This window comes from Salvelinus namaycush, chromosome 2 (genome assembly GCF_016432855.1).
Source record: "Salvelinus namaycush isolate Seneca chromosome 2, SaNama_1.0, whole genome shotgun sequence".
In the NCBI taxonomy this organism is placed as follows: domain Eukaryota; kingdom Metazoa; phylum Chordata; class Actinopteri; order Salmoniformes; family Salmonidae; genus Salvelinus; species Salvelinus namaycush.
Genome location: NC_052308.1, coordinates 43,192,527 through 43,254,178, shown reverse-complemented (window position 1 = coordinate 43,254,178; position 61,652 = coordinate 43,192,527). Strand labels below are relative to the sequence as shown.

At 39.4% G+C, this 61,652-nt stretch overlaps 4 long non-coding RNA genes across 4 annotated transcripts; all 4 read right to left on the bottom strand.

Moving 5' to 3' along the window:
* Positions 1-7,547: 7,547 nt before the first annotated feature.
* Positions 7,548-8,175, bottom strand: LOC120063564. The gene is made up of 3 exons (XR_005478525.1): positions 8,055-8,175; positions 7,723-7,751; positions 7,548-7,612 (listed from the first exon to the last, which is right to left on the bottom strand). It is a non-coding gene; the product is annotated as an uncharacterized LOC120063564 (long non-coding RNA).
* A 5,418-nt stretch (positions 8,176-13,593) lies between these two features.
* On the bottom strand, positions 13,594-14,935 carry LOC120063557. Its single transcript, XR_005478524.1, has 3 exons — positions 14,687-14,935; positions 13,880-13,933; positions 13,594-13,638 (listed from the first exon to the last, which is right to left on the bottom strand). It is a non-coding gene; the product is annotated as an uncharacterized LOC120063557 (long non-coding RNA).
* A 21,515-nt stretch (positions 14,936-36,450) lies between these two features.
* On the bottom strand, positions 36,451-36,879 carry LOC120063580. The gene is made up of 3 exons (XR_005478527.1): positions 36,796-36,879; positions 36,616-36,634; positions 36,451-36,506 (listed from the first exon to the last, which is right to left on the bottom strand). It is a non-coding gene; the product is annotated as an uncharacterized LOC120063580 (long non-coding RNA).
* A 1,042-nt stretch (positions 36,880-37,921) lies between these two features.
* On the bottom strand, positions 37,922-38,859 carry LOC120063534. Its single transcript, XR_005478521.1, has 3 exons — positions 38,768-38,859; positions 38,570-38,626; positions 37,922-38,059 (listed from the first exon to the last, which is right to left on the bottom strand). It is a non-coding gene; the product is annotated as an uncharacterized LOC120063534 (long non-coding RNA).
* Positions 38,860-61,652: the final 22,793 nt, after the last annotated feature.

Genomic DNA, 61,652 nt, shown 5'->3' with positions numbered 1-61,652 from the left:
GCTATTTGTGACCATGGCTGCGTTGTAAAACCCAGATTTGTAGCTATAAATATGCACATTTTCGAACAAAACATAAATGTATTGTATAACATGATGTCATAAGACTGTCATCTGATGAAGTTGTTCAAAGGTTAGTGATTAATTTTATCTCTATTTGTTGGTTTTGTGAAAGCTATCTTTACAGTGAAAAAATGGCATTGTGTGTTGCGCTATTGTGGTGAGCTAACATAAATATATGTTGTGTTTTCGCTGTAAAACATTTAAAAAATCGGACATGTTGGCTAGATTCACAAGATGTTTATCTTTCATTTGCTGTATTGGAATTGTGATTTCATGAAATTATATTATATGATATTCCCTGTGGCACTAGGCTAGGCTATGCTAGTCAGCGTTTCTGATGAGGAGGATCCCGGATCCGGGAGGGGGGGTCGGTAGAGGTATATTAATGGGGGGGACTATTTAATCAATTTTAGAGTAAGGCTTTAACGTAACAAAATGTGGAAAAAGTCAAGGTGTCTGAATACTTTCTGAATGCGCTGTATATGGACTGAAAGAAACATTTAAGGAAAATAGCACCTTGATCTTCACCAATGGCCAGAAAAAGGTGACATAGACAACAGTACATCGTTTTTGCATTATCTTGAATATTCAAGATCAAATCATGTAAAATACTAACAAAGATGAGGGAATGGTCGAAGTCAATTTATTCTGCTTACTTTTTTGTTTTACAGAAGAGAGCATTTCAAATGGAGAAAAAAAACATAGGATTTGTATTTGCTGTACCTTAAAGGTCTTATAGAAGAGGGATTTATTTTTTATTTTATTTTATTTCACATTTATTTAACCAGGTAGGCCAGTTGAGAACAAGTTCTCATTTACAACTGCAACCTGGCCAAGATAAAGCAAAGCAGTGTGACAGAAACAACAACACAGAGTTACACATAAACCAACGTACAGTCAATAACACAATAGAAAGATATATGTACAGTGTGTACAGTGTATATGGGAGGTGAGGGGAGAGCCACCCCTTTTCAACAAACAAAGCCATCCCCCATAGCATAATCGACCATCCTGACCGCTGGGCTCAAGTGTGCATCGAAACAGAATGTAAGCTCATATTATAACTGGACAAACATGTAATGAAGTTGTGTTCTCACACCATTTACATCTAAACCACTCCGCAGTCATTGGACTTCAAGGCTAGAATGTGTCTACAACACTGCCCATTGAAGGAGCGACTGAGGTACTGAGTAAGTTGAAATTCAACTGGGAACTTAGAAAATAACAAGTTAACAAGTAAACATGGAGAAATTGGGAGATTTGAATAGCATTTAGGAAATCTACATTTTTCAGTTTTGATTATCTGATGTTGCCAACCATGTCAAAAAATGTAAAACCGAAATGTTATATTTTGTAGCTTGTAACAAAGTATGTGGGCAATATCAAGATCAATACTTTTGCTGTAAGATCAGGCTTTTGGGGTTTGCTAACTTTTGCCGCAAAAATTGTTAAAATAAAATTATACTTTTCCCCCAGATTTTTTGGGTGCATCTGGATTATATTATAAGCATATTTCAACGCAAGATGAATTTCACCAAGAAAAATGTCTTTGCAATACCACTTTGGATCTTAATGACTTAATTTATCTTAATTTCCTAATTTACCTGTTTTTTGCATTATGTGTGAATATGTTACATATTTATTTATTTTAAATTGTCTGTATCTATCGATTTTGATCACAAATATATTTTATTTAGTAAACTGTATCAAACCGTTATGGAAGGAGACACCACACACATGACAGAATAGATATAAATACACTATATATTTACTTGGGAATTTACTTAAAAAATGTTTAAAGGGGAGTATGCCCCGGACCCCTCCAAAATCCCCAAATAAAAATACTAACACATTAACAGATATTATGGATAGGCATGTAACACAAGCCAGGTGTCTATTTTTTTTTATTTTTTTTTATTTTTTTTGTATTTTTTTTTTTTTTTTTTTTGGGGTGGATCAGCTTAAGATTGCGGAAAGAATGTTGCTTCCAATGTAATTGTCTGCATCATTTCCAATCCCCCATATTTTTTTGGGTAAATATATATATCCATACACGCATGCATACATATACACATATATACATACACATACCTATATAGACATACATACTTTTTTAAAGAATATACCTTTATTATTATTCCCCGCAACCCTACCACCGCTCCCCCAATTGGAGTAAACTAATAAACACTTCTGCTTTTACCTTCAATTTATACATCTTATACCTATTTTACAGACACAGTCTACTTTATAATAGTTCTCTCTTGTTTGTTCTTAGTCCTTCCTCTATTTCTGTTGTCCATCCAATTTTATTTCCACTTGTAACTGTGCTATTTCACAAAAGCTCCGCACCTATACACATTTCACAGATCCCGTATGCCCTACATTGTTTATCTTGTTATTAGTCCCACCCTTCAGTTCCACTCAACCCTTCCCATCTATCTTCCAACATCATCCATTTCGGATTTTTATTTGCCATATATTTTTCAACTGTGCTGTGATGCTTCACAAAAGATTTGAACCTTCCTATTCTCATAGCTTCTACAGATTGTAAATTAAAAATAAACATTTTTGCTAAAATAATTATTATATTATTGATTGATTGACTATGGCTTTTCAAATCCCCCAGTATTGCTATCTGTAGCGTTAGTTCTAGGCAAATGTTGCAATTCTTCAGCCATTCCTGGACCTGTGACCAAAAACGAGCTACATATGGACAATACCAAAATAAATGATCTAATGACTCTGCCTCCTCACAACAGAATCTGCAGAGCTGGGAAGATTGTATACCCCATATATATAACATTCTATTAGTTGCAAGAATTTTGTACAGTAATTTAAATTGAAAAATTCGAAGTTTTGAATCCGGCGTTGTTTTGCGTATCAATTCATAAACCATGTGCCATGGAATGGGTACATCGAAAATCTCTTCCCAACTATTTTGCAATTTATATGGCACAGCTGTCAGTTTTTTGGTCCTTAAATGAAATTGGTATATGTTTTTATTTATCACACTTTTCTTTAACCATTTATGTTCTTTAATACAGGGCCGACATACAAGTTCCTTACTTTTTTCCCCTTCTACTTGCCTCTTCCATTTTTGTGGTAATGCTGCAATTAATTGGTTGTAATTTTGGGTAGAGCAGACATTTCCATATGTCTGTGTTAGCTGCATGTGTGACATAACTCCACCAGTCCTATTTATGATATCATTCACAAAAATTATACCTTTTTTAAACATTTCTTCGATAAATACAGTTTTTTTATCAATTACTATATTTGAATTTAACCACAATATTTGTTGTACTATTTGTTCCGTCCTTTCAGGTGGATTAAACTGAAATTGCAACCAACTTTCTAAGGCTTGTTTAAAAAATAAGGATATTTTGGAGATTATTTCCTTTTCAAACAACCGAAAGTGAGCAGGTGTAATCTGAATAAAGGGAAAAAGGCCCTTCTTGAACATAGGATGAGACATTCGTACCAATTTACTAGAGAACCAGTTTGGATTTAAGTATAACTTTTGTATGACTGATGCCTTTAGTGAGAGGTCTAATGCTTTAATATTTAATAATTTCTGCCCTCCGAATTCATATTCGTTATATAAATAGGCCCTTTTAATTTTATCTGGCTTGCCGTTCCAAATAAAATGGAATATTTTTTGTTCATATAATTTAAAAAGCAGGTCACTAGGTGTAGGCAAAACCATAAGCAAATAGGTAAACTGTGATATGACTAAAGAGTTAATCAGGGTGATTTTTCCACAAATAGACAAGTATTTTCCTTTCCATGGTAGCAAGATCTTATCTATTTTTGCTAACTTTCTATAAAAATGTATTGGAGTGAGATCATTTCTTTCTTTTGGGATTTTTATACCGAGTATGTCCACATCTCCGTCAGACCATTTAATTGGTAAACTACATGGCAATATAAAATGTGTATTTTTTAGTGATCCAATACGTAATATGGTACATTTATCATAATTTGGTTTTAATCCAGAGAGGATAGCAAAGGTATCTAGATCCTCTATGAGGCCGTGGAGAGACTCTAGTTGTGGTTTTAAAAGAAAACATGAATCATCAGCGTACAATGACACCTTAGTTTTTAAGCCACGGATTTCTAATCCATTAATATTAATGTTTGATCTAATTTTAACAGCTAACATTTCGATGGCAATAATAAATAGATATGCCGATAGTGGACAACCTTGTTTTACTCCTCTAGATAGTTTAAAACTTTCTGAGATGTAGCCATTATTTACTATTTTACACCTAGGGTTACTATACATAATTTTAACCCATTTTATAAGAGATTCCCCAAAATTGAAATATTCTAGGCATTTATATATAAACTCCAGTCGTACTTTATCAAAAGCCTTTTCAAAATCAGCTATGAAAACCAGACCTGGTGTCCCCGATATTTCATAGTGTTCTATTGTTTCCAGTACTTGCCTTATATTATCTCCAATGTATCGTCCATGTAAAAAACCTGTCTGATTAGGATGAATAATATCTGACAAAACTTTTTTTATTCTATGCGCCAAGCATTTTGCTAGGATTTTTGCATCACAACACTGAAGTGTAAGAGGTCTCCAATTTTTTAATTGGACTGGATCTTTATATATACCACTTGGGTCCTGTTTCAGTAATAACGATATCAGACCTTCTTGTTGCGTGTCTGATAATCTACCATTTATATAGGAGTGGTTAAAACAAGCTAATAATGGTCCTTTGAGTATATCAAAAAAAGTTTTGTATACTTCCACTGGTATGCCATCCAGCCCTGGAGTTTTCCCATCCTTAAAGGCCCCAATTGCATCAAGCAGTTCCTCCTCTGTAATTTGGCCTTCACATGAGTCTTTCTGTACAGATGTTAATTTTACATTATTAATAGGAAAAAAATCCATACAATTAGTTTCAGTTAGTGGAGATGGAGGAGCCTGAAACGAAAACATATTCTTAAAGTACTTTACTTCCTCTTTCAAAATATCATTTGGTGAATCATGCGTGACTCCATCATTTGTAACAAGTTTTAATACTTTTTTTTTGGTAGCATTTCTATATTGAAGATTGAAAAAGAATTTGGTGCATTTTTCCCCATATTCCATCCAGTTCGCTTTATTTTTATAATATATTACACTGGATCTTTCTTGAATAAGTTCCTCCATTTCTTTTTGTTTTTCCTCTAACTTATTCTGTGCCTCTATGGTACCGTTTTTATTGCTATCTAACTGTACTGTTAGTCCTTCAATTTCCTTTGTTAATATGGACTCTTTTGATCTAAATTCCCTTTGTTTTATAGATGAGTACTGAATTGCATGGCCTCTAAAGGCACACTTAAAAGTGTCCCATACAATAAGGGGATCTGCTGTACCTATGTTATGTCTGAAAAAGTCAGTTATAAAATCTTCTGTCCTAGTTCTAAACAATTTATCATCTAGTAGACTTTGATTAAATTTCCAATATCCTCGCCCACGTGGAAATTCTGTAAGAGAAATATATATGCCAATTATGTGATGATCCGACCGCATTCTGTCCCCTATCAACACTTTTTTAACTTTTGGTGCCAGAGAGAATGGTATAAGAAAGTAGTCAAGACGACTAGCTTGATTCAGCCTCCGCCATGTATATCTCACTAAATCAGGGTATTTAAGTCTCCATATATCCACTAATTCCAATATATCCATGACATTCATGATTTCCTTAAGTGCCTGAGGGTGATAGTTTGTAGTGTGAATTCCTTTCCGGTCTATAGAGGTATTTAAGACCGTATTAAAATCTCCCACTATAATAATAGAGTCTAGTGTTGCTTGTAGAGTTGATAAATTCTTATATATATTTTCAAAGAAGCTTGGATCATCATTATTCGGACCGTATAGGTTAACAAGCCATATTTGTTTATTGTCCAATAACATATTTAAAATAATCCATCTACCTTGAGGATCTGTTTGGACAATTTGCACATTTGGATCAAAATTATTGTTAATTAAAACCATCACCCCTTTTGAATTTCTTTGCCCATGGGAGAAATATATTTTGCCCCCCCAGTTCTTTTTCCACAAAACTTCATCTAAGCCAGGTGTCTATTTGTGATACAGTGAATTACGGCAGTTCCAAGCATTTTGGGCGCCCTAAGCGAGATTTGCCCACCTCGCCGACAAAACATTTTAGTGGCCCCGCTCATGACGGCGGAGAGAAACATTTGGAGCTTTAAAGTTAATGTCCTGCAATTCTACTCATTTTGCCATGGGGCAGAGAGAACTTTGCAGTTATTAAGCAAATTTCCTGAAATTCAACACGTGGTGCCATTGTCGTTGAAATAATAAAAATTCCGTTTTAAAGCTAATTTACTGCAATTCTAAACATTTTGCCATGACTTATGCCATGTTCATTTGATATCTGAGTGAGAGTGACTAACAAAATCATTGGGGGCCCCCTGGAGGTCAGGGCCCCTGGGCAGTAATTTGGCCATTACTACAAGACTTAGATAGCTGGCGAGACTAACTGGGCCTAGCAATCTATAACATCTTAGCTGACATGGGATAATTGAGTGACTGTCAGTGACTGACATAACAAGAAAAAAAATGCTGATGCAGAACCACATTTCGAAACTGCACGTTGTGTATTCTACTATCCTACGTTTTCTTCTGGAGGGGCCTCTAGTGGCTGCTTACTGTATGTCGCTTATAAATAGAAACGGCACTGCAGTAGATGTATTAGATACTTATTTACAGTAGCATGATGTATGATAAATAAAGGACATCCTGAAAGAAAGAGTATTTCTGTGAGACATACAGAGAGCCAGTGGTGTAGTTTCAGTGTGTCTGCAGAAGACTGTACAACCCATCCGGCTGGGCTGAGGTTGCTGGTCTGTCGGGGATTGAGCTGTATACGTGGTACGTATCAGACTAGAGAAAAGAAACAGACAGTTTAAGGACAGACAGTCCTTTAATTCTACAGTAATGTAAATGTAATGTAACTTAAAAGGATGTAACATCAATCTGAAACTGAGAGCCGTTCACAATCATCAAACACAGTGGGTGATTCTGAACTTACATTGTTGTTTTCAGATGACTTTCCATTTTCTTCAACAGTGCCTGTACAACACAGAGGGAGCCTGAGTGTGTGTGTGTGTGTGTGTGTGTGTGTGTGTGTGTGTGTGTGTGTGTGTGTGTGTGTGTGTGTGTGTGTGTGTGTGTGTGTGTGTGTGTGTGTGTGTGTGTGTGTGTGTGTGTGTGTGTGTGTGTGTGGTTGCTTGTCAATTTGCTGTACTTAATGTCCCTTCACACTTCTCCTCCTGACTCAAACCATCCTGTAGAAGTACTATTCTCTATTCTCATGCTCTAACACATTATCTTATGTATAACTTATATACATACATGATTACTGATATGACTACATCAGACCAACATACACGCCTAAACAACTTTGAGTCCTATAAAATGCCCTACATGTTATGAATCATTGGGATTGAGTTAAATAGACAAACCTAATGGTATAGATGTGGATGGTACAGAAGTGATCAGGCTGTAGACCCCTGCATTCTCTGAATCAGCCTGGAGGAAAGAGAGAGAGAAAGATCCTTATTTTCCGTCAGACTGTCTGTCTGTCCGTCTGAAAACCAGTATGTATCTATATCCAAGTTAATTAATTTTCCTGTACTTACATCTTCATTTGCAGATTGCTTCACAGGACCTGCACCTCACAGAGAGACAAAGACACAAGTAAGGGGTTGTTTTTTTCTGGGGGGGGGGGGGGGGGGGGGGGGGTCAGAAGAAGTGTAAATAACAGGGTTTGATGTCACTTCACAATTCTCCTCCTGACTCAAACCACCCTGGAGACTTACAGCTCTGTTCTCACGCTTTCAAGATGCTCTGACTAAAAAATGTAAGTTAGTATGGTTGGCATTGAGTGATTAAGTGTTATTGTGCTGAGTGTCCCAAATTCACGTCCCAGGTCAGGAAGACAGGGACAGAAGACCTTCTGTTACAAACTCACCTGAGGGCAAAAATGTGGACGGTACAGAGGTGATGAGAGAATAGAACCCAGCATCCCTTGAATCCAACATGCCTGCACTGCTCATAGCTCCCATCACCAAATCATCTACAACAGAAACAAAATGAAAATGAAATTAGAATATGTGTTTGTACATGCATGTGTGTAGTTGTGTTAGTAGTGTGTACAGTGTTTGATATATTTTGTTTGGAACATACATTGGCTGTGATCATCCTGTCTGGCTGTAGGTCTGTACAACATAAAAGTATAAGAAGGTTGTGGTAAGAACATCTCATCATGGACAATACAGAACTAAAGGTTGATACAATCTGCATCATATTCACAAGGGAATTCTTACCTCTGAGAATTGGTTTTCTCTGAAAAACAAATTAGACTAAATGAATGATATTGAATATAGCCTACACTACACAATATCACCAAAAGGAGTTGAAAGATTAACCCATGTCAAAGGCACTTATATTAATATGAGAAAGGAAAATGTTTGCAAATTATTTGTTATGCAGAATCGGAAAGTACTCACTGGTCATCCTGCAGAGATAGACAGCTGTCAATCCCATCAGGAACACGCCCACTCCAGAAGACATACCCACTGCTGCCTGCCATAATTGCACCGCTGTTTGGTGACATGATGTCATCAGAAGAGGTCATTAGCTCTTAATCCAAATGTAAATACTTCAATGGTAGACAGGTGTTAGAATACCACTTTATTATTAGTCTTTGTAAATGTTTCCGTTTTCATATATGTGGAAAAGACAGCAAGTCAGCTAAGCGTTTTACATTTGAGTCTGTGAAGGAAAATGTAATGTTTGTGCTTTTCTAATAACCAATTGGACTGGGTTCATGCAAGTGACTGATTGATCATGACTGGGAGGAATCCTCACTATCAGCATAAGCAATTTGGCAGTGCGCCAAGAACATTGTTTTGAAAACCGAAAGGGGTGTCTCAGTTGGTCACATGCATGAACCAAACGTTAATGACGAATGAATTATGAATAATGAATAAGCTAAATCTTGCAAATATAACTTGTCTGTTTAAGCAGTATATAAGACAACTAATGGGACTTCCCCAGCGGAGCTCCCGACCAACGTGTACTATGGTACATTAAGTTTGTTGGAACCTCTCCAACTTGTTGATAATAAAGAATTATTCATTTAATATTGACTTCAGGTGTCCCTGATGGTAATTTCCGCGACAAGTAATTTAGCAGAGTCTCTTATCCAGAGTGACTTACATTAGTGCATTCATCTTAAGCTAGGTGAGGCAAGAACATATCACAATCACAACAAGTACATTTTCCATCAACAAAGTAGTTATCAGCAAAGTCAGTGCTAGCAAGCAAAGTCAGTGCTAGCAGGAAAAGACAAGTGCATTTTTGCTGTGGGACTCCTGAACTCCTTTTTTAATGTTTGAATTCACAACGCTGTCTGTGGAGCTTTGACTTCCTGTGCACATGCAAGATAGAGACGGTTTGTTAACAGTTAACACACATCACAACTTAGTAAACACCAATAAACCAAAACCGTGTGGCCATACTCACTTTCAGTTGGACTCTTTGGTGTGTCCGTTGTCAAAGTAGGACTAACAGTCAAATCTGGTGCAAAGCAAAGTCATTGGATCTGGTTATACAATAAGGTATCTTAATGGGATGATTTAATTAATCCAATATCAACCTCTTTTCTAGTAATTAGGCACATTTGTAATGAAAAAAGAATACAAAGACCTGATTTTGACAAAATATGTCATTATTTTTCCGTTTTACTAACTAAAGATGACCAACACACCTGATGTAGGATTCACTGCTGTGCTAGGGGCCAAATGAGAGGTCAAACCTGGTGAGAAGAGATGAGAAGAGAAATGTACATTTGTTTCATATCAAATAAAATAAAATGTTTTACAGGTGTTACAACAGGTGTTACAATACAGCCTTACCATGAAACACTTACTTTCAACAATGACATTTTGTTGGGAATTCAGGGAATTCAGGTAATATGTATATGTAGGAAGGTGTAAAGTGACTATGCATAGTAAATAAACAACGAGTAGCAGCAACGTAAAAAGTAGGTGAATGCAAATAGTCTGGTTAGACATTTGATGAACTCTTTAGCAGTCTTATGGCTTGGGGGTAGAAGCTGTTAAGGAGCCTTTTGGACCTAGAATTGGCGATCCGGTACCACTTGCCATGCGGTAGCATAGAGAAAAGTTTATGACTTGGGTGACTGGAGTCTTTGACAATTTTTAGGGCCTTCCTCTGACCCCGCCTGGTATAGATGTCCTGGATGGCAGGAAGCTTGTCCCCAGTGATGTACACTAACCTCTGCGGTCGGATGCCGAGCAGTTGCCATACCAAGCGGTGATGCAATCAGTCAGGATGCTCTCGATGGTGCAGCTGTATAACTTTTTGAGAATCCCATGACAAATATTTTCAGTCTCCTGAGAGGGGATAGGCATTGTCATGCCTTCTTCACGACTGCCTTGGTGTGTTTGGACAATGATAGTTTGTTAGTGATGTGGACACCAAGGAAGTTAAAGCTCTCGAACCCGCTCCACTACAGCCCCGTCAATGTGAATGGGGGCGTGCTTGTTGTCTTGGCATCACACTGACAGGTCTCTGACCTCCTCCCTATAGGCTGTCTCATCATTGTCGGTGATCAGGCCTACCACCATTGTGTCGTAGGCAAACTTAATGATGGTGTTGGAGACGTGCATGACCAAGCACCTGTGGATGAACAGGTAGTACACGAGGGGAGTCAACACACACCTTTGACAGGCCCCTGTGTTGAGGATCAATGAGGCAGATTTTGTTGTTGCCTACCGTTACAACCTGGGGGCGGCCCATCAGGAAGTCCAGGATCCAGTTGCAGAGGGAGGATTTAAGGCCCTGGGTACTTAGCTTAGTGATGAGCTTTAAGGGGAAATATAGTGTTGAACGCTGAGCTTTAGTCAGCAAACAGCATTCTCACGTAGGTGTTCCTTTTGTCCAGGTGGGAAAAGGCAATGTTGAGACCAATAGCGATTGCGTCATTTGTGGATCTGTTGGGGCGGTATGTGAATTGTAGTGGGTTTTGGTTAATACATCCCATGCCTCAATGCCATCGGATGAATCCCAAAACATATTCCAGTCTGTGCTAGAAAAACTGTCCTGTAGCTTAGCATGCGTGTCATCTGACCACTTCCGTTATGAGCAAATCAATGGTAAGTCCTGCTTGAGTCTTTGCTTGTTAGCAGGAATCAGGAGGATAGAATTATGGTCAGATTTGCCCAATGGAGGGTGAGGGAGAGATTTGTACGCATCTCTGTGTGTGGAGTAAAGGTGGTCTAGAGATTTTTTTTCCTCTGGTTGCACATTTGACATGCTGGTAGAAATTACGTAAAATGGATTTAGGTTTTCCTGCATTAAAGTCCCCAGCTACTAGGAGCGCCGCTTCTGGATGAGCATTCTCTTGTTTGCTTATGGCCTTATACAGCTCATTGAGTGCAGTCTTCGTGCCTGCATCGGTTTATGGTGGTAAATAGACAGCTACGAAAAATATAGATAAACTCTCTTGGTAAATAGTGTGGTCTACAGCTTATCATGAGATATTCTACCTCAGGCGAGCAAGACCTCTAGACTTCCAGTTGTTTTTGACAAATAGACACAGACCACCACCCCTCGTCTTACTGGAGGTTTATTGTTCTGTCTTGCCGATGCACGGAAAACCCAGCCAACTGTATATGATCCATGTTCTCGTTCAGTCATGACTTGGTGAAACGTAAGATACGGATGGTAAACCAGGATTATCCACTTGCAGACGAATTCTCACCAAACATCATGATCTGCGGCCCCTGTATCGGAATCTCCTCTTCATGCGAATGACGGGGCTTTGGGCCTGGTCTGTGAAGAGACGTAAATCTTTCTCCTTCAATTCATTAAGAAAAAATCTTCGCCCAGCGAGTAATCGCTGTTCTGATGTCCAGAAGCTCTTTTCGGTCATAAGAGACGGTGGCAGAAACATTATGCACAAAACAAGTCACAAACAACGCAAAAAAAACACCCAGAATGGCACAATTGGTTAGGAACCCGTAAAACGGCAGCCATCCCCTCCGGGGGCCATTCATATCTAAGAAAAGTACAACAAAGTACAGTGACCGTACAAGCAGCCATGAATAAGTCTATGAGTAAACCTGTTGGAGCTTTAGTGAATTAGAGTGAACTAAACATGTCATTGTAAAGTAAGGGATACTTACTAGTTGGTCTCACTGTGATGTCAGGGGTCAAAGTAGAAGTAACAGTCGAAACTGCTGGAAAGTAATACAAGTCAATTCTGTATCTGATTACACAAATAGAAAGGTGTTCATTATTTCTGTTAGAGAACAACACAACTCAGTCAGTAGAAAGATTAAATGCTCACAATTTCATAATTTGGCATATTACTGTTAAAACCCAGAACCTTAAAAGCTTATGGTGTACCATGGGATGCCCCGTTAACATCCCACATAATGCTTACATGGATATTCCCTTCATTAACTTCTAGAATGGTCTCTGCCACTTATGATTGCCTGCTGTCTGTTAAATGCTCTACATTGGGTGTCACTCTAGTATGGGACTGTGAAATGCAGGGATTGGGGCCTGACCTGAACTGGGATACCATTTGGGGAAATGTATTTGTTACCTCTAAAAACCCAGCACACCAGCTTATACATTATAAGCTTATACATAGAAGTTATGCAACACCATTAAATGTTTTAAGATGAAGCTGATTCCTACTCCAATATGTGAGAGATGCTGTATGAATACTGTTGTAACACTAATGTTTTGGGAATGTCCTGTGGTGTCCCAGTTCTGTTCACATGTTCCAAATGTCCTTACAAAAATGTGTTTCCCTGTGAATATCCACCTTCATTTTTGTTGAATGATAACTGGTTCAGAAAATAATCATTAATGCTGGGTTAACAACAGCAAAAAAGGTTATCCTTAGTGGATTACCCCTACAATCCTCTTGCCTCAAACATGGTTATCATATTTTCAAGATATTGTTCGTATAGAGCAATCAGTGGCCATGATAAACAAAGCTCGGGCAAATACAATTGAGGCATGGGATGTATTAACCAAAACTCTATCAGATATCAACACCTCTTGAACAAGCAATGGACCTACATGGTAAGGGAGTTGGAGATAGACATTTTATTTTCTGAGAATAATATAGAATATTTTTTTATTGTAAACTTCACTTCCTTCCTGTAAATGTCTAATTTGTCTGAGAAAAGACAGGTAGTCAGCTAGAGATGGATGCTAAACTAAAATCATGTGGACTCTTTGGGGTGTCAGTTGTCAAAGTAGAACTAGCGGTCGAACCTGGTGCAAAGCAAAGTCATTGGATCTGATTATACAAAAATTAAGGTATGAGTTGATTTAATTACTGAGATATAAACCTATTTTTTTTTAAATCAGGGGAAATTAGGAGTAAAAACCTGAGTAAAATAAATCTAGCCTATTTGTTTAGGTCCTTTCTGCTAACTAGAGAAAGATGACCAACACACCTGATGTAGGATTTACTGCAGTGCTGGGGGTCAAAGGAGAGGTCAAACCTAGTGAGAAGAGATTACACAAGAACACACGTAAATTAATTTAATATCTAAGGTCATTCAATAAGCATAAAGAGAGAAGTACACTACACATTACCTACAAATCAGATGGACTAAAAGTACACAAATCTAGACTGAAATTACAAGCATCTATGAGTGGGTCAATTCATAAATCGGATGGAGCTTTAGTGAATTAATGGTAACAAAAATATACATGTAAATTAAAATTAGTGGGCCTACTTACTGGTAGTTGATCTCACTGGGGTGTCTGGGGTCAAAGTAGAAGTAACAGTCGAAACTAGTGGGAAGCAATATAATTACACAAGAATAAGGTATTACATAATGTTGGTCTCTTAATTTTACAGGACCGTAATCTAAACTCTTGACTGTATAATTACTATTTGCAGAGATGGTCATTTAGAGGCCCAACACACCTTCTGTAGGACTCACTGTCGTGCTGGTAGGCAAAGTAGATCTAGGACCTAAAATTAGCATTTTATTAATGATCGTATTATTGATTATCATGGTGTTGTTGGCCTTTTGAAATACCTTCATGACTTATCTATTCAAAGTGGGCAAAGTAGGACTATCACATTTACTATGGACAGATTGCTTCTAGCCCTGGTAGATGATATTTCTCCTCATTATAGAGATGATAAGACCAATTCATAAGGTGATAAAGTCTTTCAGGACAGATACGGTGTTGATTGTTGTTATCAGCTTCCTAGAATAAGGTCACCATGTATCTAACAGCAGAAGCCTAACAGTGCATAGATACAATCTAAACACTGAACCAGGTCAACAAAGAATTTAAACTACACAACCTGGGACTCAACACCAGATCAGCCTGGGACCTGGCCCAGAATAAGACAGTGTGGAGATCCATATGTCAAGGTGCTGTGCTCCAAGGAGCGAGCGAAGATGAGTGAGTGATTGAGTTAGTGGGGGGGGGGGTCAGAATGAATATAGTCATATTAAACAAATCAATGTGTAGTCAGATCATGAAGACCTGCAGCACTGATAGATTCTTACTGTATAGATAATGACTCACCTGTAAAGCTGTACCCATCACTGCGTGGTGAGAGAGAGTTTGGTCCTGAGCTCACGCTGTAGTCACAGCTCACCTCCTTACTCCTCACTGACTGTAGACTTCTAATAAGATCATTCTCGTCCACAGAGAATTGACAGAACCAGCATTTGGAATCTGTGTGTTTCTTCTTCCAGACGTGTGCTCTAAAAAGACGCTTACTCTGCTCTCCAACATACAGGTTACAGGTGGTGTCATTACTGACAGAGCCAGGAATTAAACAGATGATGATGAGGTTCTCTTTCAGACTGACTGTAATATTTGGTTTCTGACCTGTTGGGAGAGGACAACGACTTAATGAAGTACAAGGAACACTATTCAGCACATAACAATATACTGTAGAGCCTGCAGTCTTTCACTATGCAAGTTCAAATCATGATGCTCATAAACATGACATGGACTTGTGATTTGTATAACTATTTTGAATTAACTTGGACTGTGATTTAAAAACGTTAATTAAAATTCATTAATTTGTTCAAAATAAGTTAGCAATAAATTAAGCATTTGCCCAATGGGCACTGACGTCAGTTCTACACCTCGTTTTGATTTACATTTGATTGAGTTGTCAACTAATGTGAATTCAAAGTGAAATCAACAACATTTCATCCATGTCATTGGATTTAGGTTCAATGTTGGGTGAAAAAAAGACCAACATTCACAAAATTATTTTGGCAAATCCAATACATTTTCCACGTTGATTTAATGCCATCAGAAGGAAACAAATATTTTTTTGTTAAAAAGAGGTATAAACAATGTTTATTCAACAAGTTTTTGCCCATACTAATAAACCTGCCCTTAAAAAATTTACATACAGTATATATGTATTTCATACATATTTCTGTATTTTTATGTAAGTATCTTACCTGTAATAATGTATTTATCACTGCGGGGAGACAGAGAGTGTGATCCTGTGTTCACTCTATAGTCACAGCTCACATCTCTCTCCAACTGCAGATGCCTGAACAGATCATTTTTAGTAACACTGAAGGTACAGAATAGTTTGGATAATGCTGCGTTAAATCTTCTGACCCAAGCCTCTTTGTAGGCCTGAGGCTGGTCTCCAGTGTACAGGTTACAGCTATGACCATCACTGACAGACTCAGGAAGTACACAAATAATGGTGATGTCATGAGAAGATTTGTCATTGACACTAATGTCTGGTTTCTGCAGTTTACCTGTGAGGAGAACACATCAATAACTGTCCATACTGTAGGTTAATGAGAATACACACCTCTTTCTGTACTAGATAACAAAAAGAGTAAGAACTAAATAGTCTGTATATGTTAGCATGACATTACATATTCCAATCTGATTACAGTGAGCCAATCAGATCAGTGTATTCATAATAATACTACTATTTTACCAAGAATAGTGATAGGCGCAGGATGACTGTGCGTTGATGGATAGTGAGTCTCTACTGTGTAAAAACATCTCAGTTTGACCTCAGCAGATAAACGTTCACCTGCCCACGAGAGCAGCTCAGCCCCTGTGAGTGACCTCGTACAGGGTGAGGGTTTAGGATCTCTCCCCTCTGTGTAGAAGTAACACTGAGACACAGAGACAGATGGAGGAGAGTCACAGCTCAGCTGAACTGAGTCTCTCTCTCTGATGACTGTAGAACTCACTGTCAGCCTGGGCTGAGGGAGGTCTGTAATGTCAGAATCAGGAAGTAAACCACTCAACAAGTTGCTAAAATACATCGCATGAAATTAACCATAAAATCTAAAAGTGCATAACTTCATCTCCTATTGCTTCAGTCAGTATTTAAAATGTATATTATATAAATAATATAAAATAATCTGGTGTGTTAATCTTGAACCAGAATAGAAAAACACTGGGGTATAATAATATATACCCCGCTTACCCAGGAGAGTGACTGAGACAGGGTCACTGTAAGGAGAGTAGATAGACATCTCTACAGCATAGTAGATACATCTCATGTTGACCTTGGTGGTTGGACCACGACCTGCCCATTCAAGCAGCTTTGTCCCTGTGAGTGAATGATGACAGGATGTAGTATGTTGGAAATGTTGTCTTTCCTCTATGTAGAAGTAACACTGAGACACAGAGGTAGATTGAGAAGTGTGACATCTCAGCTGAACTGTGTCTGTATCCCTGATGACTTCAGGACTCACTGTCAACCTGGGAAGAGGAGGGCCTGTAAGATCAGAAGAGAGGAGTATTTCAAATGTTTGACTTGTTTTGAGAAATTTACTGACAACCATTGAATTGGATTTAAATATGCATGTCTATTATAAAATCAAGTAAATCCATCAACATTTAATGTCTAAAAACATTTATCTTCATGTTTATTGAGACTAAAGGATTTTGATAATAAAGTCCATTCGTTCATATAATGATAGTATGTGAAATATATATTGTTTAAAGTAATGGCTTATTACAACATACATAAAAATATTCCAGACTGTGTTGAGGAAGATCTGAGAGGACAGAGGAACTGAGCATTTTGTTACTGGTTTGGGAAATGTACTGTCAGCCGTTAAACATAAAACAATCACACTTCGTTTTTTCAGACCCTAGATCTTTGAGAATAATTCCCAGCGATAGTATGGGAAATAATGGGAATATAATATATTGCTTCACGCAACGGCTCTTTACAAAAGACAATAATAACGTATTTCTAGAGGACCAATTGAGCAGTACAGTGTTTGCAGTGTTTACAGCTATAGACATTTGTTTTACCCTGAATTTGGACAGAAGTAGGTTCACTGTATACGGATTTAAACTGCCAACCTTCAGCACTGTATTGTATTAATCATTTATCAGTCATTCCTGTTGAATTCATAGTGTCATATGGATTCGCTATCAGCTAATGTTACGTTTGAATGATAAGAATAAATACCATGTGTCACGTTCGTTCTCCTCCTCGTCTGAGGAGGAGCATGGATCGGACCAAAACGCAGAGTGATATGAATACATCTTCTTTTATTGGAGATGAAGACAAAACGAACACTATACAAACTAATACAAAAAACCACGAACGTGACGCTACAAACGAAAGTGCACACACAGCTACTAACGTTAGACATAGACAATTACCCACAACCAGCTAAAGCCTATGGCTGCCTTAAATATGGCTCCCAATCAGAGACAACAATAACCAGCTGTCTCTAATTGAGAACCAATTCAGGCAACCATAGACTTTCCTAGACACCTACACTGAACACTAAACCATCTACTCTACTTAACCCCCTAAACCATACAACACCCTTGACAATACAAAAACACACAAAGACAACCCACCCCAACTCACGCCCTGACCAACTAAATAAATAAAAGAAAAAGGAACAATAGGTCAGGAACGTGACACCATGATTATTATTATATTTTTCCAGGGTAACTAAAAACTCATAATTATGATACTGACCTTGGGCTTTGATGGATTGGAAGGTATCTAGAAATTATAAAATATGTTATCGTCTGACATTCTAAAAAAACAAATTCTACATGAGATACCTGAACACTTCACACAAATTGGTAAAGTAGCATAATCTACTGTAATGCATTAATGGGGATCAAGCGATGGCCATTATTTTCTGAACAAAATGTAAAATAATGATAGAGAGAAATAAATAAGATGATTAACGGAATAAGATACAAGACACTCATCATAGTCAAGAGTTTCAGAAATATCGAGAGTTCCTAAAGTAAAAGACTAAAAGAGGGGAGAGAAGAAGAGGAATATCCTGTAGAACAAACAGATGATGAAACTGTAGAAATGTAGAAATAACTCACCAAATAGGAGGATGACCAAGAACAGATGACCAGCCATATCAGGGATGAACAATGCCATTTGTCAGACAGCTACATACTGTTAGTCTGACTTCACAGTAAGGTGTGTGACTGAGTCAGAGGATTGTTTGAATAGAGAAGTAGATGTGGAGCTTGTTCACTACAAAACCACAGAGAGCAGAAACCTAAACAACAGTCTCATACAGCAAGCGTGAGCTAATGTTGCAGAAGTAAGGGTATCTGAAAAATCGGAATAATTTAATCGGTCATAATCTCTCCTCCATATGCATTTGGACAGTGAAGCCCAAAAAATATATATGGCTCTATTCTCCAGTATTTTAGATTTAAGATAGAATGTTTATATAAGGCGACAGTACAGAATGTCCCCTTTATTTGAGGATATTTTCATAAAGTATTCACACCCCTTGACTTAATACACATTTTGTTGTGTTACAGCCTGAATTCAAAATGTATTAAAAAAGTATTAAATCTCACACATCTACACACAATACCCCATTATGACAAAGTGAAAACATGTTTTTTGTAATTTTTGCTACATTTTTGAAAATGAAATACAGAAGTATCTCATTTCGATAAGTATTTACACCACTGAGTCAATACTTTGTAGAAGCACCTTTGGCCGCGATTACAGCTGTGAGTCTTTCTGGGTCTCTAAGTCTCTAAGAGCTTTCCACACCTGGATTATGCAACATTTCCCCATTATTCTTTTCACATTTCTTCAAGCTCTGTCCAATTGGTTGTTGATCAGTGCTAGACAACCATTTTCAGGTCTTGCCATAGATTTTCAAGTAGATTCAAGTCAAAACTGTAACTCTGCCACTCAGGAACATTCACTGTCTTCTTGGTAAGCAACTCCAGTGTATATTTAGCCTTGTGTTTTAGGTTATTATCCTGCTGAAATGTGAATTCATCTCCCAGCGTCTGGTGGAAAGCAGACTCGACCAGGTTTTCCTCTAGGACTTTGCCTGTGTTTAGCTCCATTACATGTATTTTCTATCCTGAAAAACTCCCCAGTCCCTTAATGATTACAAGTATACCCATAACAAGATGCAGCCACCACTGTGCATGAAAATATGGAGAATGGTACTCAGTAATGTGTTGTATTCTATTTTCCCCAAACATAACATTTTGTATTCAGGACAAAAAGTGAATTGCTTTGGCACAATATTTGCAGTATTACTTTAGTGCCTTGTTGCAAACAGGTACAAGCTTCATTCTTTTCACTCCGTCATTTAGGTTAGTATGGTAGATTAACTACAATGTTGTTGATCCATCCTCAGTTTTCTCCTATCACAGCCATTAAACTCTGTAACTGTTTTAAAGTCACCATTGGCCTCATGGTGAAATCTATATGAGTGGGTTTTTTCCTCTCTGGCAACTAAGTTAGGAATGATGCCAGTATCTTTGTAGTGAGTGGGTATATTGATACACCATCCAATGTGTAAATAATAACTTCACCTTGCTCAAAGGGATATTCAATGTCTGCTTTTTTACCAATAAGTTTCCTTCTTTGTGAGGCATTAGACAACCTCCCTGTTTTTTTGGGTGAATCTGTGTTTGAAATTCACTACGCGACTGACCCGACTTTACAGATAATTGATGAGGTAGTCATTAAAAATCATGTTAAACACTATTATTGCACACAGAGTGAGTCCATGTAATGTATTATTCGACTTATTTTGGATTTACATAACAAAGGAATTGAATACTTATTGACACTTTTTTTTCATTTTTTTTTTTCAACATAATTCCACTTTGATATTATGCGGTATTGTGTGTAGGCCAGTAACAAAAAAATCTAAATTTCATACATTTTAAATTCAGGCTGTAACATAACAGAATTTGGAAAAAGTCAAGGGGTGTGAATACTTTCTGAAGGTATTGTATGTTTTACCATTTAGATATAAAAACACTTTATGTATATAGTCCCCCCAATTCAAGAAGTCATAAGTATTTGGACAAATTAATTTATAGTGTATTAAAGTAGTCAAACATTATGTATTTTGGTCCTTTAAACCCAATAAATGCATCAAGTTTGTGACTCAACAAACTTGAGTTTGTATGCATTTGCAGTTTGTTTTGGTTGTGTTTTGGATTATGTTTTGCCCAATAGGAAATTAATTGTATCCAACTGTTATGGAAGGAGGTATCAAACAGTCAACATAATATACATAAATACAGTAGATTTAGCATTTACTAGGGAGAAGAAATAAGAAAAATGCTCAAAGGGGAGTATGCCCCAGACCCCTCCAAAAAACCCAAAATAAAAATATTAATACAGTAACAGATTTTATGGATAGACATGTAACAGAAGTCAGTTGTCCATGTGTAATACAGTAGATATATTACCTGTTAGGCAACTTATTTACAGTAACTGGATGTGTGATAAACAAAGGATATCATATGAGAAAGAATGTATTTGTGTGAGATGTGTGAGACATAGCTACAGAGAGCCAGTGGTGTAGTTTCAGTGTGCCTGCAGACTGTACAACCCATCCGGCTGGGCTGAGGTTGCTGGTCTGTCGGGGATTGAGCTGTATACGTGGTACGTATCAGACTAGAGGAAAGAAACAGATTTACTTTAGGGCTTTGAATCTACAGTACAGTAAATGTAATTCATAAGGTTTGTTTATGAGGATGTAACACCAATCTTAAACTGAAAGTCATGAAACACAGTGAGAGAAAGAGAGATACTTTTATCCTCTAGTCAGTCTGTCTGTGAAAACAATGCTACATATAATGTTAATAATATAAAAATATAATATATTACAATGAATAGGACATTTGTGCTGTACTTACATGTTTATTTGCAAATGCCTGTGTATCCACATCAACGGGACCTGCACATCACAGAGAGAGACAATTCCATGAGTAAGAGGTTGTGTATGTATGTATGAGTGTGTGTTTGAGGGGGGTCATGTGTATATTACATGTCTACATTGCATGTGTGTTACTTAGTCGAGTTTGCCCTATTGCGTTAGTAACAGCCAAACAGAAGAAGTGCAAGTAACAGGGCTTGATGTCATTTCACACTTCTCCTCATGTCTCAAACCACCCTGCAGATCTACAGCTCTATTCTCACGCTCCACAGATGCGCCGACACATTCATTTCTGTTTTAAGTGTCATATATGCGTTTTGATATGGTTGATAAGGTTAGGCCCAACGTTTAAGCATGTACAGTAGCTGTGCACTTGCAGATGGTCCCGAGTTCTGAAGGACAAACCTGAGGGCATGAACGTGGACAGTACCGAATGGATCTGAGAATCGATTCCAGCACCTGAATCCACCTATAGTAGAGAGAAGAAGAGAGAGAAGAGAGACTTTTTATCCTATACTCTAAAAACTGTCTGTCTATTCAACTCTCTAACTCGTGACATGAACGGCACCCTCTGTATCACAGGAAGTGTTTGTCAGTTTTGTGTCATTCTGAGGTCTACACATGTCCAATGCAAGATGTAGGTTATTTGATAAAACATTGTTTATACGACTAAACTCTGTACCTACTTAGGAACACATTTACAAGGTTTAACATGAATTAATGTATTAAGAAATTATTTCTGGTAAAAAACATCTTATTTGGTAATAAATACAAATTACCATATACATCTGTAAATAAATACAGCTGTTGGCTTGATACTTTGAACATTCATATGTTGAAGCAATACTAATGTATTATTAAGGTATTGATCCTCAGATCAGACAGTCAGAGGGCAGAGGATGCTGGTGAGAGGAGTTATAGGAGGATGGTCTCATTGTAATCGTTGAAATGGAATGAATAGAATGGAGTCGAACACGTAGTTTTGATGTGTTTGATGTGTTTGACTCCGTCCTATTAAATCCATTACAATCATTACAATGAGCCTGTCCTCCTATAACTCATCCCACCAGCCTCCTCTGTCAGAGGGGTATATGTGTACAGATACCACTGTAATGTAGAATATTCACCATGACTCCGCTGCTCACCGCTCCCATAGACACCAAATCATCTACAACAGAAACACAATGAAAATGGAATTACAGTGTTTGTACATGCGTGTATATAGTTCTGTAAGTTGTATGTGTGTCTATGTTGATGTATTTTGTTTGGAACATACATTGGCTGTGAACATCCTGTCTGGCTGTAGGTCTATACAACATAAAGGTATAAGAAGGTTGTGGTAAGAACATCTCATCATGGACAATACAGAACTAAAGGTTGATACAATCTGCATCATATTCACAAGGGGAATTCTTACCTGTGAGAATAGTTTTTCTCTGAAAAACAAATGAGGCTAAATTAATTATATTGAATATAGTCTAACCTATACAATATGATCAAAATGAGATGATAAATTAACCCATGCCAAAGTCACTTACATTAATGTCAGCACGGTAAATTTGCAAATGATTTGTTATGCATAATCAAATGTACTCACTGATCCTCCTGCAGAGACAGACAGCTGTCAATCCTACCAGGAGCACGCCCACTCCAGAAGCCACTGCTGCCTGCCATAATCGCCCCACTATTTGGTGACATGATGACAACGGGAGAGGTCATTAGCTCTTGGACCACATTATTGTTCGTCTAAGAAAATGTGCACAGCTCTGTTTTCAAATGTGTGAGAAAAGACAGCGAGAAAGGGATACTTACCCAGAATGCTTTCTTGACTGTTTGATTCAACATCACTTTCTGTGGAGCTTTGACCTCCTGGGCACATGCAAGAGAGAAGGACAGTTTAATAACAGAGTTATGTAAATATTTCTAAGAAGAAACAAATTGTTTTTATTAATCCTAAACCTTTGACTGAATTTACATTTCGCTGCTACTCAGGCCCAGAAGATAGGATATGCATATAATTAGCAGATGTGGATAGAAAACACTCTAAAGGTTCCAAAACTGTTAAAGTAATGTCTGTGGGTATAACAGAACTGATATGGCAGGTGAAAACCTGAGGAAAATCCAACCAGGAAGTACCATTATTTTGAAAGGCTGTTTTTCCATTCAAAGCCTATCCACCATACAAATACTTAGGACCCAGTTCATGAGCTCCGTGGCTTCCTCTACATGTGGCCAGTCTTTAGGCATTGTTTCAGGCTTTTACTCTGGAAAATGGGGAGATACAGCACTTTCAATCAGTGGCCAGTTGAAATTTCCATTCATCAGCCATGCGCCTGATCGGGAACGCGCCTTTCTTGTTTCTCCTTTCCTATTGACGAAGCTTTTGTCCGGTTGAAATATTATTGATTATTTATGACAAAAACAACCGGAGGATTGTTTTTAAACATCGTTTTGCATGTTTCTACTAACTTTTATTGTACTTTTTAAAAACTTTTCGTCTGGAATTAGTGCACGCACCTTAAGCATTCGGATTATTGGACAAAACGTGTGAACAAAAAGGAGGTATTCGGTCATAAAGAGGGACATTATTGATCAAAACTAACATTTATTGTCTAACATGGAGACCTGGACGTGCCACCAGATGAAGATCATCAAAGGTAAGTGATTAATTTTAATGCTATTTCTGACTTTTCTGACACTCTCCATGGCTGGAAAATGGCTATATAGGTTTCTGTGGCTAGGTGCAGACCTAACATAATTGCAAAGGGTGCTTTCTCCGTAAAGCCTTTTTGAAATCTGACACAGCGGTTGCATTAAGGAGAAGTTTATCATTATTCGTATGTTTAAAACTTGTATCGTTTATCAATGTTTATGGTGAGTATTTCTGTAATTTGATGTGGCTCTCTGCACTTTCACCGGACATTTGTTTGAGACAATGCATTTCTGACCATAACGCGCCAATGTAAACTGAGATTTTTGGATAGAAATAAGAACTTTATTGAACAAAACATACATGTATTGTGTAACATGAAGTCCTATGAGTGCCATCTGATGAAGATCATCAAAGGTTAGCGATTAATTTTAGCTCTATTTCTGCTTTTTGTGACTCCTCTCTTTGGCTGGAAAAATGGCTGTATGGTTTTCTGTGACTAGGTGCTGACCTAACATAATCGCATGGTATGCTTTCGCAGTAAACGCCATTTTTAAATCGGACACTGTTTTCTGTCCCCTACGACTACAGACACGGGGGACACGCCTGGCGCAGCTGAGAGGCTACATCCAACTGTACCACGCAGCCAGGCCGGTGAGGAGCGAGGGACAGAAGGCGACCTGCCATTGAACACCAAACCAGCAATTGACTACCAGACCAGCCATCGACTAACGATCCCTGCTCGGGAGGAAGAGACGAACCCTGTTTGGGTAGAGCCAAACTAATCCTGCTCGGGTAGAACCGAACGAACAAACCCTGTTCGGAAGGACCTGAATGAACATTGGCCACCGATCAGGAATCAACTGCTGTGTTAGTTTGGCCCGTTGCTTCTAGTTAGCCTACAGCCCTAAATCCCAGCCTATTTATATATAGGGCCGTAGTGATACTGTGTATTACTGTGTCAAGCTGAGTTTATAAAGAACCTTTGATTGTACTTTGGCCTGTCTCTGTGGTTGTTTGCCGTGGGATCTTAGAACTCTACTTTTGACATGTACATTTCAAATATTTATTGTCTTCACAACAACTATTTTTAAAATGACATTGGATGAGATTGTGATTTAAACAGAATCATTCAAGACAATCTGAATATTAAATTTCTTTCCAAGAATAGTAAGAGAGACAGAACCACTTTGCATCGATGGATAGTAAGTTTCTACTGTGTAAAAACATCTCAGTTTGATCTCAATAGATGAACTTTGACCTGCCCACGAGAGCAGCTCAGTCCCCGTGAGTGACCGCATACAGGGTGAGTGTTTAGGATCTCTCTACTCTGTGTAAAAGTAACAGTGAGACACAGTGACAGATGGAGGAGTCTGACAGCTCAGCTGAACTGAGTCTCTCTCTGATGACTGTAGAGCTGACTGTCAGCCTGGGAGGAGGTGGGTCTCTTTGAACGTTGCATTTAAAAAACATTACAGGTAATCCATACATACTAACAGTATGGAAAATCCATTAATAAAATGTTAAACTATATCAGCATTTATGTTTGTACAAAGTACAGTAAATCCTGTCATTATGTGAAATGAAGATGTTTAAGAAATACGACAGAAGATCTAATTTTCAGAACGAGCATAATTAATACGGTATAACAGTGAAGTGTAGGATTGTTTGAACCACCTACTTACCCTGAACAGTGACTGAGACAGGGTCACTAAAAGGAGATGTGTGAGACTCCCATACAGTGTAGTAACATGTCACTTTGACCACAGCTGGAAATGTTGGACCAGACCTCTTCAGCAGCTCAGTTCCTGTCTGCGTACACGATGAGTCTGGAAGAATCTTCTCCCCCTCTATGTAGAAGTAACAGTGAGACACAGGGAGAGAGGGAGGAGTCTCACAACTCAGCTGAACTGATTCTGTCTCTCTGATGACTGTAGAACTCACTGTCAGCTGAGGAATGTCTGTGAGAATAGGTGAATTAAGCATTTAGCATTTTGTGGTTTTGAGAAATGTACTGATAGCCTAGTCCCTCCTTGTTACTTCAGACTTAAGGATCTTCAGTCAATTACTTTATGCGGCGACAGTATGGGAAATTAAGGAGATATAATATATTCCTTGATTGCTTCATGTAATAGCTTATGACAACACACAGTATGATAACATATCCCAAGAGGAACATGGTAATGATGGCACAACAGTACATTGTTTACAAACATTCAAACAATCTTCTTACCCTGAATTGTGACTGTTGAAGGCTCACTGTATATGGATCTAAACTGTGAACCTGTAGCACTGTACTGACATTGTATTTTGACCTCAGCTGGTGAACTCTGACCTGTCCACTTCACCAGTAGTGTTCCTGTGAGTGTCTGATGACAGGGTGATGGTAGGGTGAATTCTACTTGCCCAGACATTTTGAAGTAACACTCAGAGACAGATGGAGGAGTCTGGCAGTTCAGCTGAACAGAGTCTCTCTCTTTGATGACTGCAGGAATCACTGTTAGACTGGGCTGAGGAAGATCTGTGAGATCAGTGGGATGATGGAGTGTCTTTTTTAATTGAATTATAAATTAATTTTCAATGTTTAACTACTCATACAGATAACGTACCACTTAATATAATATGAGTTTGAAAGAGAAAAACAATTAAGACACTGTTGTCTATTTAAGCAATAAACAATGAGAACGTGCCAGGAACAGCCCTTTGGAGGGAGTTATCACACAATAATCCTCAGCTTAAACGGTTGCCAACATTTAAACAAAAGATGAAGGACATGTCTTTCATTAAAGACGTATTATTGTTCTGAGTAAATGTGTTTTATTTTCATCCTTCCACCTAGACATATGCTCATTTTGGAACGTTGCTATATGGGAACAGCCAAACAACGGAAATGATGGATTTTTTTCTGACCAGAACTGTCCCAGAGCTTGAGGAAGTGTGTCTGCACTTGTGCTGCAGCGGCAGGTGCACAAGACAAAACATTACCAGCATCATACATATCGGTGAATCGCTGTGACATATGAAATACATCTGATAGTGTAATCAATCTGTAAAAACTACGTAAAAAAAGTAACGAACGTGTTAAATGATTATGTGACGTACAGTCATATCCAGGTCCTGATTGGTCAATAAGCTGATTTTACGCTTCAAATAGTGTTATTTGACACATCAAACAGTGTTATTTCACGTGTATCTTGTTTGAAATGCAAAGGCCCAAATGGCGTTCCATACTTTCCAGTGAACGACACACTGACGTCACGTACAGATGCACGTGACTCTTGACTGCAGTAAGAAAGCCTAGATTTAGTTTTTTTTTAACTTCTAAACAAAATAACTTTTGGGGGGCTCTCCTACGCTGACAATGATGTGTTGATTCTTGCTTGAACAGTCACTAAGATTATATTTGGTTGTGATCTTTGTAAAATAACTATTTTGGATGCAGCAAGTTGTTAGCTAGAATGCTAACGCTCACTGACATGGCAATAGGCTGTAGCAAAAGATAGCCAAATTTTACTGGATGAAGTTGAAGTAATTTAAGTATAATGTAGTTGATTTGCAATGATGACACAAACATTATATTAAGCAGGACATTCATACGAGCCTTAAACTCCAATTATAATTCAAAAGTAGTGTGAAATTCACTCATAAGCAACATGTAAATAGAGGCTTTTTTTGTTGGCGTTCTGTTCTGTCACCATAGTGGATTGAGCAGTCAAATGGAATAGTGAATAGACAATTTTTTGTGTTTGTAAACGTTGCCGCACGAAGGCGATGCGAGCAACGTTTACAAACACAAAAAATAGTCTATGCACTATTCCATTTGACTGCTCAATCCACTATCTCATCAGCCCAGCCAGGCAATTTATAAACTTGATCTCCACTGTAAAAAGCATTTAGATATTATATTCCATTTATTTTAGACTAGCATTTGGTTTTCAACAGCAGAGATTTGTATTAATCTTGCTGTCTGTCTCATTCCACGGGGATGCTGACCCATGTTGACTCCAATCCTTTCCACAGTTGTGTCAAGTTGGCCTTAAGGTGGTGGACCATTCTTGATACACACAGGAAACTGTTGAGCGTGAAAAACCCAGCACTGTTACAGTTCTGGCACCTTCTACCATACCCCGTTCAAAGGCACTTAAATATGTTGTCTTGCCCTTTCCCCCTCTGAATGGCACACATACACAATCCATGTCTTCAACATGTCTCCTCGCCTTCATCTATTTACTGATTTAAGTGGCTTTAACAAGTGACATCAATAAGGGATCATAGCTTTCAACTGGATTTGCCTGGTCAGTCTATGTCATGTTAATGTTTTGTATACCCAGTGTATACAGCATCTCGTGGAAGGATGAAATCTTATGGATGAATTCATCGAAATAACGTTTTTATTGAAAATATGTCAATCATTATTTGAATATTTTGGTAACCCGTTGTTTTGTCTGGTAGCCCAAAAAGTTACATATTGCAGCTTTAAATTCATAATAATGATACTGACCTTTGGCTTTGATGTACTGGAAGGTATCTGGACATAACAAAATGGGTCATTATCATGCTCTTTTTGCCATTATGAAAAATAAGAAAACATGAGATGGGAACACTTTACACAAGTTGGCGAAGCAGAACAGTCTGTAATACATTCACAGCCATGTTATCAAGCAGTGGTCATTCTTACCTGAACAAAATGTAAAATAATGACAGAGAAATATAAATCAATAGGATGATCACTGGAATAAGACACACTTATTATAACCATAACATGTTGAAATATTAAGAGTTTCTAAAGTAAAAGACTAAAAGAGGGGAAAGAAGAATGGAATATCCTGTAGCACAAACAGATGGAGTGGAAAAATAACTCACCGAAAAGGAGGATGACCAAAAACAGATGACCAGCCATATCAGGGATGAACAATGTCATTTTTTAGAGAGCTACATACATAGTGTTAGTCTGACTTCACAGAAGATGGTGGCAGTGACTGGGACAAAGAATACATGTTTCAATAGAAAAGCAGATGCGGAGATTGTTCACAGGAAAACCACAGATGTCTCATATGACAACTGTGGGCTAATGTCATGTTGCAGAGGACAAGGAGGCTGAACATTCAGAATCATTTATCTGTAATTATTTTTAGGTTCTCAAGCTTTATTTTGTATCATTACTGCCGACAATTTGATTTTTATAACCAACAAACTAACTTGTCTGTCTGAGAAAAATATTTATCTTCGACTTCTGTTTTAAGTTTTTAACTGCTGCACAAAGTTTAACTACAAAAACCCTGCATTTGTGGTTGAGAGTTTGACGATCTCTAAAATGTAGAAGGGTTTTCATATTTCATTTATGTTTGGTGAGTCATGTTTAATAATATGCCAGAGCAGTGAAGGTAAACTGATAAGCTCAGTAAAGGAAAGGAAAGGATGGAAGGAACGGAGGAGAGAAGAAGAAGCGAGTTCACACTACTCGGACTGATCAGTTTACCTTGAATGCTCTAACTGGTACCTAAATGTCAGCGCCTGTTCAGGTAAACCGCGTCAGCCCCGGGAAGCCCCTTTGTTAATCAGGCCCTGGACGTACCCCAACAACAGAATGGTGAGGGCATATACCTGTATAAAAACATATTAAATCAAGTATACTGCTGATTGGCCAGCTCAGCCAGTGAGCCAACACGATATAATGTTTAATGAGGAAATGGCAAGCATTATCGAAACTGTATGTTTTGTGTAACAAGTCTAGGTGTTTGTTTTTTTTTATTTTTTATTATGCTTTGGCTACAAATAGGATTAGTGATGGGGAAACAAAGCTTCCTGGAGCATTGAGATTTTCCAGCTAATTGTCTAAAATAGGTTATATTCTCAAGGCTTTGATCAAGTGCACACTAGTGACACCTGCTGGTATAAAGAATTTAGAGCAGGCAAATTATTATAGATTATGTCCCACACCCCATAGAGTGTGTGCAGTGTAGCCTTTTTGTCTTCTACCAATCAGGTGGTTGTTCGACGAAATGAAGCTTTGGACGTCATTGATCACGTGCTTCTGATAAAGTGATACGGGCATCGGCACACTGTGATTTCAACGCATGCCTCTGAGCTCAGGCATCAAACGTAACATCACAAACGTAACATCACAGGATGAATATAAACTGAGATCTCCACTGGACAGTTACTTTAATAGGCTCCTTGTGGCAACTAGGCTTTGTTAACCCAAGTAATTATATCAAGAAAAATGTGATCCAAGTTGAATGGACTTTATTTTCTGAATGTGATAGTAGCTTACTTGCCAAATGAGTCAAACTTCATGGTACCAGTTTTGAATATAAAGTGGTGTTTATTAGATAAGTCAACATTATGACAAACATGTTGAACATGGGCTTGGTGTTTAATATAATGTAGCTCAACGTGTGATCACTTTCCCTTACCAGCTTGCAGTCAGGGGTAGGGTCAAGGAGCCCAAGCCAAAGGCCACAGAGAACACTGATCCCAATGTAGAGAAGGCTCCAAAGGCTGCCAAGGTTGAAGCCAAGAAGACTAAGGACAAGGAAGCCGGTAAACTGAATCCACTGAATTGATTGTGCTCATCACTCCTAGGATTTAGACATCACCCTATAATCTGCCCAATTGTATGGGATCATTGTTATTGAGCTACACCCATTGTAATGGAGGACATTTAACATTGCTCATTCAACGACTTGTATGGGTATCTCACTTCTCCTCATTGTGTCCATGATTGCATGCATACACACTAACTCTTGTCTCTAGAAGCTGAGAAGAAAAAGGCTACAGCCAAAAAGCAGAAGGAGAAACCTTCAGAGGCAAGTGTGGTCAGTTATGTTCTGACTATTGGCATTGTTCAAGTGGTTTTGGTGTATAGGGACTTTTTCTTACACTTTTGTCATGGGTACTGTTCCCTATTTGGGCTTTACCATGTTAAATTGAATCTCAAATTGTAAATGCTACCACAAACCAGCAGCATTGCAAACCTGTCATTTTCATCTTTCAGGATGCAAAACTCAGGAAGTCCGGAAAAGCATCTGCTTCCAAGGTGGCCCCTGCTAAGAAGCCCAAGTCGAATAGGACAATGGGGAAGAGGGGACAGCTGAGGATCAACACAAAGCACAGAAGTCTACCAAGGGTGAAGGGGCAGCCAAGAAGGGTGCAAAGGCCAAAGCTTTCCAGAAGCCTGCAGAGGGTGATGAAGGGGACACTGCTGCTCCTGAAGCTACAACCACAGGGAAACGAGGCAATGGGGGCAGCAGCAGAGTGACTGCACTCCTTTTATCCACTTTATATGTTTTTAAATAAAGCAGTGTTTTGTACTACTTGTTTGTGGCATTTAAGTGTAGACCTAGCTGCTGTAAAATGTAATCTCCACTTTTCCTGTAGATAAGTGTCGGTGGTAGCTAGGGGTTTGTAAAGATGTTTAATGATTCACTGATGCAAGTTTATATATATATAAATAAAAAGCTGTTAAGTTCTTGTTTCTTGCACCTGCTTAATCAGTACCCTCTTCTGCCAGATTAATTGCATCACTAGTACAGTGACTTCCCGGTTCCTGGAAAATATTGATGGTTAAGTTGTTTTCTACACAGTCAGGACTTTGTTGTTCATCCATCATAGGTTGATAACCATGGCACGATTCGTTGGGGAAATCTGGTACAGTGAGTGTGCAGATAGTTGAGATCCATCTGAGCCTGGAACACACTGGACATGACATCTCCTGAGGGACGGCCCTGATACTGGTCTTTCACTGTTCTCTCCACCATGGAATTTATGATGCTGCTGGTTTGTATTAGCAGTCTTTCTATACAGTTAGAACGAACCATCTCAAAACAAACATTTCCCATAACTATGAAGCTATGGGAAATTATTCAAAACTTTTCTGTTATGGGTCAGTGCCCACAATGGTGCAATGCAACATGTTGTACCATTTCAGTTTGTCCACAAGGGGGTGCAAGAACTAATTGGGTCTTCAGTTTGATATTCAAAGGTACCCAAACCAGAACATTGCTGTCCACTGGTGCTCCTGGTTCTTTATTCCCTGGAAGTTTAACCAGCTTTTACTCAACCACCCCTAAGGAGAAAAATAAATCATTAATGCTGTGGACCTCAAGGCCTGGATTTGAAAAAGGATACACGGGAAGAAGTGAAGCAAGTTTTTACTCTGCCCAGAATCTGTCCACGACGTGAGTAATTCGTATGGAGGTCAATGAGTTGAATTTGGTCAACAAATATTTGCCAATTTTCCACGTGGGGGTTATTTGATCGAATCCAAGTTTTGTAATTGTTAGGTTGTGGACGCATGTGGCATTTCTGCAACTGAAAAAACAATTTATATTGGAGTTGTGCCTGTTGGGATACTTATGGTTAACCCATTGTAGCATTGACATTGAAATGGAGGGCTTACATTATTTTAACATAGTCAACTGGGTGGGAATTCCTACGAGTCAGGAGAAATCTGCCATTGAAGGAAATGTAATACTTTAAAATGGAGAGCATAGACAACGCCATTGAAGCTGTCACAGATGCGACCTATCTATGACACGGTCACACTTATCTGCCCTCATTGGCTAGAAAGGTCTCGCCTGCCTTCCATCTTTGAGGACATTGTTAGAGCTCGACTAGCTTGTCAATATAGGCAATATTTTCTACACATCAAAAACATGAGGTTGAAATAGAAACTGGGTGTGTTGACTCAATCCTTCATCTTCAAAACTGCATGTTTATTTGTTTTAAAAAATAAAAAGTTGACATTTCATTTCACTAATAGAAACAGTACGGAAGCACTGAAAGTCTGAGCAGTTTCACAGCTCTTCAAGTATGTTCATTCAGTTTATAGATTAGTTTATAGTCTCAGCAGGGGCAGATCCAACAGGCCAGGCCAAGAGTGCGGGGCTTCAAGCTGAGCATATTCCGACTCAGTCCTGATCCAATCAGGCCCAACGTCGCGTTTAGCTCGTCCAATAGAAACAAGTCAAGAACCCATCACTTGCTTGATCCAGTGATAAATTTGATTTTGTCCACAGCAGTGCACTGTAGCTAGTCACATCACTCCTCCCAGAAAGAAGAGCGATTTGGTGAAATGGGCAAAGACTGGGGTGATTGAGAAGAGGGGCAGAGGAAGACAAACATGGAAGAGAACATATTGGGAGTAAGAAAAGGGAGAAAGGAGAGATTTTAGGGTTAAAGAGAGAAAAGGAAGAGAGATTTTGGGTGGAGAGAAAAGGAGAGCGAAAAAAGTCACTAGCCATGTGGATCCTCAACATGCCAGCTGTTTACCTTCCCAATTCTTCCACAAGAGAAAGCCTTTAAGCATCTGCATTAATGACTGCAAAAACAAGAAGAAATAAATTCAATACCACTTGAATCAATTCTAAAGCAAGAAAACGTTTCCACGTGTAAACAATTTCACTGCTTGGAGAGAGCGAGATAAACAAACATGCAGATCTCCTGGCTCCTCATCCTCCTCCTTTCCCGCTAAGCCCGCCCTTTGAGCTGGCCTGGCTCCACCACATGCATCAGAGGCAGTGTACAGGTTTGTTAGTTAGTCGCCTCCCCCCACACCAGGCCCCGCCTCCTCCAGAATGATGCCAGTATATATGTTGTGACTGGGTATATTGGTACACCATCCAAAGTGTAATTAATAACTTCATCTTGCTCAAAGGGATATTCAATGTCTACTTTTTTTAACAATAATGGTACTTTGTGAGGCATTAGACAACCTCCCTGTTTTTCATGGTTGAATCTGTGTTTGAAATTCACTACGTGACTGACCATCTTTACAGATAATTGTATGTTTTGGGTACAGAGATCAGGTAGTCATAAAAAAATCATAATAAACACTATTATAAACACGTATTATGCGACTTGTTAAGCAAAATTTTACTTCTGAACTTGTTTTGGATTTCCAAAACAAAGGTGTTGAATACTCATTCACACTTTTTTTTTAACGTAATTCCACTTTGACATTATTTATTTTTATTTTTACCTTTATTTAACTAGGCAAGTCAGTTAAGAACAAATTCTTATTTTCAATGACGGCCTAGGAACAGTGGGTTAACTGCCTTGTTCAGGTGCAGAACAACAGATTTTTACCTTGTCAGCACGGGAATTTGATCTTGCAACCTTTCGGTTACTAGTCCAATGCTCTAACCACTGGATTACCTTCTACCCCGATATGAGGTATTGTGTGTAGGCCAGTGATAAAAAAATCTCAATTTCATACATTTTAAATTTAGGCTGTAACACAACAAAATGTGGAAAACGTCAAGGGGTGTGAAGACTTTCTGAAGGCATTGTATGTTTTACCATTTAGATATAAAAGCACTTTATCTATATAGTCCCCACATTTGAGGAAGTCACAAGTATTTGGACAAATTCATTTATAGTGTATTAAAGTAGTCACACATTTTGTATTTTGGTCCTATATTCCTCGCACCCAATAAATACATCAAGCTTGTGACTCAACAAACCTATTGGATGCATTTGCAGTTTGTTTTGGTTGTGTTTTGGATTATGTTTTGCCCAATAGGAAATGAATTGTATCCAACAGTTATGGAAGGAGGTATCACACAGTCAATATAATATACATCATTACAGTAGATTTAGCATTTACTAGGGGGAAGAAATAAGAAAAATGCTCAAAGGGGAGTATGACCCAGACCCCTCCAAAAAAATATATATATATATATTAACACAGTAACAGATATTATGGATAGACATGTAACAGAAGTCAGTTGTCCATGTGTAATACAGTAGTAATATTACCTGTTAGGCAACTTATTTACAGTAACTGGATGTGTGATAAACAAAGGATGTCGTGTGAGAAAGAATGTATTTGTATGAGATGTGTGAGACATAGCTACAGAAAGCCAGAGGTGTAGTGTCAGTTTGTCTGCAGAAGACTGTACAACCCATCCGGCTGGGCTGAGGTTGCTGGTCTGTCGGGGATTGAGCTGTATACGTGGTACGTATCAGACTAGAGGAAAGAAACAGATTCACTTTAGGGCGTCAAATCTACAGTACAGTAAATGTAAGGTGTATTTTATGAGGATGTAACACCAATCTTAAACTGAAAGTCATAAAACACAGTGAGAGAAAGAGAGATACTTGTATCCTCTAGTCAGTCTGTCTGTGAAAACAATGCCATATATAGTAATATAACAATATAATATATTACAACGAATAGGACATTTGTGCTGTACTTACATGTTCATTTGCAAATGCCTGTGTATCCACATCAACGGGACCTGCACATCACAGAGAGAGAGAATTCCATGAGTAAGAAGTTGTGTATGTATGTATGAGTGTGTGTTTGAGGGGGGTCATGTGTATTTTACATGTCTACATTGCATGTGTGTTACTTAGTCGAGTTTGCCCTATTGCGTTAGTAACAGCCAAACAGAAGAAGTGCAAGTAACAGGGCTTGATGTCATTTCACACTTCTCCTCCTGACTCAAACCACCCTGCAGATCTACAGCTCTATTCTCACACTGCTGATGCTCTGACACATTCATTTCTGTTTTAAGTGTCATATATGCATTTTGATATGGTTGAAAAGGTTAGGCACAAAGTTCAAGCATGTACAGTAGCTGTGCACTTGCAGATGGTCCCGAGATCTGAGGGACAAACCTGAGGGCATGAACGTGGGCAGTACAGAAGGGATCTGAGAATCAATTCCAGCATCTCCTGAATCCACCTGTAGTAGAGAGAGAGGGAGAAGAAGAGAGAGAAGAGAGAGACTTTTAATCCTCCAGTCGTAACAAACTGACTGTCTATTCTACTTTCTAACTCGTGACATGAACTGCACCCTCCTTTGTATCACAGGAAGTGTTTGTGGGTTTTGTGTCATTCTGAGGTCTACACATGTCCAATGCAAGATGTAGGTTATTTGATTTTACATAAACTATGTACCTACTTATGAACACATTTACAAGGTTTAACATGATTTAATGTATTCAGAAACCGTTTTTGGTGAAAAACATCTTATTTGGTAATTTAAAAAAATGACCATATAAATCTGTAAATAAATATAGCTGTTGGTTTGATACTTTGAACATTCATATGTTGGAAGCACTACTAATGTAACATTAAGGTCTTGATCCTCAGATCAGACAGTCAGAGGGCAGAGGGCAGAGGATGCTGGTGAGAGGAGTTATAGGAGGACGGTCTCATTGTAATCGTTGAAATGGAATTAATGGAATGGAGTCAAACACATAGTTTTGATGTGTTTGATTTGTTTGACTCCGTCCTATTAAATCCATTACAATCATTACAATGAGCCTGTCCTCCTATAACTCATACCACCAGCCTCCTCTGTCAGAGGGGTATATGTGTACAGATACCACTGTAATTTAGAATATTCACCATGACTCCACTGCTCACCGCTCCCATAGACACCAAATCATCTACAACTGAAACACAATGAAAATGGAATTACAGTGTTTGTACATGCCTGTATATAGTTAGGTAAGTTGTATGTGTGTCTATGTTGATGTATTTTGTTTAGAACATACATTGGCTGTGATCATCCTGTCTGGCTGTAGGTCTGTACAACATAAAAGTATAAGAAGGTTGTGGTAAGAACATCTCATCATGGACAATACAGAACTAAAGGTTGATACAATCTACATCATATTCACAAGCGGAATTCTTACCTCTGAGAATAGTTTTTCTCTGAAAAACAAATGAGGATAAATTAATTATATTGAATATAGTCTAACCTATACAATATGATCAAAATGAGTTGATAAATTAACCCATGCCAAAGTCACTTACATTAATGTCAGCACGGTAAATTTGCAAATGATTTGTTATGCATAATCAAATGTACTCACTGGTCCTCCTGCAGAGACAGACAGCTGTCAATCCTACCAGGAGCACGCCCACTCCAGAAGCCACTGCTGCCTGCCATAATCGCCCCACTATTTGGTGACATGACGGCAACGGGAGAGGTCATTAGCTCTTGGACCACATTATTGTTCTTCTAAGATAATGTGCACAGCTCTGTTTTCATATGTGTGAGAAAAGACAGCTCGAAAAGGATACTTACCCAGAATGCTTTCTTGACTGTTTGATTCCACATCACTTTCTGTGGAGCTTTGACCTCCTGGGCACATGCAAGAGAGAAGGACAGTTTAATAACAGAGTTATGTAAATATTTCTAAGAATAAACAAATTGTTTGATTAATCCTAAACCTTTGACTGAATTTACATTTGGCTATATTTGCAAAACTGGTTTATGCTTTAATAGACAAAAATATTTAGCAAACTAAATGAAACCTATTGGCTATACTTACTTTCAGTTGGACTCGCTGGGGTGTCAGTGGTCAAAGTACAGCAAACAGTCGACCCTGATGCAAAGCAAATCATTGGATCTGATTATACAAAAATACATTTAAATGGGTTGATTTTAATCAATCAAATATCAACCTCTTTTTGTAATGAGGCAAATTTGTGATGGAAAAAAAAACATGGAGAAGATAAGCTACTCTATTTGTTTTACTTATATTTGCTAACTAGATAAAGATGACTAAGAGACCTGATGAAGGATTCACAGCCATGCTAGGGGTCAAAGGGGAGGTCAAACCTGGTGAGAAGAGATTTCTCATATTACACAAGAACAAATGTAAATTAATATAATATCTAAGGTATTTCAATAAGCAGAAAGAGAGAAGTACAATACACATTACCTACAAATCAGATGGACTAAAAATGGTTAAAAATCTGGACTGAAATTACAAGCAGCTATGAATCTATTAGTTAACCGGTCAGAGCTTTAGTGAATGAATGTGAACAAAGATATTGTACTTGCAAACTAAGTTTAAATTGGTGGATCTACGTACTGGTAGTTGGTGTCACTGTGGTGTCTGGGGTAAAGGTACAAGTAACAGTCGAAACAAATGGGAAGCAATATGACTACACAAGAATAAGGTTTTACATTCACATTTGGGTCACTTAATTTTACAGGCCCGTAATCTTAACGCTTGACTGTATAATTGGAACTTGCAGAGATGGTAATTTAGAGGCCCAACACACCTTCTGTAGGACTCACTGTCGTGCTGGGAGGCAAAGTAGATCTAGGACCTGGAGTCAAACCCACTGAGAAAACATATATTAATGAAATTAGCATTTTATTCATGATCGTATTAATGATCATCATGGTGTTGTTGGCCTTTTGAAATACCTTCATGATTTATCTATTCAAAATGGGCAAAGTAGGACTATAAAAATCACTACGGACAGATTGCTTCTAGCCCTGGTAGATTATATTTCTCCTCATTATAGAGATGATAAGACCAATTCATAAGGTAATCAAGTCTTTCAGGACAGATAAGGTGTTGATTGTTGTATGACAGCTTCCTAGAATAAGGTCACCATGTATCTAACAGCAGAAGCCAAAAAGCGCATAGATATGATCTAAACACTCGACTAGATGAACACAGACATTCTATTACTTGTGCTGATGATCCCAGACATTGGTGTTGAGGCTGGTGTCATATCTATAGAACAGCTTAATTTACACATTAAGACAATTATTCTTATTGCTGAAACTTTTGTTGCTTTAAAATAACAGCAGTGCCACTATAAAAGCACACATGTGTAGCCTACCTGCCATAGAAGGTGTCTGTATAGTTGTTGGATCACTGATGTGAACTCCCACCAGATCTAAAATCATTTGGGATTGAAATGTGGTATTTAGTTTGTTGGTCAGAATGAGTATAGTCATACTAAGAAGATGCTAAAATCAAAGTGAGTCAGATCATGAAGACCTGCAGCCCTGATAGATTTGTTTAGATAATGACTCACGTGCAAAGCTTTTCCCATCACTGCGTGGAGAAAGAGAGTTTGGTCCTGAGCTCACTCTGTAGTCACAGCTCACCTCCTTACGCCTCACTGACTGAAGAGTTCTGATAATATCCCTCTCAGTTACAGTGAATCTACAGAACCACTGTTTGGAACCTTTGCTTTTTTCTTTCCAGATCTTTGCTGTGAAGGATGGCTGACTCTGCTCTCCAACATACAGGTTACAGGTGGTGTCAGGACTGACGGATCCAGGAATCAAACAGATGATGGTGAAGTCCTCATCAAAATGGACTGTAATGTCTGGTTTTGGATCTGTTAGGAAAGGACAGAGACTCCTTTTTGCATCACTCTATTTGAATGTAAAGTATATGTCACAAGTGACACTGACTCTTACTAAACTAGAGCCTGCCATTCTCTTTATAGTACGTATCAGCATGTCTTATTTGATATCATGCATATTTATGATGTTTAATCATGTGTGCTGTGTGTTTACAGCGATTGCCTTTCACTTAATTCCTTACATTCTCACGTGTGAAATCAAATTGAATCACACGGACAATTTTGCTTGCTTGTATGGTGTGCAGTGATTCCACAGATCTCCCTCTCCCTGCTCTGGAGGAAGAGACAAACCCTGTTCGGGTAGAGCCAAACTAATCCTGCTCGGGTAGAACCGAATGAACAAACCCTGCTCGGGTAGAGCCAAACTAATCCTGCTCGGGTAGAACCGAACGAACAAACCCTGCTCGGGTAGAGCCAAACTAATCCTGCTCGGGTAGAAGCGAATGAACAAACCCTGCTCGGGTAGAGCCAAACTAATCCTGCTCGGGTAGAAACGAATGAACAAACCCTGCTCGGGTAGAGCCAAACTAATCCTGCTCGGGTAGAACCGAACGAACAAACCCTGCTCGGGTAGAACCGAACGAACAAACCCTGCTTGGGTAGAGCCAAACTAATCCTGCTCGGGTAGAACCGAATGAACAAACCCTGCTCGGGTAGAGCCAAACTAATCCTGCTCGGGTAGAAACGAATGAACAAACCCTGTTCGGAAGGACCTGAATGAACATTGGCCACCGATCGGGAATCAACTGCTGTGTTAGTTTGTCCCGTTGCTTCTAGTTAGCCTACAGCCCTAAATCCCAGCCTATTTATACGTTTCTAATAGGGCCGTAGTGATACTGTGTATTACTGTGTCAAGCTGAGTTTATAAAGAACCTTTGATTGTACTTTGGCCTGTCTCTGTGGTTGTTTTCCGTGGGATCTTAGAACTCTACTTTTGACATGTACATTTCAAATATGTATTGTCTTCACAACAAATATTTTTAAAATGACATTGGATGAGATTGTGATTTAAACAGAATCATTCAAGACAATCTGAATATAACATTTCTTACCAAGAATAGTAAGAGAGACAGAACCACTTTGCATCAACGGATAGTACGTTTCTACTGTGTAAAAACATCTCAGTTTGATCTCAGAAGATGAACTTTGACCTGCCCACGAGAGCAGCTCAGTCCCCGTGAGTGAACGTGTATAGGGTGAGTGTTTAGGATCTCTCCCCTATGTGTAGAAGTAATAGTGAGACACAGAGACAGATGGAGGAGTCTGACAGATGAGTCTCTCTCTCTGATGACTGAAGAACTCACTGTCAGCCTGGGAGGAGGTGGTTCTCTTTGAAAGTTGCATTTAAAAAACATTACAGGTAATCCATACATACTAACAGTATGGAAAATCCATTAATAAAATGTTAAACTATCAGCATTTATGTTTGTACAAAGTACAGTAAATCCTGTCATTATGTGAAATGAAGACGTTTAAGAAATACGACAGAAGATCTCAGGGCTTTCTCCTATAGATATCAATTTTTATGGAACGGTCTGCCTACCCATGTGAGAGACGCAGACTCGGTCTCAAGTCTTCAGTAAAGACTTAAAGGTTATCTCTTCAGTAGGTCATATGATTGAGTGTAGTCTGGCCCAGGAGTGTGAAGGTGAACGGAAAGGCTCTGGAGCAACGAACCGCCCTTGCTGTCTCTGCCTGGCCGGTTCCCCTCTCTCCACTGGGATTCTCTGCCTCTAACCCTATTACAGGGGCTGAGTCACTGGCTTACTGGTGCTCTTCCATGCCGTCCCTAGGAGGGGTGCGTCACTTGAGTGGGTTGAGTTACTGACGTGATCTTCCTGTCTGGGTTGGCGCTCCCCCTTGGTTTGTGCTGTGGTGGAGATCTTTGTGGGCTATACTCGGCCTTGTCTCAGGATTGTAAGTTGGTGGTTGAAGATATCCCTCTAGTGGTGCGGGGGCTGTGCTTTGGCAAAGTGGGTGGGGTTATATCCTTCCTGTTTGGCCCTGTCCGGGGGTATCATCGGATGGGGCCACAGTGTCTCCTGACCCCTCCTGTCTCAGCCTCCAGTATTTATGCTGCGTAGTTTATGTGTCGGGGGGCTAGGGTCAGTTGGTTATACCTGGAGTACTTCTCCTGTCTTATCCAGTGTCCTGTGTGAATTTAAGTATGCTCTCTCTAATTCTCTCGTTCTCTCTTTCTTTCTCTCTCTCTGAGAACCTGAGCCCTAGGACCATACGTCACGGCAAACCGGGCATGATGACTCCTTGCTGTCCCCAGTCCACCTGGCCTTGCTGCTGTTCCAGTTTCAACTGCTCTGCCTGCGGTTATGGAACCCCTACCTGTCCCAGACCTGCTGCTTTCAACTCTTAATGATCGGCTATGAAAGCCAACTGACTTTTATTTGACCATGCTTGTCATTTATGAACATTTTGAAAATCTTGGCTCTCTCTAATTCTCTCCTTCTCTCTTTCTTTCTCTCTCTCGGAGGACCTGAGCCCTAGGACCATACGTCAGGACTACCGGGCATGATGACTCCTTGCTGTCCCCAGTCCACCTGGCCTTGCTGCTATTCCAGTTTCAACTGTTCTGCCTGCGGTTATGGAACCGCCACCTGTCCCAGACCTGCTGTTTTCAACTCTTAATGATCGGCTATGAAAAGCCAACTGAAAATTATTCATGATTATTATTTGACCATGCTTGTCACTTATGAACATTTTGAACATCTTGGCATAGTTCTGTTATAATCTCCACCCGGCACAGCCAGAAGAGGACTGGCCACCCCTCATAGCCTGGTTCCTCTCTAGGTTTCTTCCTAGGTTTTGGCCTTTCTAGGGAGTTTTTCCTAGCCACCGTGCTTCTACACCTGCATTGCTTGCTGTTTGGGGTTTTAGGCTGGGTTTCTGTACAGCACTTCGAGATATTAGCTGATGTACGAAGGGCTATATAAAATAAACTTGATTTGATTTGATCTCATTTTCAGAACGAGCATAATTAATACGGTATAACAGTGAAGTGTATCATTGTTTAAACCACCAACTTACCCTGAACAGTGACTGAGACAGGGTCACTTAAAGGAGATGTGTGAGACTCCCTTACAGTGTAGTAACATGTCACTTTGACCACAGCTGGAAATGTTGGACCAGACCTCTTGAGCAGCTCAATTCCTGTTATTGTCTGCGTACACGATGAGTCTGGAAGAATCTTCTCCCCCTCCATGTAGAAGTAACAGCCAGACACAGGGAGAGAGGGAGGAGTCTCACAACTCAGCTGAACTGATTCTGTCTCTCTGATGACTGTAGAACTCACTGTCAGCTGAGGAATGTCTGTGAGAATAGGGGAATTAAGTATTTTGTGGTTTTGAGAAATGTACTGACAGTCTAATCCCTCCTTGTTATTTAAGACTTAAGGATCTTGAGTCAATTACTTTATGCGGCGACAGTATGGGAAATTAAGATATAATATATTCCTTGATTGCTTCATGTAATAGCTAATGACAACACACAGTATGATAACATATCCCAAGAGGAACATGGTAATGATGGCACAACAGTACATTGTTTACAACCATTCAAACAATCTTCTTACCCTGAATTGTGACTGTTGACGGCTCACTGTATATGGATCTAAACTGTGAACCTGTAGCACTGTACTGACATTGTATTTTGACCTCAGCTGGTGAACTCTGACCTGTCCACTTCACCAGTAGTGTTCCTGTGAGTGTCTGTTGACAGGGTGATGGTAGGGTGAATTCCACTTGCCCCTTTATTTTGAAGTAACACTCAGAGACAGATGGAGGAGTCTGGCAGTTCAGCTGAACTGAGTCTCTCTCTTTGATGACTGCAGGAATCACTGTTAGACTGGGCTGAGGAAGATCTGTGAGATCAGAGGGATGATGGAGTGTCTTTTTTAATTGAATTATAAATTAATTTTCAATGTTTAACTACTCATACAGATAACGTACCACTTAATATTATATGAGTTTGAAAGAGAAAAACAATTAAGACACTGTTGTCTATTTAAGAAATAAACAATGAGAACGTGCCAGGAACAGCCCTTAGGAGGGAGTTATCACACAATAATCCTCGGGTTCGATGGGCATTTTGATTTTATAAAACGTTTGCCAACATTTAAACAAAAGATTAAGGACATGTCTTTCATTAAAGACCTATTATTGTGTTTTATTTTCATCCTTCCACCAGGACAAATGCTCATTTTGGGACGTTGCTATATGGGCACAGCCAAACAACAGAAGAAGTGGATTTTTCTGAACAGAACTGTCCCAGAGCTTGGGGAAGTGTGTCTGTGCTTGTGCTGCAGCAGCAGGTGCACAAGACAAAACATTACCAGCATGATACATATCGGTGAATCGCTGTGACATATGAAATAGAAGTGATAGTGTAATCAAGCTGTAATAACTACGTAAAAAATTATTAAATTATTATGTAATAATTATTATTATATTATAAATTATTATACATTATTATGTTATTATAAAGTGTTAAATTATTATGTGACGTACAGTCATATCCAGGTCCTGATTGGTCAACAAGCTTATTTTACGCTTCAAATAGTGTTATTTGACGCATCAAACAGTGTTATTTCACGTGTATCTTGTTTGAAATGCAAAGACCCAAATGGCTTTCCATACTTTCCAGTGAATGACACAGTGACGTCATGTACAGATGCGCGTAACTCTTGGCTGTAGTAAGAAAGCCACGCCATCTGCGCCCATTCAACATAGCCTAGATTTACGCTTTTATTAGTTCTAAACAAAATCACTTTTGGGTAGCTCTCCTACGCTTACAATGATGTTTTGATTCTTGCTTGAACAGTCACTAAGATTATATTTGGTTGTGATCTTTGTAAAATAACTATTTTGGATGCAGCAAGTTGTTAGCTAGAATGCTAAACACTCCCTGACATAGCAATAGGCTGTAGCAAAAGTTAGCCAAAGAGACATTTTACTGGTTGAAGTTTAAGTTATTTTTAAGTATAATGCGGTTGATTTGCGATGACGACACAAACATTATATTAAGCAGGACATTCATATGAGCCTTAAACTCCAATTATAATCCAAAAGTAGTATGAAATGCAAACATATGCAACATGTAAATAAAGGCTTTTTTTGTTGGCGTTCTAGAAAAACTCCCCCATGTTCTGTCACCATAGTGGATTGAGCAGTCAAATGGAATAGTGAATAGACTATTTTTTGTGTTTGCAAATGTTGCCGCATGAGGGAGATGCGCCAAACGTTTGCAAACACAAAAAAATTGTCTATTCACTATTCCATTTGACTGCTCAATCCACTATCTCATCAGCCCAGCCAGGCAATTTATAGACTTGATCTCCACTGTAAAAAGCATTTAGATATTATATCCCATTTATTTTAGACTAGCATTTGGTTTTCAACAGCAGAGATTTGTATTTACCTTGCTGTCTGTCTCCGACGTTTGCAACATTGTTTCAATATTGACATTTGATCACCTCCAGCTGCCCCATAGTAATGAACGAATGTGTCGGGATGAGACAGTCTGGCAGCTTTTCTTAGCCAGTCAAAATCAGGAATCAGTATAATTTTTATGGATATATACAAAGAAATGCCAATAGAAAAACACGAAATGCAGCTAATTTACTGTCATTCCAGCTTCAGTTTGAAGTGATTATGTTAACTTTGTACTGTAGTTGGCTAGCTCCTCTGAATAGTGTCCTGGAGAGAGAGCACATTTTCTATGCCAGGCAAAATCGCGCATCGTGTCAATTGCTCATTGTTATGGCTGAATCCCCCCAAAAATCTATAGAAAACAGCTTAAACAAATGCAAATGCAGCTTCTTTGCTGTTATTCTGGCTGCACTGTTTGACGTGACTGTGTTAGCCGAAGTTGCTAGCAAGCAAGGCATAAGAACATTGACAGCCATCATGACAATGGAACATTTAGAATGATCGACCAGCTGGCTTGGGTACCAACCCTAGATTTGTGTCGGGACTACACGGAGTGTACCAAACAGTCTTGGCATGGATTTTACAATGTGTCGAAAGCATTCCACAGGGATGCTGACCCATGTTGACTCCAATCCTTCCCACAGTTGTGTCAAGTTTCCAGGATGTCCTTAGGGTGGTGGACCATTCTTGATACAGGAAACTATTGAGCGTGAAAAACCCAGCACTGTTGCAGTTCTGGCACCTGCTACCATATCCCGTTCAAAGGCACTTAAATCTTGCCCTTTCCCCCTCTGAATGGTATACATACACAATACATGTCTTCAATCTGTCTCCTCCCCTTCATCTATTTATTGATTTAAATGGCTTTAACAAGTGACATCAATAAGGGATCATAGCTTTCACCTGGATTTTCCTGGTCAGTCTATGTCATGTTAATGTTTTGTATACCCAGTGTATACAGCATCTCGTGGCAGGATGAAATCTTATGGATGAATTCATCAAAATAACATTTTTATTGAAAATATGTCAATCATTATTTGAATATTTTGGTAACCCGTTGTTTTGTCTGGTAGCCCAAAAAGTTACATATTGCAGCTTTAAATTCATAATAATGATACTGACCTTTGGCTTCGAGGTACTGGAAGGTATCTAGACATAACAAAATTGGTCATTAACATGCTCTTTTTGCCATTATGAAAAATAAGAAAACATGAGATGGGAACACTTTACACAAGTTGGCGAAGCGGAATAGCCCATAACGCATTCACAGCCATGTTATCAAGCAGTGGTCATTCTTATCTGAACAAAATGTAAAATAATGACAGAGAAATATAAATCAATAGGATGATCAGTGGAATAAGACACACTTATTATAACCATAACATGTTGAAATATTAAGAGTTCCTAAAGTAAAAGACTAAAAGACTAGAAAGAAGAATGAAATATCCTGTAGCACAAACAGATGGAATGGAAAAATAACTCACCGAAAAGGAGTATGAGCAAAAACAGATGACCAGCCATATCAGGGATGAACAACGTAATTATTTAGAGAGCTACATACATACTGTTAGTCTGACTTTACAGAAGATGGTGGCTGTGACTGGGACAAAGAATACATGTTTCAATAGAAAAGCAGATGCGGAGATTGTTCACAGGAAAACCACAGATGTCTCATATGACAACTGTGGGCTAATGTCATGTTGCAGAGGACAAGGAGGCTGAACATTCAGAATCATTTATCTGTAATTATTTTTAGGTTCTCAAGCTTTATTTTGTATCATTACTGCCGACAATTTGATTTTTATAACCAACAAACTAACTTAAAATATTTATCTTCGACTTCTGTTTGAAGTTTTTGACTGCTGCACAAAGTTTAACTACAAAAACCCTGCATTTGTGGTTAAGAGTTTGATGGTCTCTAAAATGTAGAAGGGTTTTCATATTTCATTTATGTTTGGTGAGTCATGTTTAATAATATGCCAGAGCAGTGAAGGTAAACTGATAAGCACAGTAAAGGAAAGGAAAGGATGGAAGGAAGGACGGAGGAGAGAAGAAGAAGCGAGTTCACACTACTCGGACTGATCAGTTTACCTTGAATGCTCTAACTGATACCTAAATGTCAGCGCCTGTTCAGGTAAACCGCGTCAGCCCCGGGAAGCCCCTTTGTTAATCAGGCCCTGGACGTACCCCAACAACAGAATGGTGTGGGCATATACCTGTATAAAGAAATATTAAATCAAATCAATATTAAATGATTGGCCAGCTCAGCCAGTGAGCCAACACGATATAATGTTTAATGAGGAAATGGCAAGCATTATCGAAACTGTATGTTTTGTGTAACAAGTCTAGGTGTTTGTTTTAAAAAAAATTTTATTATGCTTTGGCTACAAATAGGATTAGTGATGGGGAAACAAAGCTTCCTGGAGCATTGAGATTTTCCAGCTAATTGTCTAAAATAGGTTATATTCTCAAGGCTTTGATCAAGTGCACACTAGTGGCACCTGCTGGTCTAAAGAATTTAGAGCAGCCAAATTATTATAGATTATGTCCCACACCCCATAGAGTGTGTGTGCAGTGTAGCCTTTTTGTCTTCTACCAATCAGGTGGTTGTTCGACGAAATGAAGCTTTGGACGTCATTGATCACGTGCTTCTGATAAAGTGATACGGGCATCGGCACACTGTGATTTCAACGCATGCCTCTGAGCTCAGGCATCAAACGTAACATCACAAACGTAACATCACAGGATGAATATAAACTGAGATCTCCACTGGACAGTTACTTTAATAGGCTCCTTGTGGCAACTAGGCTTTGTTAACCCAAGTAATTAAATCAAGAAAAATGTGATCCAAGTTGAATGGACTTTATTTTCTGAATGTGATAGTAGCTTACTTGCCAAATGAATCAAACTTCATGGTACCAGTTTTGAATATAAAGTGGTGTTTATTAGATAAGTCAACATTATGACAAACATGTTGAACATGGGCTTGGTGTTTAATATAATGTAGCTCAATGTGTGATCACTCTCCCTTACCAGCTTGCAGTCAGGGGTAGGGTCAAGGAGCCCAAGCCAAAGGCCACAGAGAACACTGATCCCAATGTAGAGAAGGCTCCAAAGGCTGCCAAGGTTGAAGCCAAGAAGACTAAGGACAAGGAAGCCGGTAAACTGAATCCACTGAATTGATTGTGCTCATCACTCCTAGGATTTAGACATCACCCTATAATCTGCCCAATTGTATGGGATCATTGTTATTGAGCTACACCCATTGTAATGGAGGACATTTAACATTGCTCATTCAATGACTTGTATGGGTATCTCACTTCTCCTCATTGTGTCCAGGATTGCATGCATACACACTAACTCTTGTCTCTAGAAGCTGAGAAGAAAAAGGCTACAGCCAAAAAGCAGAAGGAGAAACCTTCAGAGGCAAGTGTGGTCAGTTATGTTCTGACTATTGGCATTGTTCAAGTGGTTTTGGTGTATAGGGACTTTTTCTTACACTTTAAATGCTGTAAATGCTACCACAAACCAGCAGCATTGCAAACCTGTCATTTTCATCTTTCAGGATGCAAAACTCAGGAAGTCCGGAAAAGCATCTGCTTCCAAGGTGGCCCCTGCTAAGAAGCCCAAGTCGAATAGGACAATGGGGAAGAGGGGACAGCTGAGGATCAACACAAAGCACAGAAGTCTACCAAGGGTGAAGGGGCAGCCAAGAAGGGTGCAAAGGCCAAAGCTTTCCAGAAGCCTGCAGAGGGTGATGAAGGAGGCACTGCTGCTCCTGAAGCTAAAACCACAGGGAAACGAGGCAAGGGGGGCAGCAGCAGAGTGACTGAACTCCTTTTATCCCCTTTATATGTTTTTAAATAAAGCAGTTTTTTGTACTACTTGTTTGAGGCATTTAAGTGTAGACCTAGCTGCTGTAAAATGTAATCTCCACTTTTCCTGTAGATAAGTGTCGGTGGTAGCTAGGGGTTTGTAAAGATGTTTAATGATTCACTGATGCAAGTTTATGTATATAGAAATAAAAAGTTGTTAAGTTCTTGTTTCTTGCACCTGCTTAATCAGTACCCTCTTCTGCCAGATGAATTGCATCACTAGTACAGTGACTTCCCGGTTCCTGGAAAATATTGATGGTTAAGTTGTTTTCTACACGGTCAGGACTTTGTTGTTCATCCATCATAGGTTGATGACCATGGCACGATTCGTTGGGAAAATCTGGTACAGTGAGTGTGCAGATAGTTGAGATACATCTGAGCCTGGAACACACTGGACATGGTACCAGTCTCCTGAGGGACGACCCTGATACTGGTCTTTCTATACAGTTAGAACTAACCATCTCAAAACAAACATTTCCCATAACTATGAAGCTATGGGAAATTATTCAAAACTTTTCTGTTATGGGTTAGGGTCCACAATGGTGCAATGCAACATGTTGTACCATTTCAGTTTGTCCACAAGGGGGTGCAAGAACTAATTGGATCTTCAGTTTGATATTCAAAGGTACCCAAACCAGAACATTGCTGTCCACTGGTGCTCCTGGTGCTTTATTCCCTGGAAGTTTAACCTCTTGATGCTAGGGGTCAGACTTTTTTTCTTTTTTTAAATAACGTTTCCAAGGTAAACGGACTATTTCTCAGGTCCAGATCGTAGAATATGCATATAATTTACAGATTAGGATAGAAAATACTCCAAAGTTTCCAAAACTGTCAAAATATTGTCTGTGAGTATAACAAAACTGAATCTGCAGGCGAAAACCTGAGGAAATCTAACCCGGAAGTGATTTTTAAAAATTTAAATCTGTGTTTCCTGGCCCGTCTTTCTTCCATTTAAAGGGGTATCAACCAGATTCCGTTTCCAATGGCTTCCTCAGGCTGTGACCAGGCTTTAGACATAGTTTCAGGCTTTTATTTTGAAAAATGAGCGAGATTTTTCAAAACTAGTCAGGTGTTCTCTGATTAGTTCCTGCGCGCGAGAGGGGTAGCTCTCCATTTTCTTTCTCTCTTTTATTGAATAGGTTACGGTCCGGTTGAAATATTATCGATTATGTTTGTTAAAAACAACCTGAGGATTGATTATAAAAAACATTTGACATGTTTCTACGAACATTACGGATACTTTTTGGAATTTTCGTCGAACAGAACAAGGCTTTGGTTTTCTGAACATAACGCTCAACCCAAATGGCGTTTTTTTGTTATAAAAGTAATATTTATCGAACAAAAATAACATTTATTGTGTAACTGGGAGTCTCGTGAGTGCAAACATCCGAAGATTATCAAAGGTAAACGATGAATTTTATTCCTTTTCTGACTTTCGTGACCATGCTAATTTGGGGCTAGCTGTTGTAGCATTGATTGATACACTCACAAAAGCTTGGATTGCTTTCGCTGCAAAGCATATTTTCTAAATCTGACACGATAGGTGGATTAACAACAAGCTAAACTGTGTTTTGGTATATTTCACTTGTGATTGCATGATTATAAATATTTGTAGTAACATTTTGCGCCCTGCAATTCAGCGGTTGTTTAGGAAAATGATCCCGCTAAAGGGATCCGTAGCGCAGAGAAGTTAACCAGCTTTTACTCAACCACACCTAAGGAGAAAAATAAATAATTAATGCTGTGGACCTCAAGGCCTGGATTTGAAAAAGGATACACGGGAAGAGAGCATAGGCAACGCCATTGAAGCTGACACATATTTTATTTTTTATTTTTTCACCTTTATTTAACCAGGTAAGGTAGTTGAGAACAAGTTCTCATTTACAACTGCGACCTGGCCAAGATAAAGCAAAGCAGTGCGACAGAAACAACAACACAGAGTTACACATCGATAAAACAAGCGTACAGTCAATAACACAATAGAGAAAAAGAAAGTCTATATACAGTGTGTGCAAATGGCATGAGGAGGTATGACAATAAATAGGCCATAGTAGCAGAGTAATTACAATTTAGCTGATTAACACTGGAGTGATAGATGAGCAGATGATGATGAGCAGGTGATGGTGTGTAAGTAGTGATATTGGTGTGTAAAAGAGCAGCAAAGTAAATAAAAACAATATGGGGATGAGGTAGGTAGATTGGGTGGGCTATTTACAGATGGACTATGTACAGCTGCAGCGATCGGTTAGCTGCTTAGATATCTGATGTTTAAAGTTATTGAGGGAAATGTAAGTCTCCAGCTTCAACGATTTTTGCAATTCGTTCCAGTCACTGGCAGCATAGAACTGGAAGGAAAGGTGGCCAAAGCAGGTGTTGGCTTTGGGGATGACCAGTGAGATATACCTGCTGGAGCGCGTGCTACGGGTGGGTGTTGTTATCGTGACCAGTGAGCTGAGATAAGGTGAAGCTTTATCTAGCATAGACTTGTAGATGACCTGGAGCCAGTGGGTCTGGCGACGAATATGTAGCGAGGGCCAGCCGACTAGAGCATACAGGTCGCAGTGGTGGGTGGTATAAGGCACTTTGGTAACAAAACGGATGGCACTGTGATAGACTGCATCCAATTTGCTGAGTAGAGTATTGGAAGCTATTTTGTAGATGACATCGCCGAAGTCGAGGATCGGTAAGATAGTCAGTTTTACTAGGGTAAGTTTGGCGGCGCGAGTGAAGGAGGCTTTGTTGCTAAATAGAAAGCTGATTCTAGATTTGATTTTGGATTGGAGATGTTTGATATGAGTCTGGAAGGAGAGTTTACAGTCTAGCCAGACACCTAGGTATTTGTAGTTGTCCACGTATTCTAGGTCAGAACCGTCCAGAGTAGTGATGCTAGTCGAGCGGGCGGGTGCGGGCAGCGAACGGTTGAAAAGCATGCATTTGGTTTTGCTAGCGTTTAAGAGCAGTTGGAGGCCACGGAAGGAGGGTTGTATGGCATTGAAGCTTGTTTGGAGGTTAGTTAACACAGTGTCCAAAGAAGGAACAGATGTAAACAGAATGGTGTCTTCTGCGTAGAGGTGGATCAGGGAATCACCCGCAGCAAGAGCGACATCGTTGATATATACAGAGAAAAAAGTCGGACCGAGAATTGAACCCTGTGGTAGCCCCATAGAGACTGCCAGAGGTCCGGACAACAGGCCCTCCGATTTTACACTCTGAACTCTATCTGCGAAGTAGTTGGTGAACCAGGCGAGGCAGTCATTTGAGAAACCAAGGCTATTGAGTCTGCCAATAAGAATACGGTGATTGACAGAGTCGAAAGCCTTGGCCAGGTCGATGAAGACGGCTGCACAGTACTGTATTTTATCGATGACGGTTATGATATCGTTTAGTACCTTGAGTGTGGCTGAGGTGCACCCGTGACCAGCTCGGAAACCGGATTGCACAGCGGAGAAGGTACGGTGGGATTCGAAATGGTCAGTGATCTGTTTATTAACTTGGCGTTCAAAGACTTTAGAAAGGCAGGGCAGGATGGATATAGGTCTGTAACAGTTTGGGTCTAGAGTGTCATCCCATTTGAATAGGGGGATGACCGCGGCAGCTTTCCAATCTTTAGGGATCTCGGACAAAACGAAAGAGAGGTTGAACAGACTGGTAATAGGGGTTGCAACAATGGTGGCGGATAGTTTTAGAAAGAGAGGGTCCAGATTGTCTAGCCCAGCTGATTTGTACAGGTCCAGGTTTTGCAGCTCTTTCAGAACATCTGCGATCTGGATTTGGGTGAAGGAGAAGCTGGGAAGGCCCGGGCAAGTAGCTGCGAAGGGTGCGGAGCTGTTGGCCGGGGTTGGGGTAGCCATAAGGATATCATGGCCAGCCGTAGAGAAATGCTTATTGAAATGTTTGATTATCATGGATTTATCGGTGGTGACCGTGTTGCCTAGCCTCAGTGCAGTGGGCAGCTGGGAGGAGGTGCTCTTGTTCTCCATGGACTTTACAGTGTCTCAAAACTTTTTGGAGTTAGAACTACAGGATGCAAAATTCTGTTTGAAAAAGCTAGCCTTTGCTTTCCTGACTGACTGTGTGCATTGGTTCCTGACTTCCCTGAACAGTTGCATATCGCGGGGACTATTCGATGCTATTGCAGTCCGCCACAGGATGTTTTTGTGCTGGTCAAGGGCAATCAGGTCTGGAGTGAACCAAGGGCTATATCTGTTCTTAGTTCTACATTTTTTGTGCGGGTACAGTGGAGGCGGATACAGTGGAGGTAAGCCCAGGCATTGAGTGATAATAAGAGAGGTTGCATCTCTGGACATGCTGGTAATACTGGGTGAGGTCACCGCATGTGTGGGAGGTGGGACAAAGGAGGTATCTAAGGCATGTACAGTGGGACTAGGGGCTCCGCAGTAAACTAAAACAATGATAATTATCCTAAACAACAGTATACAAGACATATTGACATTTGAGAGAGACATAAAGCGAGGCATAACGCAATCACAAGTGTTTATTGGGAGAGCTAGCTAAGTCAACAACGGGTAAGACAACAACAGCTAATCAGCTAAGTCAACAACAACAGGTAAAATGTCGATGAATGGGCAGGGAGGGTCGGTTAACTACACACAGGGCCTGAGTTCGGGGCTAGGGCGACAGATAAACATAGGTAAACAAAGTGGAGTACCGTGATAAATGAACAGTCCAGCAGGCATCAGTTATGCAGCCAAGTGATCATAGGGCCCAGTGTACAGCAATAGATGAAACAGGGAAACCGCTAGGTAGTCGTTACTACGCTAGCACGCGGGAGACATGGCTTTTAAAGTTAGCAGTCCGGGGTAAGTAGAAGCGTCTGCTCCTTTGGCACAGCTGATGGAATTACGTCTGCAGACCAGTCGGGGTGGTACTGCGGGGCGCCGTGTCGACGAAGGGACCGGGCCAGATGGCGAAAGAGGTATTGTAGTTGTGGGAATTTCATTTGCTAGCCGGGAGATGTGCCTGGCTCAGGGCTAGCTTCGGGGCTGGGTCACTCAGTTGAAGATAGCTAGCTGTGATGATCAATGGTCCAGGGGTTTACGGCAGGAATCTGGCATTGTAGTGGAGAAAAACAGTCCGAGGCTGGCAGGTATTATCCAGGCTAAAAAAAACGACTGGTGCCTGAGCAGAGGGTAAATGCCGCTAGCAGTGGCTAACAATGACTAAATGGCTAGTAACTTAGCTAATTAGCTGGCTACCTTCTGATGAAAGTTTTTGCTATAGGGACTAAAAAAATTGCGGATCCGTGTCCGAGTGAGGCGGGTTACCGGAAGGTATATTTATTTTAAAAATGGAAAAAGAGACTGAAAAATAAATTGGAATATATACAAAAAAGACTAAAAATACAAAAAGTAAACGAGAGGACAACAAACCACGTCTGCACTGCTACGCCATCTTGGAATTGGAATCTACGACTTGATCACACTTATCTGCCCTCATTGGCTAGAAAGGTCTCGCCTGCCTTCCATCTTTGAGGACATTGTTAGAGCTCGACTAGCTTGTCAATATAGGCAATATTTTCTACACATTAAAAACATGAGGTTGAAATAGAAGCTGGGTGTGTTGACTCAAACCTTCATTTTTAAAACTGCATGTTTATTTGTTTAAAAAAATAAAAAGTGTATATTTCATTGACACTCATAGAAACAGTACGGAAGCACTGAAAGACTGAGCAGCTTCTCAGCTCTTCCAGTATGTTCATTCAGTTTATAGATTAGTTTATAGTCTCAGCAGGGGCAGATCCAACAGGCCAGGCCAAGAGTGCGGGGCTTCAAGCTGAGAATATTCCGACTCAGTCCTGATCCAATCAGGCCCAACGTCGTGTTTAGCTCATCCAATAGAAACAAGTCAAGAACCCATCACTTGCTTGATCCAGTGATAAATTAGATTTTGTCCACAGCAGTGCACTGTAGCTAGTCACATCATTCCTCCCAGAAAGAAGAGCGATTTGGTGAAATGGGCAAAGACTGGGGTGATTGAGAAGAGGGGCAGAGGAAGACAAACATGGAAGAGAACATATTGGGAGTATGAAAAGGGACAAAGGAGAGATTTTAGGGTTAAAGAGAGAAAAGGAAGAGAGATTTTGGGTGGAGAGAAAAGGAGTGCAAAAAAAGGGTAAAGCCACTAGCCATGTGGATCATCAACATGCCAGCTGTTAACCTTCCCAATCCTGCCACAAGATAAAGACCTCAAGCATCTGCATTAAGGACTACAATAACAAGAAGAAACAAATTCAGTACCACTTGAATCAATTCTAAAGCAAGAAAATGTCTTCCACTTGTAAACAATTTCACTGGCTCCTCATCATCCTCCTCCTTTCCGCTAAGCCCACCCTTTGTGCTGGCCTGGCTCCACCACATGCATCAGAGGCAGAGTACGGGTTTGTTAGTCAGTCATCCCCCGCCCCTCACACCAGGCCCCGCCTCTGTCCCTCATTGTTCAGGGAGCCCCAGCCCGCCGTTGCCTCCCTTCGTCACTCATTGAGAGATCCCCACCCCTGTAGGTCAAATCGGGGACATCAGGAAGCCATCCAGTTACTGCGAGATGACCTCCCAGTACTTCCACAGGAAAGCGAGGAAGACGACGAAGAGCAGCATGGAGAAGGTGCGGCTGCGCGTCATTAAACTCTGTAACTCTGTAACTTCTTCCTCTCCGGCAGCTAAGTTAGGAATGATGCCAGTATCTTTGTTGTGACTGTTTATATTGATACACCATCCAAAGTTTAATTGTGTAATTTTACCAATAAGTGTCCTTTGTGAGGCATTAGACAACCTCCCTGGTATTGTTGGTTGAATCTGTGTTTGAAATTCACAACGCGACTGACCGACTTTACAGATAATTGCATGTGTGGGGTACAGAGATCAGGTAGTCATTAAAAAATAATGTCAAACACTATTATTGCACACAGAGTCCATGCAAAGTATTATGCAACTTGTTTAGCAAAATTTTACTTCTGAACTTATTTAGGATTTCCATAACAAAGGTGTTGAATACTCATTGACACTTTATTTTTGCTGACATAATTCCACTTTGACATTTATTTACATTATTTATTTTACCTTTATTTAACTAGGCAAGTCAGTTAATAACAATTTCTTATTTACAATGACAGCCTAGGAACAGTGTGTTAACTGCCTTGTTCAGGGGCAGAACGACAGATTTTTACCTTTGTCAGCTCAGGGATTTGATCTAGCAACTTTTTGATTACTGGCCCAACGCTCTAACCAATGATGAGTCGGACCACAGAGTGAAGGAAAAGCAGCCAACAAGTGCTCAGCATATGTGGGAACTCCTTCAAGACTGTTAGAAAAGCATTCCAGGTGAAGCTGGTTGAAAGAATGCCAAGCGTGTGCAAAGCTGTCATCAAGGCAAAGGGTGGCTATTTGAAGAATCTCAAATATAAAATATATTTTGATATGTTTAACACTTTTTTGGTTACTACATGATTCCATATGTGTTATTTCATAGTTTTGATGTCTTCACTATTATTCTACAATGTAGAAAATAGTAAAAATAAAGAAAAACCCATAAATGAGTAGATGTTCTAAAACTTTTGACCGGTAGTTTATACAAATCATTTACTTTGCAATCTCATGGTAATTTTTATAATTAGTATTACCCTATGGCATACTTCTACAATGTTCCAATACATCATTATATATTACAAGATAGGTAATCATTTAATATAATTCAAACAATTGCAGTGCTGCTTTTCACATGTATTCTTATAACAAGACATGGGCTAGTTGTAAAACACAGTATGTAATGTGACTGACGCAGAACCTACATCTCCATGTAAATACAACTGGTATCTTAGTGGAAGTCACACGAATAATACAGTTTGAACTCCGCTTCACTGTCAGTAATTACACTGCTCTTTTATTAATAACATACATGAGAAGAATAGTAAACTAACAAATGAAAATGGCTGACACTGCTCTTTGCTTTGGTATTACCCTGCAATTTACAACATATCATGCCAAGGAAGAAGGCAGTAACTGCTGTTTAAGGGTCAAAGGTCATGTCAGAAGTAAGGGTCAACATGAATAAAATATTAACTAATAGTAAGGCAACAGATCACCACATCTCAAATGATCTCCCCAGAATTCATTTGGCTGGACAATTCAACTTGGAAGACATTTTTCTCAGTTCCACGCTGTGAGTAGTTACTGCCTTTTTGCTTGGTAGGGCAGAATATTAATTTATAAACATAATGAATAAATATATCATAACCATTGCATAATCAATTCCTCACCTTTTCTGGCCATGAAGAGTTCATATTCACAAAGTAACCATATGACAAATTACCATGACATCTGGTACAGATTTGCCTTGTGACGGGAAAAGTTTCACGGAAATAGGTAAATCAGAGGGGCTGATAAATATGTTTTCGGGGTACGGGATGTCGCCTGCAGTGACAGGAGACTAGATTAATGTGTACAAGTCTCACTGAGCGAAGAGGCTATCTACACCCTATATCAGAGACACAGATTCACCGAATCGTCATGGTAAAACCTATCAGAGACACATTGAATCGCCATGGTAACCCACAGAGATACAGTACACAGGGTTAACTAAAGAGATTTATTGAGTGGGGTGTGGGGGTGGAAAATAGGCTGCAGATGACACTCAATCACAAGTTAGGGAGAGTGAGCTACTGTATATTAGAGAAGCTGGGTTGTGTTGTACAGCTCGTCTCTCTCACTGCTGTCTGTAATTAATGTGCCCCACTTTCTTCCCACTGAGGGAAAGAGAGGATCAGGATCACACTGTTGTTCCCTGTTGTCTACCAGCCTCTACCTTCCTCTAACTGCTCTCATCCCTTAGTCTGTTGTTAAATATCCCTCCTTTACTATCACCTCCCCTGTTTAATACTATAACCTCCTCCAACAATCCCTGTCCCCAGAGGTTCTGTAGTGCTCTGTACCAGAACTGTTTATTTTCATAAGAACACATCCCTCTCTCTGTGTCAGAATCACTTCAAACACCCTGGTTGTAGGCTACTGATGGGATTCCATCACTGAGTGTAGTGCTGTGGGTTGCTATTGCCTGCTGAGAGCTGTGGGTATGGCGCCATCTTTTGGCTAGAAAAGGAGTATTCCCTTTTGTTTCTGTGACTTGGTTTTCCAGCTGTGATTAATTATGCTGAGGTGCTGAGGGTGGAATGGAATATATAGTGTATTTTATAAGATCTATTGAAATAGTAGGAATTGTTATTTTCCATTTACACAACATTTGTTGATTGAGGCTAATATCGGTGCTTCTCTGTGTTCCTGTTTTACTCCAGGAAATGAGAATAAGAGCGTGGTTTTGGCCAGCACTGCCATACAACTGCTGGATGACAGGAAGTCGCCTATTGTTGTTTGTAAGCTCCCTGAAAAGCCCCTAACTTCTCCCTTAACTTCTCCCTGACATAGAGAGCTACTGTACCTGTTATAGGCTTGTAAATGTAATGTTTTAAACGATATTAAGCCTCCTTTGAAGACGTGAAGAAACTCTTTAATACATTTTTAAATCCTCTTCTAGATGTACAGTGTTCTGTTTGTATTTTTGCTAAAAACCCACTATAGCCGTTGGGATTCAGATGAAGCTGGATTTCTTTCAGAGGAAGTTCTGGACCGCTAGTAGACAGGTAGACACACACACACACACACACAATATCCAGTGCTGTGAGACATGCTTTATGGATTATTCTAATAATTTATTCATCTTATTGATTCGATCCAGTGTGCTGCTCTGGATGGGAAGTGCTCCATTAGCTGTGATAATGAGGTAAGACCAGACAGTAGCTGTCTGTCACTGGCTCATGCTACTTCCTGTTTCTTAGCCTGTGGTCCGTGTCTCAGCTTTTCTACTTCCTGTCTGTACTGTCTGTGACCTTTCTCTGTTTCCTCTCAGTCTTGAATTATTAAAGGATGTCATGCTTTGAAGATCTGAATTAATGTTCCTTTCTTTATTTCTAACAGGACATCAAGTGTTACCTTATTGACAACAACGGATTTATTCTGGTCACAGAGGACAACTCTCAGGTACCATTAATAATATACTAGACGTGTGTGTGTGTGTGTCCTGTAGCTCCCCTGGTTCCTAGTATTTACATTTAAATAAACATCTTCTTCCTCAGACGGGGCTGTTCTTTGGAGAGGTGGAGAGTGCTGTTATGAACAAGCTGCTTCTCATGGGCTCCTTCAAAAGGTTAGAGGAGAAATCATGTTACAGTCATACCCTGAACACACACACACACACACACACACACACACACACACACACACACACACACACACACACACACACACACACACACACACAATGAATGGTCTATTTTCTCTTCTCTCTAGGATCACTCTGTATGACTACCAGGCTCTCTGTAGAGAGTATGCTGGCAGCAGTGACAGCGCACGCTCTCTATCACATGTAAGTACTGCCCCTAAATATTATCACATGTAAGTACTGCCCCTAAATATTATCACATGTAAGTACTGCCCCTAAATATTATCACATGTAAGTACTGCCCCTAAATATTGTCACATGTAAGTACTGCCCCTAAAAATTATCACATGTAAGTACTGTCCCTAAATATTATCACATGTAAGTACTGCCCCTAAATATTATCACAAGTAAGTACTGCCCCTAAATATTATCACATGTAAGTACTGCCCCTAAATATTGTCACGTGTAAGTAGTGTCCCTAAATATTGTCACGTGTAAGTACTCTCCCTAAATATTGTCACGTGTAAGTACTGTCCCTAAATATTGTCACGTGTAAGTACTGTCCCTAAATATTGTCACGTGTAAGTACTCACCCTAAATATTGTCACATGTAAGTACTGCCCCTAAATATTGTCACATGTAAGTACTGCCCCTAACTATTGTCACATGTAAGTACTGTCCCTAACTATTGTCACATGTAAGTACTGTCCCTAAATATTATCACATGTAAGTACTGTCCCTAAATATTATCACATGTAAGTACTGTCCCTAAATATTATCACATGTAAGTACTGCCCCTAAATATTATCACATGTAAGTACTGCCCCTAAATATTATCACGTGTAAGTACTGCCCCTAAATATTGTCACGTGTAAGTACTGCCCCTAAATATTGTCACGTGTAAGTACTGCCCCTAAATATTGTCACGTGTAAGTAGTGTCCCTAAATATTGTCACGTGTAAGTACTCTCCCTAAATATTGTCACGTGTAAGTACTCTCCCTAAATATTGTCACGTGTAAGTACTGTCCCTAAATATTGTCACGTGTAAGTACTGTCCCTAAATATTATCACGTGTAAGTACTGCCCCTAAATATTATCACGTGTAAGTACTGCCCCTAAATATTATCACGTGTAAGTACTGCCCCTAAATATTATCACGTGTAAGTACTGCCCCTAAATATTGTCACGTGTAAGTACTGCCCCTAAATATTGTCACGTGTAAGTACTGCCCCTAAATATTGTCACGTGTAAGTACTGCCCCTAAATATTATCACGTGTAAGTACTGCCCCTAAATATTGTCACGTGTAAGTACTGCCCCTAAATATTGTCACGTGTAAGTACTGCCCCTAAATATTGTCACGTGTAAGTACTGCCCCTAAATATTGTCACGTGTAAGTAGTGTCCCTAAATATTGTCACGTGTAAGTACTCTCCCTAAATATTGTCACGTGTAAGTACTCTCCCTAAATATTGTCACGTGTATGTACTGTCCCTAAATATTGTCACGTGTAAGTACTGTCCCTAAATATTGTCACGTGTAATGACTGTCCCTAAATATTGTCACGTGTAAGTACTCTCCCTAAATATTGTCACGTGTAAGTACTGTCCCTAAATATTGTCACGTGTAAGTACTCTCCCTAAATATTGTCACGTGTAGGTACTGTCCCTAAATATTATCACATGTAAGTACTGCCCCTAAATATTATCACATGTAAGTACTGCCCCTAAATATTATCACATGTAAGTACTGCCCCTAAATATTATCACATGTAAGTACTGCCCCTAAATATTATCACATGTAAGTACTCACCCTAAATATTGTCACGTGTAAGTACTGCCCCTAAATATTGTCACATGTAAGTACTGCCCCTAACTATTGTCACATGTAAGTACTGCCCTTAAATATTGTCACGTGTAAGTAGTGTCCCTAAATATTGTCACGTGTAAGTACTGTCCCTAAATATTGTCACGTGTAAGTACTCTCCCTAAATATTGTCACGTAAGTACTCTCCCTAAATATTGTCACGTGTAAGTACTGTCCCTAAATATTGTCACGTGTAAGTACTGTCCCTAAATATTGTCACGTGTAAGTACTCTCCCTAAATATTGTCACGTGTAAGTACTGTCCCTAAATATTGTCACGTGTAAGTACTCTCCCTAAATATTGTCACGTGTAAGTACTGTCCCTAAATATTGTCACGTGTAAGTACTGTCCCTAAATATTGTCACGTGTAAGTACTCACCCTAAATATTGTCACATGTAAGTACTGCCCCTAAATATTGTCACATGTAAGTACTGCCCCTAACTATTGTCACATGTAAGTACTGTCCCTAACTATTGTCACATGTAAGTACTGTCCCTAAATATTATCACATGTAAGTACTCTCCCTAAATATTATCACATGTAAGTACTGTCCCTAAATATTATCACATGTAAGTACTGCCCCTAAATATTATCACATGTAAGTACTGCCCCTAAATATTATCACGTGTAAGTACTGCCCCTAAATATTGTCATGTGTAAGTACTGTCCCTAAATATTGTCACGTGTAAGTACTGCCCCTAAATATTGTCACGTGTAAGTAGTGTCCCTAAATATTGTCACGTGTAAGTACTCTCCCTAAATATTGTCACGTGTAAGTACTCTCCCTAAATATTGTCACGTGTAAGTACTGTCCCTAAATATTGTCACGTGTAAGTACTGTCCCTAAATATACTGCCCCTAAATATTATCACGTGTAAGTACTGCCCCTAAATATTATCACGTGTAAGTACTGCCCCTAAATATTATCACGTGTAAGTACTGCCCCTAAATATTGTCACGTGTAAGTACTGCCCCTAAATATTGTCACGTGTAAGTACTGCCCCTAAATATTGTCACGTGTAAGTACTGCCCCTAAATATTATCACGTGTAAGTACTGCCCCTAAATATTGTCACGTGTAAGTACTGCCCCTAAATATTGTCACGTGTAAGTACTGCCCCTAAATATTGTCACGTGTAAG